Source organism: Podarcis raffonei, chromosome W, assembly GCF_027172205.1.
Source record: "Podarcis raffonei isolate rPodRaf1 chromosome W, rPodRaf1.pri, whole genome shotgun sequence".
In the NCBI taxonomy this organism is placed as follows: domain Eukaryota; kingdom Metazoa; phylum Chordata; class Lepidosauria; order Squamata; family Lacertidae; genus Podarcis; species Podarcis raffonei.
In genome coordinates, this window is record NC_070620.1 from 5,603,224 (window position 1) to 5,675,312 (window position 72,089).

The window sequence follows — 72,089 nt, forward strand, 5'->3', positions numbered from 1 at the left end:
TGCACCACGTGTTGGGATCCCTGCTGTACAAGAATTGTGTGGCCTTTTTAGATGACGTGTTAATCTATTCGGACAACGAGGAGCAGCATGTCAGAGACGTCCAGGAAGTGCTAAAGAGGCTACAGGAACATCAGTTGTGGGTCAAACTGGAGAAGTGCCAGTTCCACGCCCGAGAGGTCGAGTTCCTGGGATACAGGCTGTCGGACAAGGGCCTAGCTATGGACCCAGGAAAGGTGCAGGCGGTGCTGGAATGGAAGACCCCCAAGACCCGGAAGGACGTACAGAGGTTCCTGGGGTTTGGGAACTTCTACCGGAAGTTCATCAAGAATTTCGCCCACTTGACAGCGCCCATCACAGATTGTCTCAGTAGCAAAAGGAAATTCGTCTGGACGGAAGATGCACAGCAGGCCTTTGAAAGGCTGAAGAAGGCCTTTGCTTCGGAAGAGCAGTTCTTGCACGTGGATCTGCAGAAGCCAATGAGGCTGGAGACAGACGCGTCAGACCGAGCGGTAGGGGCGGTGCTACTCCAGCCGGGAGATCAGTCCAGCTGGAGACCGTGCGCGTTCTTCTCGAGGAAGCTGAGCAAGTCGGAGCAAAACTACATGGTCTATGACCGGGAACTGCTTGCAATTTATGAAGCCTTTCGACGATGGAGACATTTGTTAATAGGGGCGCAGCACAAGATCCAGGTGTGCACGGACCATAAGAACCTGGAATACTGGAGGACTGTACGAGTATTCAACCAGCGGCAGGTGCGATGGGCCCAGGAGTTCTCCAAGTTTTTCTTCGAGATTCGGTACGTACCGGGAGAGGAAAACGTCAGAGCAGACGCCCTCTCCCGGAAGCCGGAGTATATGGAAGGGGAAGGACCACCAGAAGCCCGACATGTGACCCCCGAGAACTGATGGGTGTGTGGGGGGGTATTAGTAGAGAGACGAGAACTAGCCGGGCTGACGAAGGACGACGAGTTCGCACAAACCAAGATCAGGGAACTCAGGAGCAAGGGGGAAAACCATGGGGGTTTTGAGGAGAAAGAAGGGGTACTGTATTACAGGGGAGCACTGTACGTACCAGGGGATGACTTGAGGAGAAGGGTGCTCAAACAGCTCCATGATAACCCGACGGCGGGGCATTTTGGTCAACACAAAACCATGTTGCTGGTCACCAGGCAGTTCTGGTGGCCAAGGGTGAGGGAAGATGTACGGGAGTACGTACGAGGGTGTGACTGCTGCCAGCGAGCAAAGGGGGAGAGGGCGGCGCCAGCGGGGTTACTAGAACCCTTACCCACACCGGGAAGACCATGGGAGGTGGTTTCCATAGATTTTATGACCGATTTGCCCAAGTCAAGGGGGAAAACAGCCGTCATGGTAGTTGTCGACCTGTTAACAAAAATGTGCCACTTTATCGCTTGCTCACATGCGGTGACAGCAGAGGAAACGGCTAGGCTGTTTGTGGAGCACATCTTCAGGCTGCATGGCGCCACCTTAAGGGTTTTGTCAGACCGAGGGAAGCAATTTACTTCCAGGTTCTGGAGGAAGCTCATGAGCTTGCTGGAAGTCGAGGTAAGCTTCTCCACGGCCAGACACCCGGAGACCAACGGGCAAGCGGAAAGAGCGAACAGTATACTCCAACAATACCTACGCTGCTATGTGAGCGAGAGACAGAACGATTGGGTAGAGAAACTAGCGTTGGCCCAATTTGCGTACAATAACGCGGAACATGTGTCCACAGGAATGAGCCCGTTCATGGCCAATCATGGGTGTCACCCCAGGGCCTTCCCAGGGGGAGGGGAGGAGAGGTGGAGTGTGCCGGCAGCGGAGCAGTTTGTGCAAGAAATGGAGGCCTTACACCAACAACTTAAGATGAACTTGGAACGGGCCAAGGAAGTGTATAAGAGGCAGGCCGACAAACACCGTAGGGAAGGAGAAACCATACGGGTAGGGGACCGGGTGTGGTTGTCGACTCAGGGGTTACCGTTCAAGGGAGGTTGCAAGAAGTTGCGGCCAAGGCGGCTGGGACCTTTCGCGGTGACACAGCAGGTTAATTCCGTGGCCTTTAGACTCAAGTTGCCGACCAGCATGAAACTATACCTGGTGTTCCATAGATCCCTACTCTCTCCGTACAGGGAGGGACTGGAATTGCCGGGGCAAGAGAGAGGGGTTCCCATTCACCCACACGTGGAGGAGAGGGAATTCAGTAGTCAAGTCATGGAAATACTCGATTCAAGATGGCGAGGGGGGCAAGTGGAGTATTTGGTGGCTTGGGAGGGGGAACCAGAATCAGAAAACACGTGGGTTCCTGCGGAAAACATCAGGGATGAGTATCTTCGGGGAGAGTTTCACGGCAGGTTCCCTAGGTAGCCCAAACCCACATCGAGGTTCTGGGAGGAGCAATTTGGCACCACAGATGAGGAAGAAGATTTTATGGGGTTTCCGGCCTCCGAAGAGGAGGGAGGAGAGGTATCCGGGGGAGAGGAATCGGATGGGGAAGAGTACCCGCTGCAAAGAGATAGTAGCAGGTGGAGAGAAATGTTTGAATCTTCGGAAGAGGGAGAGAGCTCCTTTCGGGGATTTCCCGCATCACCGTCAGGGGAAAGGGAGGAATTTAGGCCAAAGGAATGGAACGGAGGAGAGGGGGGTCCTGGAGGGGAGGTGGATGTCAGGGAACTGCCATCGGAGCCTAGGGTGGAGGTAAGGCTCCCTGACGATGCAGGAGAAGGAACCAGCAGGGAGAGAGAGAGAGCTTCCTTGGGGGAAGGAAATAGGAGGGACACCAGGAAGAAAGAGGAGGATGCGGAGGGAGGGCTCCAAGACGCTTCCACAGAGAGCAGCAGGGAGAGCCCAGGACCTCCGTTGGGCACGCCCACTCTGCGCAGGAGACTTCCGCGCAGAGAGGCTAGGCGGAGACTTGGAGTGAAGGAATTTTTATGTTGGAAGAAGTTTAGAAAACGCCCACTGACGGATTCTGCCAGTGACTGAGACAGTCATGGAGAAAGGGCTGTCCAGCCAGGGAAAGGTTTATCCAGGCAACACTGCCTAGAGCTGCAGCACCCTTTATGCACAAGCAACCCCAATTCCCTTTACAATTACACTTATACCGAAAACGGAAACTGAAAAGACACAACTTAAGAACTACCGTCCCATATCCTTATTAAATGTGGATTACAAAATTTTTGCTGATATTTTAGCTAAGAGACTGAAAAAAGTATTGATTGAGGAGATTCATAAGGACCAAGCGGGCTTTCTACCGGGAAGACATCTATCTGATAATTTGAGGAACATAATTGACATTTTGGAAAAGCTAGAAGTGAATATAAACACTAAAGCAGTTCTGATATTTGTGGATATCACAAGAAAGCTTTTGACAATATCTCTTGGAGTTTTATGAAAAAGAACCTACAGGGTATGGGGGTAGGCCAAGGCTTTGAGAATGGTATAGGTGCAATATACTCTGAACAAAATGCTAAATTAATTGTAAATAACGTGGTTACGGAACAATTTAAGATAGAAAAAGGGACACGACAAGGGTGCCCAATTTCCCCATTGCTTTTTATATCGGTCCTGGAGGTCCTGCTGAACATGATTAGAAGGGACCGGTCGGTTAAAGGTATACAGGTCGGAGCTAAACAGTATAAACTGAGAGCATTTGCAGATGACCTAGTTTTGACGTTACAAGAGCCAGAATCTAGTACTAAAAGAGTTTTAGAACTAATTCAAGAATTTGGTCAGGTGGCAGGATTCAAATTGAACAAGTCAAAAACTAAGGTTTTAGAGAAAAACTTAACATTGACTGAAAGAGAGAAGTTTCAGAGTGAAACAGGTTTAACTGTGGTTAAGAAAGTGAAATACCTGGGGATTAACATGACAGCTAAAAATGGGAATTTGTTTAAAGACAACTATGAAAAATGTTGGGTGGAAGTGAAAAAAGATTTAGAAATTTGGTCAAATTTGAAGCTTTCCTTGTTGGGTCGAATTGCAGCTATAAAGATGAATGTATTGCCTAGAATGTTGTTTTTGTTTCCAACATTGCAAATTGTGGACAAGATGGACTGTTTCAAGAAGTGGCAGAAAGACATTTCTAAATTTGTCTGGCAGGGCAAGAAGCCCAGAATAAAATTTAAGATATTAACTGATGCAAAGGAAAGGGGTGGATTTGCCCTGCCAGACTTTAAACTTTACTATGAATCAGCAGCGTTCTGCTGGTTGAAAGACTGGCTGCTTCTTGAGAACACAGACATTTTGGATCTAGAAGGTTTCAACAATGTTTTTGGGTGGCATGCATATTTGTGGTATGACAAGGTTAAAGCACATAAAGCATTTAAAAACCATATTGTTAGGAAAGCATTGTTTAATGTTTGGATTAGATATAAAGATTTATTGGAAAATAAAACCCCAAGGTGGTTGTCACCAATGGAAGCGAAAGCTCAGAAAAAGCTCAATATGGAGGCCAGATGGCCGAAGTATTGGGAAATTTTGGAACAAGAAGGAGATAGACTGAAACTGCAGAGTTTTGAGAAACTAAAAAACAAAGTGCAAGACTGGCTTCATTATTATCAGATAATGGAGGCTTACAATTTGGATAAGAAAGTTGGCTTCCAGGTGGAAAAATCTAAATTGGAAACAGAACTGTTAGAATCCAAAACTAAGACTTTGTCAAAAATGTATAACTTGCTGCTGAAATGGAACACTCAGGATGAGACTGTCAAATCAGCTATGATTAAATGGGCACAAGATGTTGGACATAACATTATGTTTGCTGACTGGGAACAGTTGTGGACCACTGGGATGAAATTTACGGCATGTAATGCCTTCAGAGAAAATATTATGAAAATGATATACAGGTGGTACATGACCCCAGTCAAGCTTGCAAAAATTTACCATTTGCCCGATAATAAATGTTGGAAATGTAAAGAAAATGAAGGTACATTGTTTCACCGTTGGTGGACGTGCCCTAAGATTAAGGCTTTCTGGGAAATGATCTATAACGAATTGAAAAAGGTATTTAAATATACCTTCTTGAAGAAACCAGAGGCCTTTCTCTTGGGTATGGTCGGCCAGTTGGTGTCAAAAAAGGATAGAACTTACTTTATGTATGCTACAACAGCAGCAAGAATACTTATTGCAAAGTACTGGAAGATGCAAGATTTACCCACTCTGGAAGAATGGCAGATGAAGATGATTGACTGCATGGGATTGGCAGAAATGACTGGCAGAATCCGGGACCAGGGAGAAGAGTCAGCGGAAGAAGATTGGAAGAAATTCAAGGACTATTTACAGAAATATTGTAAAATTAATGAATGTTGAATGATGTCGGATAGAAATTAAGGGTTTTTTTAGCTGTAATGCTTTGAGATAAGGATTTGCTGAATAAATAATTTGAATTGGACTACAAGAAGGGGAGGTATGAGGAGGTCAGGGAAATATGTCATTGAAAACTAAGTATTGTGAACTATATGTGTTTTTAAACTTTTTTGCTTTTTGTTTGTATAAAAATTGGAAATTTTAATAAATATCTTTAAAAAAAACAACAACCCTAAAGAAATGGAGAAACGATTTCTCGAATTCTTTAGAGAAATCTATAAGGAAGGAAATGAAACAACAGAAGAAGTTAAAGAACATTTAGAACAGAACTGTCTTCCGAAACTTACTAAAGAACAAAAAGAACTGTTGAATGCCCCTATTACATCGTACGAAATTCAAAGAGCAATTAAGGAAGCAAAGATAGGAAAGCCACCAGGGCCAGACGGCCTACCGGCAATATATTATAAAAAAATTGAGGACTTACTGTCTGACCCATTAAGAAGTATCATGAACAACATCTTCAAAGACGGAACCATGCCGGATTCTTGGAAAGACAGCCTTATTGCATTAATTCCAAAACAGGGAACGGACAATCTACTTATTAACAACTATAGGCCCATCACGCTTCTAAATAACGATTATAAATTATATGCAAATATTTTAGCCGAAAGATCAAAAAAAGTCTTCCAGATGATGATACACAATGACCAAGCTGGCTTTTTGCCCGGGAGGCACATTTATAGCAACACTAGAAACATTATCACTGCAGATGGCGACAGCAGTCACGAAATTAAAAGACGCCTGCTCCTTGGGAGAAAGGCGATGGCAAACCTAGACAACATCTTAAAAAGCAGAGACATCACCTTGCCAACAAAGGTCCGTATAGTAAAAGCTATGGTTTTCCCAGTAGTGATGTATGGAAGTGAGAGCTGGACCATAAAGAAGGCTGATCACCGAAGAATTGATGCTTTTGAATTATGGTGCTGGAGGAGACTCTTGAGAGTCCCATGGACTGCAAGAAGATCAAACCTCTCCATTCTTAAGGAAATCAGCCCTGAGTGCTCACTGGAAGGACAGATCCTGAAGCTGAGGCTCCAATACTTTGGCCACCTCATGAGAAGAGAAGACTCCCTGGAAAAGACCCTAATGTTGGGAAAGATGGAGGGCACAAGGAGAAGGGGACGACAGAGGATGAGATGGTTGGATGGTGTTCTTGAAGCTACCAGCATGAGTTTGATCAAACTGCGGGAGGCAGTGGAGGACAGAAGTGCCTGGCGTGCTCTGGTCCATGGGGTCACGAAGAGTCGGACACGACTAAACGACTAAACAACAACAACAAGAAACATTATAAACTTATTAGCGTATTTAGACTTGAGAATAGAAAAGAAGGCAGTCTTAATGGCTATAGATGCAGAAAAAGCTTTCGACAGGGTATCCTGGAAATTTATGAAAGGTCTATTACACCATATGGATTTTGGTATACAGTATATAAAAGGGATTGAAGCAATGTAATCAAAACAAAAAGCTAAAATCATAATCAATGGAAATTTATCACAGGAGTGTGAAATCAGTAAAGGGGTCAGACAAGGTGGCCCACTATCCCCCTTAATTTTCATATTAACATTGGAAGTTTTAAGTAAACAAATTAGGGAAGAAAAAGAAATAAAAGGGATTATGCTGGGAAATAGAAGTTACAAAACGAGGGCATTTGCTGACGATTTAATTATAACTACGGAGCAACCAAAACAGAGTTTAAGAAAGGCGTTGGAAATAATATATGGCTACGGTAAAGTTGCGGGGTTCAAAATGAATTTCAACAAGACAAAACTATTAGTTAAAAATATGTCGCCAGCTGAAAAAGCAGAATTAGAACAAATAATACACATTGAAATCTACCCCAAAATCAAGTATTTAGGATTATGGATAACACCAAAGAATCTTAATTTATATGAAGATAATTATACCAATTGTTGGAAAGATATCAAAAGACAGTTGGAGACATGGACAAGGTTAAATTTATCATTCCTGGGCCGTATTTCGGTAATTAAAATGATAGTTTTACCGAAGCTACTCTTTCTATTCCAAACGATTCCAATTACAGGAAAGACCAGCAGTATCAACAGGTGGCAAAAAGAAATTTCTAAATTTTTGTGGAAGGGTAAAAGACCAAGAGTAAAGCATAAGATATTAACAGATACTGTAGAAAGAGGTGGCTACGGGTTACCGGATTTGAAGCTATATTACGAAGCCTCATGTCTTCTCTGGTTGAAAGATTGGTATTTATTAAAAAATTGGGATATTTTAGAGCTAGAAGGTCATGACACCCGTTTTGGGTGGCATGGCTATCTTAATTATGGGAAAATAAAGACGCATAGGAGTTTTTCAAATCATATAATAAGAAATGCTATATATAAGGTATGGGGAAAATACAAAAGATATTTGGAACAGAAAACCCCAAGATGGAACTCTCCACTAGAAGCAATCGCTGTTAAAAAAAGCAACAACATCAAAGAGAACTGGATAACGTATAACACAATTTTAAGGGGGGAGGAGGAGGGTCAACTAATATTGATAAGTTATGAGAAAATAAAAGATCACTTTTCTAGTTGGCTAGATTACTTCCAGGTGAATGAAGTGTTCAGACAGGATAAGCAGATGGGTTTTGAAAAGGAGCCTTCAAGATTTGAAAGAGAACTACTGAATAGTAAAACCGAAATAATCGCAAAAATGTATAGACTTCTTTTAGACTACGAAGTAATGGATGAGGAGGTTAAGGCTTCAATGATAAAGTGGGCCCAAGATGTGGGCCGTCCAATTATGGTAAAAGATGGGGAAAACTGATGGAATGTAAATTTGAAATAACAGCCAGCTATAATATAAGAGAGAACATGATGAAAATGGCTCATAGGTGGTACCTCACTCCTTCCAGATGATCAAGAATGTATAAAAATTTGGCGAATGCTTGTTGGAGATGTGGAGGAAATAACGGTGACATGAGCCACATGTGGTGGACGTGTGAAAAGATTAAGATTTGGGGGGGGGGGAAATATAGGATGAATTAAAAAAGATGATGGGGATAACTTTTACGAAAAAACGGAGGCATTTCTATGAAGTATTTTAGATAAAGAGATCCCAAAAAATCTAAGAGAGGTATTCTTGTATGCAACCGCAGCAGCTCGTATACTTGTGGCCAAGGGATGGAAAGATCACGAGGCTCCAAAAATAACAGATTGGCAAATCAAATTACAGGAATTGGTGGAGACGGCTCAATTGACTAGCAAACTCAGAGGAATCTCAAAGCAAAAATTTGCAGAAAAATGGAATGGTTATACAAGATATGTTCAAAAATACAATAATAGTTTTGACTCCGTGCTAGCATTCGAGTGATAAAGGAACTAAAAGGGGGTGGACAACAATTAAGGATTTATTATGTTTTCAGAATGTATTGGAAAATTTATATAGAAAGGATTATTGTTTTGTGTACATTCCATTGTAAGAATGGAAACAGAGCCAGAGCCACAGCCACACCTTAATTCTGAAACAGTCCTTGATAGAGTGCCAGAGCCAGAGCCAGAGCCAGAGCCTGAATCAGAGTCAGAGTGAGACCATGAATCAGAGCCAGAGCCAGAGCCTCATTCAGAGCCAGAGCTGAAAGAAAGCCAGAGCCAGAGCCAGAGCCAGAGCCAGAGCCAGAGCCAGAGCCAGAGCCAGAGCCAGAGCCAGAGCTGAAAGAAAGCCAGAGCCAGAGCCAGAGCCAGAGCCAGAGCCAGAGCCAGAGCCAGAGCCAGAGCCAGAGCCAGAAATAGGGCTTGATACAGGGCCGGAGCGCAAAACATAGCTGCAGCCACAGCCTAGAGCCACAGCCTTAGTCTGCAACAGTACTTGATACAGTGCCGGAGCTGGAGCCAGAGCCAGAGCCAGAGACACAGCCAGAACAAAACCCTAATTCAGAACCAGAGCCTGAAAGAGAGCCAGACCCTGAAACATAGCTGGGTCAGAGGCAGAGGAAGAGCCATCATGAGACCCTGAATCAGAGTCAGAACCAGATCTTCATTCAGAACCAGACCCTGAAAGAGAGCCAGAGCCACAGACAGAGCCACAGACGGAGCCTAGAGCCACAGCCGAGATCCACAGCCACAGCCGAGATCCACAGCCTCAGTCTGAAATAGTGCTTGATAGAGTGCTGGATCCTGAAACAGAGACACTGTCTGAAACTGAGCCTGACGCTTAAACGTAGCCAGGGGCAGAGGGAGAGGCAGAGCCTGATACAGTGCTTGATACAGCATAGGAGCCTGAAGCAGAGACACAGCCAGATCCAGAGACACAGCCAGAGCCAGAGCAAAACCCTACTTCAGAACCAGAGCCTGAAAGAGAGCCAGAGCCAGAAACAGTGCTTGATAGAGTGCCAGAGCCTGAAACAGAGGCAGAGGCAGATACAGGGCTTGAAACAGCGTCGGAGCCTGAAACAGAGAAACAGCGTGAAACAGAGACAAAGGCTGAGACACAGGCCGAGCCTGAAATAGAGCTAGAATAAGTGCTAGAGCCAAAGACTGAGATAAAGCCTAATAAAGAGCAGAAGCCGGAGCCGGAGCCGGAGCCTGAAACAGTGCTTGATACAGTGCCAGAGCCTGAAACAGAACCAGAGCCACAGCTACAGCCATAGTGCCACAGCCTGAGCCTGCAACAGTGTTTGATACAGCGCCGGAGCCTGAAACACAGCCTGAAACAGAACCTGAGCCTGGTTATTAGCATGGCAATTAAAGAAGAGAGAGGCAGAAAGGCTTATAAATAGAGGTAAGTGCGAAGGCAAAATAATAAACAACCCTAAAGAAATAGAGAAACGATTTCTCGAATTCTTTAGAGAAATCTATAAGGAAGGAAATGAAACAACAGAATAAGTTAAAGAACATTTAGAACAGAACTGTCTTCCGAAACTTACTAAAGAACAAAAAGAACTGTTGAATGCCCCTATTACATCGTACGAAATTCAAAGAGCAATTAAGGAAGCAAAGATAGGAAAGCCACCACCTTACGAAAAAGGAGCAATGCAGAAGCGAGCTCCAGGTGGCTGGAAAGCCAAACAGGATGTTGACGTTATGGGACTGTACCGTGGGAACAAGGGACAGTCTATTCAGTGCACTGAGCACCGGATGTTAGCTCAGAGTGGCACATGATCTGTACTGGAAGTACATGGGAGGAGTTTTCTCTCTCTGCTGTTGGTGATGAGAGAGTGCAGTCACGATTTCTCTGTACTGCTGGAAGGACAGAAATAAAGGCATGTAAATACATTTCTGTCTGTCTCTTTCCCCTCCCTGGGAATGGAGGGGGGGGAGGAGTGGTGTGTTCTTTTCACGTTGAAAAGGATCACCGATTTAGACCTCGCCTGATCTTGCCGGGAGTCGCTAACAGGGAGGTCAACAAGGATTCAAGCCGGGCACCTGGAGGGTGGCCAATTCCTCTGGCTTTTGGCTTGAATCAACAGCCAGACGGCCTACCGGCAACATATTATAAAAAAATTGAGGACTTACTGTCTGACCCATTAAGAAGTATCATGAACAACATCTTAAAAGACGGAACCATGCCGGATTCTTGGAAAGACAGCCTTATTGTATTAATTCCAAAACAGGGAACGGACAATCTACTTATTAACAACTATAGGCCCATCTCAGGTCGGAGCTAAACAGTACAAACTGAGAGCATTTGCAGATGATCTAGTTTTAACTTTACAAGAGCCAGACACTAGTACGAGAAGAGTTTTAGAGTTAATACAAGTATTTGGTCAAGTAGCAGGTTTTAAGCTGAACAAACAGAAAACGAAAGTACTGGATAAAAATTTAACAAGTGCTGAAAGAGAGAAATTCCAGAGTGATACTGGTTTATCGGTAGCAAAGAAGGTGAAATACCTGGGGATAAATTTGACATCCAAGAATGTGAATCTATTTAAAGATAACTATGAGAAATGCTGGGCAGAAGTGAAAAAAGATTTAGAAATATGGTCAAGTCTGAGACTTTCTTTGTTAGGCCGAATTGCTGTTATTAAGATGAATGTTTTGACGAGAATGTTATTTTTGTTCCAAACATTGCAGATTGTGGACAAAATGGATTGTTTCAAGAGGTGGCAAAAAGATATATCTAGATTTGTCTGGCAGGGCAAAAAGCCCAGAATAAAATTTAAGATACTAACTGACGCAAAAGAAAGAGGGGGGTTTGCCCTGCCGGACTTAAAACTGTACTATGAATCAGCGGCTTTTTGCTGGCTGAAAAACTGGCTGCTTCTTGAAAATACAGATATTTTGGATTTGGAAGGGTTCAATAATAGATTTGGCTGGCATGCATATATATGGTATGACAAGGTTAAGATCCACCAAGGTTTCAAAAACCATATTGTTAGAAAAGCCCTATATAATGTATGGATTAGGTATAAAGATTTGTTGGAAAACAAAACACCCAGGTGGTTGTCACCGATGGAAGCTAAGGAAGTGAAAAAATTAAATATGGAATCCAAATGGCTGAAATATTGGGAAATCATAGAGTATGAGGAGGGAAAAGTTAAATTGCAGAGTTATGAGAAATTGAAGTCCAAAGTAAGAGACTGGCTTCATTATTACCAGATAAATGAAGTTTTTAAACAGGACAGGAAAATTGGCTTTCAGGTGGAGAGGTCGAAGTTAGAAACAGAGCTTTTGGAACCCAGTACTAAGAATTTGTCAAGAATGTATAACTTGCTGTTGAAATGGAACACACAGGATGAGATGGTCAAATCAGCTATGATTAAATGGGCACAAGACATTGGACATGACATTATGTTGGCTGACTGGGAACAGTTATGGACCACCAGTATAAAGTTCACGGCATGTAATGCCTTAAGAGAGAATATTATGAAAATGACCCCAGTCAAGCTTGCAAAAATTTATCACTTGCCCAATAACAAATGCTGGAAATGTAATGAAACTGAAGGTACCTTTTATCACCTTTGGTGGACATGCCCAAAGATTAAGGCTTTCTGGGAAAGGATTTATAATGAAATGAAAAAGGTGCTTAAATGCACATTTGTGAAGAAAACAGAAGCCTTCCTCTTGGGCATGGTAGGCCAATTGGTGTCAAAGAAAGATAGGACGTTTTTTATGTATGCGACAACAGCAGCAAGAGTACTTTTAGCAAAGTACTGGAAGACACAAGAACTACCCACACTGGAAGAATGGCAGACGAAGGTGATTGACTACATGGGACTGGCTGAGATGACCGGCAGAATCCGCGACCAAGGGAAAGAGACGGTGGAAGAAGATTGGAAGAAATTTAAAGTCTATCTTAAGAACTGTTGTAAAATTAATGAGTGTTAAAATGTTTTGAGTAATGCAAAATAGAATTGCAGCGATAAACAATTGGGTATGAGAAAAAGGATTCAAAGGAAGTGCTATAAGTAATTAAAACTAGGGGTTGCTGGAAAGATTTAAAACAGGGATGCAGAAAAAGGAGGTATGGGGAAGTCGTTGAAAGAAGGCTTAAGGAAAAGAAGGTTAAGAAATTATACGTGTTTATATGTTTGTTTGTTTTTGTATTGTTTTGTATTGTCTTTTAATATGTGTTGGAAAATTAATAAAAATTTATTAAAAAAAAAACAACTATAGGCCCATCACGCTTCTAAATAACGATTATAAATTATATGCAAATATTTTAGCCGAAAGATCAAAAAAAGTCTTCCAGATGATGATACACAATGACCAAGCTGGCTTTTTGCCCGGGAGGCACATTTATAGCAACACTAGAAACATTATAAACTTATTAGCGTATTTAGACTTAAGAATAGAAAAGAAGGCAGTCTTAATGGCTATAGATGCAGAAAAAGCTTTCGACAGGGTATCCTGGAAATTTATGAAAGGTCTATTACACCATATGGATTTTGGTATACAGTATATAAAAAGGATTGAAGCAATATAATCAAAACAAAAAGCTAAAATCATAATCAATGGAAATTTATCACAGGAGTGTGAAATCAGTAAAGGGGTCAGACAAGGTTGCCCACTATCCCCCTTAATTTTCATATTAACATTGGAAGTTTTATGTAAACAAATTAGGGAAGAAAAAGAAATAAAAGGGATTATGCTGGGAAATAGAAGTTACAAAACGAGGGCATTTGCTGACGATTTAATTATAACTACGGAGCAACCAAAACAGAGTTTAAGAAAGGCGTTGGAAATAATATATGGCTACGGTAAAGTTGCGGGGTTCAAAATGAATTTCAACAAGACAAAACTATTAGTTAAAAATATGTCGCCAGCTGAAAAAGCAGAATTAGAACAAATAATACACATTGAAATCTACCCCAAAATCAAGTATTTAGGATTATGGATAACACCAAAGAATCTTAACTTATATGAAGATAATTATACCAATTGTTGGAAAGATATCAAAAGACAGTTGGAGACATGGACAAGGTTAAATTTATCATTCCTGGGCCGTATTTCGGTAATTAAAATGATAGTTTTACCGAAGCTACTCTTTCTATTCCAAACAATTCCAATTACAGGAAAGACCAGCAGTATCAACAGGTGGCAAAAAGAAATTTCTAAATTTTTGTGGAAGGGTAAAAGACCAAGAGTAAACCATAAGATATTAATAGATACTGTAGGTGGCTACGGGTTACCGGATTTGAAGCTATATTACGAAGCCTCATGTCTTCTCTGGTTGAAAGATTGGTATTTATTAAAAAATTGGGATATTTTAGAGCTAGAAGGTCATGACACCTGTTTTGGGTGGCATGGCTATCTTAATTATGGGAAAATAAAGACGCATAGGAGTTTTTCAAATTATATAATAAGAAATGCTATATATAAGGTATGGGGAAAATACAAAAGATATTTGGAACAGAAAACCCCAAGATGGAACTCTCCACTAGAAGCAATCGCTGTTTAAAAAAGCAACAACATCAAAGAGAACTGGATAACGTATAACACAATATTAAGGGGGGAGGAGGAGGGTCAACTAATATTGATAAGTTATGAGAAAATAAAAGATCACTTTTCTAGTTGGCTAGATTACTTCCAGGTGAATGAAGTGTTCAGACAGGATAAGCAGATGGGTTTTGAAAAGGAGCCTTCAAGATTTGAAAAAAACTGCTGAATAGTAAAACCAAAATAATCGCAAAAATGTATAGACTTCTTTTAGACTACGAAGTAATGGATGAGGAGGTTAAGGCTTCAATGATAAAGTGGGCCCAAGATGTGGGCCGTCCAATTATGCTAAAAGATGGGGGAAACTGATGGAATGTAAATTTGAAATTTACAGCCAGCTATAATATAAGAGAGAACATGATGAAAATGGCTCATAGGTGGTACCTCACTCCTTCCAGATGATCAAGAATGTATCAAAATTTGGCAAATGCTTGTTGGAGATGTGGAGGAAATAACGGTGACATGAGCCACATGTGGTGGACGTGTGAAAAGATTAAGATTTTTTTTGGGGGGGGAATATACAATGAATTAAAAAAGATGATGGGGATAACTTTTACGAAAAAAACGGAGGCATTTCTATGAAGTATTTTAGATAAAGAGATCCCAAAAAATCTAAGAGAGGTATTCTTGTATGCAACCCCAGCAGCTCGTATACTTGTGGCCAAGGGATGGAAAGATCACGAGGCTCCAAAAATAACAGATTGGCAAATCAAATTACAGGAATTGGTGGAGACGGCTCAATTGACTAGCAAACTCAGAGGAATCTCAAAGCAAAAATTTGCAGAAAAATGGAACGGTTATACAAAATATGTTCAAAAATACAATAATAGTTTTGACTCCGTGCTAGCATTCGAGTGATAAAGGAACTAAAAGGAGGGGGACAACAATTAAGGATTTATTATGTTTTCAGAATGTATTGGAAAATTTATATAGAAAGGATTATTGTTTTGTGTACATTCCATTGTAAGAATGGAAACAGAGCCAGAGCCACAGCCACAGCCTAAGTCTGAAACAGTCCTTGATAGAGTGCCAGAGCCAGAGCCAGAGCCAGAGCGAGACCCTGAATCAGTGCCAGAACCAAGCCCTCATTCAGAACCAGAGCCTGAGAAAGAGCCAGAGCCAGAACCAGAGCAACAGCCACAGCCACAGCCTAGAGCCACAGCCTGAGTCTGCAACAGTACTTGATACAGTGCCGGAGCTGGAGCCAGAGCCAGAGCCAGAGACACAGCCAGAGCCAGAACAAAACCCTAATTCAGAACCAGAGCCTGAAAGAGAGCCAGACCCTGAAACATAGCTGGGTCAGAGGCAGAGGAAGAGCCATCATGAGACCCTGAATCAGAGTCAGAACCAGATCTTCATTCAGAACCAGACCCTGAAAGAGAGCCAGAGCCACAGACAGAGCCACAGACGGAGCCTAGAGCCACAGCCGAGATCCACAGCCACAGCCGAGATCCACAGCCTCAGTCTGAAATAGTGCTTGATAGAGTGCTGGATCCTGAAACAGAGACACTGTCTGAAACTGAGCCTGACGCTTAAACGTAGCCAGGGGCAGAGGGAGAGGCAGAGCCTGATACAGTGCTTGATACGGCATAGGAGCCTGAAGCAGAGACACAGCCAGAGCCAGAACAAAACCCTACTTCAGAACCAGAGCCTGAAAGAGAGCCAGAGCCAGAAACAGTGCTTGATAGAGTGCCAGAGACTGAAACAGAGGCAGAGGCAGATACAGGGCTTGAAACAGCGTCGGAGCCTGAAACAGAGAAACAGCGTGAAACAGAGACAAAGGCTGAGACACAGGCCGAGCCTGAAATAGAGCTAGAATAAGTGCTAGAGCCAAAGACTGAGACAAAGCCTAATAAAGAGCAGAAGCCGGAGCCGGAGCCGGAGCCTGAGCCTGAAACAGTGCTTGATACAGTGTCAGAGCCTGAAACAGAACCAGAGCCACAGCTACAGCCATAGTGCCACAGCCTGAGTCTGCAACAGTGTTTGATACAGCGCCGGAGCCTGAAACCGAGACACAGCCTGAAACAGAACCTGAGCCTGGTTATTAGCATGGCAATTAAAGAAGAGAGAGGCAGAAAGGTTTATAAATAGAGTTAAGTGCGAAGGCAAAATAATAAACAACCCTAAAGAAATAGAGAAATGATTTCTTGAATTCTTTAGAGAAATCTATAAGGAAGGAAATGAAACAACAGAAGAAGTTAAAGAACATTTAGAACAGAACTGTCTTCCGAAACTTACTAAAGAACAAAAAGAACTGTTGAATGCCCCTATTACATCGTACGAAATTCAAAGAGCAATTAAGGAAGCAAAGATAGGAAAGCCACCAGGGCCAGACGGCCTACCGGCAATATATTATAAAAAAATTGAGGACTTACTGTCTGACCCATTAAGAAGTATCATGTTTGCGGAAATAAAACCTGCGTCCAGTCAGGCTTCCCTGCATTGCTCTGCTTGGGAGCTGACCTGGCAGGAGAGCAGAGTAGCAGCGGTCCTGCGTCCGTGTGAGATGAGGGATAAATCAAGTCCAGAGACAGTTCGGTTCTTATCTCTAGAAGCGTTTATTTACAAAGCAATAAATCCGTCAGAAACCTCCGACATTTCTCCGTGCTCCAAAAGCACACACGCAGCCTCTCTGAGCTGAACTGCGTCTCAGTCAGAATCGAAAGCAAGACTGAATGCAGACACACACTGTGATGCACTTCTATGCGTCAAGCTCCTCCCAGATACAGGACACCACGGAGTTTTAACCCTGTCAGTTCCAAACTCCACACCCCCTCTTGTCCTGCATCTGGGGACAATAGCCAACAATGCTTTCCCCATACACAGACCCTCACAGAACTCCTCGTGCTTCTGGAAGGTTAATGGTTTTGTGAAACCATCAGCGAGGTTCTTGGTTGAGGGACAGTATTTCAGAGCAACTAGCCCCTCATGAACGCTCTGACATACATTCCGGAAACGTATGTCCAAATGTTTGGTCCTCGCCTTGAATTGCCCCGTCTCGGCCAATTTGAGGCATGGTTGATTGTCTTCATGCACCACAACGGGCAGACAATTCTCTCCACAGATTTCCTCAACCAAACACACGTAGAACTCCAGCTCTCTGCAAACCTCTGATAGCGCACTGAACTCAGCTTCAGTAGATGAAAGCGCTATGAGACTTTGCTTCCGGGACCTCCACCCAATCACTGAGTCCCCAAACTTCACCACTAGGCCTGACACTGATTTGCGGTCCTCAAGGTTAGCCCAATCCGAATCCACCCAGGCGGTCAGCTTGACATCGCCCTCAGCTGACATCTTGAGGCAAAAGTCTTTGGTATCTTGCAGGTAACGTAGCACCCGTTTAATACCATTCCAGGCCTGCACACTAGGACTTGAAGCCTCTCTACTGAGCAGATTGACAGCAAACGCTATGTCTGGTCTGCTCCACTGTGACAGATACAACAGACTACCCAGAGCTGACTGAAAGAGTTCAGTGTTTTCGAACACCACGCGTTCTACTTGCTGACACTCCTTCACGTATCCAGCCTCCATGGGTGATCTGGCACCTGCACAATCAGACATCCTGAACTTCTCAAACAACTGTTCAATCTTACCTTTCTGGTGAAGCAAAAAGCTTCCATCACTTGCTCTTGAGATCTCCACGCCCAAATAGGATTTGACATCTCCAAGTTGCTTCAGCTTGAACCGCTTTCCAAGCTCCTTAGCAAACTTCTCCACCTGTTCACCTGTCCGTGCCATGATCAAGATATCATCAACAAACACCTGAACCACTTGCTGTTGCAAGCCTGAATCTCTAATGTAAAGACAACTGTCTGCAAGAGATCTCTTAAAACCTAGCTCTTCTAAGGCTTCATGTAGGCACATATTCCAATTCCTGGCAGATTGGCGTAATCCATAGATGGATTTGTGCAATCGCCACACGACGCCTGGCTCACTAACTTCAAACCCTGGAGGAGGAAGCATGTACAACTCCTCCTGGAGATCTGAGTTCAGGTAGGCGACATCTACATCAAAATGGTTCACCTTCCAACCTCTCTGTGCTGCTATCGCCAAAAGCGTTCTCAAAGTCTCCGCTCTCGAGGTCGGCGCATAGACCTCTGTGAAGTGGACACCCTTCCTCTGTGTGAATCCTCGGGCCACTAACCTCGCTTTATACTGTGGTTCTCCTGCTTCTGTGGGTTTAAGTCGGTAAACCCATCTGCAGCTAACAGCTTGCTTATTGGCCGGCAGCTGTATGAGTGAGAACACACCAAGAGACTCCATTGAGTTCATCTCCTTCTGCATCGCCTCATGCCATTTGCTGGCTTCTTCCCGAGGCAACTTCTGAACATCCTCAAAGGATTCAGGTTCACATCTAGCCACACCAACCCAGACACTCGTGGCTTCATACCTTTCAGGTGGCTTCCCTTTGGTTGATCTTGCTGACCTCCTCAGCGTGAATTCTGGAACTGCGCCTGAATCACCTGGATCAACCCTACTATCCTCTGTGTCAGAAACATCCCCCTCTGACCTGCTGCGCCGTTTAGGGCGAACAGTTGGTTCTGCTGGCGAGGATGGTTCACTCCTTAGCTCAGACTTGACAGAGACCTGTGGAGGGGTCCTGGGACTCCCTTTTGGAGAGATACGGAGCCTCTCCCTTGGAGATCCCTGCTCTGGACTCTGTGGCTGTGGACTGTGCACCTCAGCAACAGGTTCAGCCTCGTCCTCCTCCTCTTCCTCATCTGAGTCTAAGAGAACATCCGGATTCCCGTGAAGACGCTTCCACCCACTCTGCTCGCAAAACTCAGCACTGCCGCTAATAAGCAGCTTGGACTGGTTGCCAGTAGGGTATGCGAAACGCCACGCCTTTGAACCCGGCTCATAGCCTACAAAGATCATCTTCCTAGACCTTGGCTCACCCTTTCTGCGCATGGCCTTTGGAATGAGAACCCAAGCCTGAGACCCAAAAGTGCGCAGAAAACCCACTTTCGGTTGCTTCCCGTGAAGCAGAAAGTACGGTGTGTCTCCTACACTTGAATTGAACACCCTGTTCTGCAGAAAACATGCTGTCTTATAACTCTCAGCCCAAAAGCGCTGTGGCAAACCCGAGTCTGCCAACATAGCATTCGCTGATTCCTGTAGTGTGCGAAATTTTCTCTCTGCAACCCCATTCTGTTGCAGAGAGTGGGGGGCCGTCAGTCGATGACTGATACCCTTCTGCCTGAAAAACGATTGCAGCGCAGAACCTGTGAACTCCCCCCCGCGATCAGATTGAAAGGAAATCACCCTGGTAGAGAACCGTAGCTCTACCGCTGTGATCCAATCCCTGATCAGTGCAGCTGCCTCTGATTTCTGTCTAAGCGAAAAGATCCAAGCATGCTCAGAAAAATCGTCAACCAGAACCAGAACCCATTTAGACCCAGCTAAAGAAGGTGTTGGCATGGTCCCTGACAAATCTGCATGCACAAGTTCAAAGGGTTTGCTGGTTCTCCTCTCTGACCTGGGGTATGTGCATGTTGTGACCTTCGATTGCTTACAGGCTTGACAATCTAGGTATTTGTCACATGCCTTGAACCTACATCCAATTGTGTTGCCTGTGGCTTTCCTCACATATGACCACCCTACGTGCCCAAATCTCCTGTGCCATAAGTGTATACAATCATGGTGTGGTGGGACATTAGCACACTGCACTTGGGCGTCTTCAATGGACTCTCCACTAGCCCCATTTTCCCACCAGTCCCATTTTCAATGGGCATCTCCACCAGAAAGAGCCTGTCTTTTCTCTCGACACTGTAGATCTTCTTCCCATCCCTGTAGAAGGAACACAAATTGTTAGAGAACAGAACATCGAACCCAGCAGCCATAAGAGCTGGCACACTTAAAAGAGAGTGGGCAAGCTCTGGAACCACATAAGCTTGCACCCAATGATCTATAAAAGAACAATAAAGAAACCCAGATTCAGTCAGTGGTCTTTGAGACCCATCTGCTAAGGTGACATAACGTCCAGTTTTAACTGTCTTGCAGTTCCTCAGGAGCCCTCTAGAGGTCACTAGGCAATGCGACGCTCCGGAATCGATAATAAGAGATAAAGAGTGTCTCTGGCTGTTTTCCAAAGATGCCATGGCATTGCTCACACTCCTATCGGTTGCCATGGCCACAGCCTCCCCCCCGACTGAGGCTTTTGCCTTTTCTCAGAGACACCATCGCAGCTGTGAGGTGATAAGACGCCTTGTCTTTGTTTTTCTCCTGGCCTGCTGCTTTCCCACGTCTTTCCTGGGAACTGGCCTCGGGAACCTGCTTTGTTGACATTCCACGCCAGCCGGTGTCCTTGGCAGCCTGGGCCTCTAGCGGATGCTTCCCAGCGCTGTTGGACGTCGTCTCAAAGCACAAACAACTTTCGAAGCCTTTGGCTTTCTCAGAGCTCTTGGAATGGCCTGCCTGGCCTGCACCCCCACTCCTTTTTGGGGTGCAGCCTGTGCCCTCTTTCACAGCTCTCAGCCGCTCTCCAGCACACAGTCCATCACACAGACGTGTCGAAGCATTGCAAAAGCTTCCCAACACAGTCCCAGCCCCCACTGGGCATTCTGGGCGTCCCTCAGCCCCTTCTGGGCTTCCAGCCCCCTCTGGTCTGGCTCTCACTTCGGCCTGAGGCTTGCTCCCTTGGCCCTCGGCTTCCTCCCGGCCCTTGGCTCCTGCTGAGCTTTCGCACAGACTCCTCAGCACCTGCCAGGCGGCCTGAGCCGATTCAACGCCCTCCAGGTGGGGCAGCAGCAAAGCGTCCACACTTGCTTGCAACAGGCAGAGCTCTCTCTGCTCTCTCTCACTCAGCTGAGCAGTAGCATGCATGGGTGGGGCCGGCTCCTTCTGGACTGGACTCCAGAGCCCTGTGGCCACAAACCACCCCCTTGCTCTTCTTGACCAGGCCTCCCAGTTGGCCCCATTCAGTCTCTCACCGGGGTAGCTGTCTTGGCTCTGCTGTGCCTGTGCAGCAGCCATTCTTCCTCCCCCCGGGGCTTTAGCGTACTTACAAGTTTGCCAGCAAGCTGGACTTCTGAAGCAGCCGCCCTTCTTGGCTCTTGGCTCCTCTCTCCAGCATCTCCCACTGCCCTTCCTGGCAGGAGATCACAGCAACTCAACGCTGGCAGCCTTCCTCCCTTCTCACACTTGTCAGGAAACACGTAACTTCCATAACCTTTGCGGAAATAAAACCTGCGTCCAGTCAGGCTTCCCTGCGTTGCTCTGCTTGGGAGCTGACCTGGCAGGAGAGCAGAGTAGCAGCGGTCCTGCGTCCGTGTGAGATGAGGGATAAATCAAGTCCAGAGACAGTTCGGTTCTTATCTCTAGAAGCGTTTATTTACAAAGCAATAAATCCGTCAGAAACCTCCGACATTTCTCTGTGCTCCAAAAGCACACACGCAGCCTCTCTGAGCTGAACTGCGTCTCAGTCAGAATCGAAAGCAAGACTGAATGCAGACACACACTGTGACGCACTTCTCTGCGTCAAGCTCCTCCCAGATACAGGACACCACGGAGTTTTAACCCTGTCAGTTCCAAACTCCACATCATGAACAACATCTTAAAAGACGGAACCATGCCGGATTCTTGGAAAGACAGCCTTATTGCATTAATTCCAAAACAGGGAACGGACAATCTATTTATTAACAACTATATATATTTTTTAAAAGAATATTTATTAGATTTTCCAATTTTTTAAACAAACAAACAAAAACAGAACAAACAAAAACATTAAAAAGACATAAAATTCATAAATCATACTTTTAAATAACAAATTTCTCAGACCTCCTCATACTTCTCCTCCTTGTATCCCAATTAAGATTATTTGTTCAGCAAATCCTTCATTTAAAGCATTACAGCTTATAATATTACCTTGTCTTTCAAACTCTTTTCCCCCCCATCTATGTTCCTTTATATCATTACAGCTAGAAACCACTCAATTTCAATCCAACACCATTTAACTTTCCTTAATTTTACAATATTTCTGTAAATAGTCCTTAAATTTTTTCCAATCTTCTTCAGCCGACTCTTCTCCCTGGTCACGGATTCTGCTCGTCAATTCTGCCAGTCCCATACAGTCAATCAGTTTCATCTGCCATTCTTCCAGAGTGGGTAAATCTTGCGTCTTCCAATACTTTGCGAGGAGTATTCTTGCTGCTGTTGTGGCATACATAAAAAACATTCTATCCTTCTTTGACGCCAATTGGCCGACCATGCCGAGAAGAAAGGCCTCTGGTTTCTTCAAGAAGGTATATTTAAATACCTTTTTCAACTCATTATATATCATTTCCCAGAAAGCCTTAATCCTAGGGCACGTCCACCAAAGGTGAAAGAATGTACCTTCATTTTCCTTACATTTCCAACATTTGTTGTCGGGCAAATGATAGATTTTTGCAAGCTTGACTGGGGTCATGTACCACCTATATATCATTTTCATAATATTCTCTCTTAAGGCATTACATGCCGTGAATTTAATCCCGGTGGTCCACAACTGTTCCCAGTCAGCAAACATGATATTATGTCCAACGTCTTGTGCCCATTTAATCATTACAGATTTAACCGTCTCATCCTGAGTATTCCATTTCAGCAGCAAGTTATACATTTTTGACAAAGTCTTAGTTTTGGATTCTAGCAGTTCTGTTTCCAATTTAGATTTTTCCACCTGGAAACCAACCTTCTTGTCCAAATTGTAAACCTCCCTTATCTGATAGTAATGAAGCCAATCTCGCACTTTATCTTTCAGTTTCTCAAAACTCTGCAATTTCAGTCTGTCCCCTTCTTGTTCCAAAATTTCCCAGTATTTTGGCCATTTGGCCTCCATGTTAAGTTTTCTCTGAGCCTTAGCCTCCATTGGTGACAACCACCTTGGAGTTTTATTTTCCAATAGATCTTTATATCTAGTCCAAACATTAAACAGTGCTCTCCTGACAATATGATTTTTAAAAGCTTTGTGTGCTTTCACCTTGTCACACCACAAATATGCATGCCACCCAAAAACATTGTTAAAACCTTCAAGATCCAAAATGTCTGTGTTCTCAAGAAGCAGCCAATCTTTCAACCAGCAAAATGCTGCTGATTCATAGTAGAGTTTGAAGTCTGGCAGGGCAAATCCACCTCTTTCCTTTACATCAGTTAATATCTTAAATTTTATTCTAGGCTTCTTGCCCTGCCATACAAATTTAGAAATGTCCTTTTGCCACTTCTTGAAACAATCCATTTTGTCCAAAATTTGCAAAGTTTGAAACAAAAACAACATTTTAGGCAATACATTCATCTTTATAGCTGCAATTCGACCCAACAAGGAAAGCTTCAAATTCGACCAAATTTCTAAATCTTTTTTCACTTCAGCCCAACATTTTTCATAATTATCTTTAAATAAGTTCCCATTTTTGGCTGTCATATTAATCCCCAAGTATTTCACTTTCTTAACCACAGTCAGGCCTGTTTCATTCTGGAACTTTTCTCTCTCTATCGGTGTTAAGTTTTTCTCAAGAACTTTGGTTTTTAACTTATTCAATTTGAATCCTGCAATCTGACCAAATTCTTGAATTAATTCTAAAACTCTTTTGGTACTAGATTCTGGCTCCTGTAGTGTCAAAACTAGATCATCTGCAAACGCTCTTAATTTAAACTGTTTGGCTCCGACCTGTATACCTTTAACCATCCGGTCCCTTCTAATCATGTTCAGCAAAACCTCCAGGACCGAAATAAAAAGCAGAGGGGAAATTGGGCATCCCTGTCGTGTCCCTTTTTCTATCTTGAACTGTTCTGTAACCACATTATTTACAATTAGTTTAGCCGTTTGTTCTGAATATATTGCACCAATACCATTCTCAAAACCATGGCCTACCCCCATACCCTGTAGGTTCTTTTTCATAAAGCTCCAAGAAATATTGTCAAAGGCTTTCTCCGCGTCCACAAATATCAAGACTGCCTTAGTGTTTATGTTCACTTCTAGCTTCTCCAAAATGTCAATTATATTCCTTAGATTGTCCGAAAGGTGCCTACCCGGAAGAAAGCCCACCTGGTCCTTATGAATCTCCTCAATCAGTACTTTTTTCAATCTCTTAGCTAAAATGTCAGCAAAGATTTTGTAATCCACATTTAATAGGGATATGGGACGGTAGTTCCTTAGTTGAGTCTTTTCAGTCTCTGTTTTTGGTATTAGTGTAATGTAGGCCTCTTTCCACGATTCTGGTGCCCTTTTTCCCTCCAAAATTTCATTACAAACTTCCTTCAATGGTTGCAATAGCCACTCTTTCAAAAGTCTGTAGTAACAGGAAGACAACCCATCCGGTCCTGGAGACTTGCCTACTTGCATATTCTGAATGGCACCTTCTATCTCCTGGTCAGATATTTTACAGTTCAACATAAGTTTACTTTCTTGAGAGATTTTTTGTAATCCATTTATCTTCAAGAATCGATCTATGTCCATTTCATTCTGTGGCCCTTGTGCATATAGTTGTTTAAAATACTTCTGGAAGCAGTTTCTAATCTCAATTGGATTATGTATATCTTTTCCTTCCACTTCCAGATTTGTAATTGTATTAAATTTTTGTCTTTTTTCCAGCTGCCATGCTAGTAATTTCCCACATTTGTTTGCTGATTCAAATGTCTTCTGTCTCATTTGTTTAATTTTCCATTCTATTTCCTGGTTCATCAATTCCATGTATTGTACCTGAAGTAACTTTATTTCTTTCAAGATCTCCTGTGACTTTGGCTTTACTCTCAGTTTTTTCTCTCCTTCTTTTATTTTCTCCAGAATTTTATCCTTTTTCTCATTTCGACTTCTCTTCTTTATTGCATTCTGTTGAATCAGAAACCCTCTCATCACGGCTTTACTGGCATCCCAGATTACTCTTTTTTCAACATTAGTAGTCAAATTTATTTCAAAATAGTCTCTCAAAGTTTTTTGGGCCTTTTTGTATACTTCTTCATCTCTAAATAGGGTGTCATTCATCCTCCATCTAAAGGAACCGGGTGTTATTTGCTTCATCTCCATCTTTACAGCGTTATGGTCGGAGCAAGTTTTAGGGCAGATTTCTACCTTCTTTATCTTTGGTGCCATTCCTCTAGTAATCCAAATTTGATCGATTCTATTCCAGGTCATTTTAGCTTCAGAGAAAAAAGTCCCCTCTCTCCCTAGGGGGTTCTTAGTTCTCCAAATGTCAATCAGGTCCATATTGTCAGTCAGTTCAAAAAAAGTCTTTGGTAATCTCCCATCTTTGGTGATTACCTGTCTTTGTGCCTTGTCCATATTTGTAGAAACAACTCCATTCATATCTCCCATTAAGATTATGTTATAGTCCATATAGTCCAAAAGAACCTCATGCAACTTCTTAAAAAATTCAGATTTCCCCTCATTCGGTGCATACACCCCTACAATCAAAAATTTTTCTCCTTGCAGTTGAATTTCAATAGCCAAATATCTTCCTTGTTCATCTTTAAAAAATTGTTTTGGTGAAAGTTTCTCCTTTGCATATATCACAACTCCTCTTTTTTTAACCTTTTCAGATGAAATAAATTCTTGTCCCAATCTCTTATTAATAAGCAACTTCCTGTGTGACCTCATTACATGTGTTTCCTGTAAACAAATCAGGTCCAATTGTTCTTTTCTTAATATATGAAAAACACTTTTCCTCTTTCGAGGGGAATTGATCCCATTACAATTCCAACTTAGAAGTTGCAGAGCCATGGTAAATTACTTGTTCTTCCCTCCTACTGCCCCGAGTTGTTCTTCTCCTTTTGTCGGTGGTGTGTCTTTCCCTGGTTCGGCAAGTCCATATGATAAATTAGCTATGTCCACAATTCCTTCTGAGACGATTGGCTCCTCTCCAGTCACTCCTTTCTGTAGATTCTCCTCTTGTCCGTTCAGAAATTTGTCTTTGTCCTCCACAGTCCTTATTCTTATTTTCCTTCCTTTGAATTTAAAGGATAAACCTTGAGGGAATTCCCATCTGAAAGGAACTTTATTTTTTTTCAATAGGTCCACCAGATCTCTGTAGTGGGCCCTGACATCCAAGATAAGTTTAGGGATATCCCTGAAAATTTCCACGAAAGAGTCTTCAATTTCCAAAGTTCTTTGGTACTGTAAATTCAAAATTTTATCTCTTTCTTCTTTTGATCTTAAAGAGATCAGGCAGTCCCTTGCTTTGTTCTTTCTTTGTTTCCTACCAATCCTGAAAGCACTCACTATCTTAATTTCTTCCTTCCCCAAGTCCTTTTGCCAAAATTCTGTAAATTCCTTCGTAAGATAGTCCACCAAATTGTCCTGTTCTCTTTCTGGTACTGCCCGAAGTCTTAAGTTCCTCTCTTTCCCTTGGAGTTCCAACATAGACAAGGTCAGGTCATGGTCCTCAAGTTTCTTATATACCGGTGGTAACCTCTCCTGAGCAGCAGTTGCAATTTCCTTTGCTTCCTCAGCTAATTTCCTGGTAGAAGCCGATTCCTCTAATAACTTCTCAATAGATTGTGTGTTGGAATTCACCTTCTTCCCCAATTCATTTATACTTGCAGTATTCAAATTTATGCTTGTGGTGTTCAAATCAATTTTTGCTGAGGCCTCCGCTACTTGCTTATTTGTCTCTGCAACTTTTTTAGCTAACTATTCCAATGATGTATTGATTTTACTTAGTGCCTGAGCGAGTGGGTCTTGAGATGACATAACTTTTGGTCTTTGCTGTGAAACTGTAACTCCTGACGAGCCAGCTACTCCAGATGTTGAGGCCCTTCTCTGCTGAGCAATGTCAATTTTATATTGTTTCCCAGACCTAAGCTTCTTTTCTTCCGTCTGTTCTATCTTGCCCTTCTCATCTGCCATATCACTCCCATACACAGTCCAAGGTCAGTCTCACGCTGGTCACTTTGTTTTGAAAAGGAATTTTCCAGGCTCAGTTGTTTTGTAGCTCAAAACTTGCTACAACAAGTCTCCTCTAGGGGGACACAGTACCAATTTCAGTAGCAACAAATATAGTCCTAGTAGCTCCCCTTTGTTCTTTAACTGTACACACTTTCAATCAAAAGTTACTTTTCTATCCAAAATCCCTTTATAAGCAATTGTTTCTTTCACAGAGTATCAATGTCCTTAACACTTAGCACTTTGACAGCTGTCAAAAGCAGTCCGTTCCAGGTTTTAGAGGCAGCCGGTAAAAATGCCTCTCGCTGTCTTTGCAGGGAAAATAATGCTCAATTTTCACCCCTCCACCCCTGCTAAGCGGAGGGGGATCCTTCTTTTTTGGTGGTGGATTCCGGATTTTTAAGTAACGTCTTTCAAAGCTTTTGCTTTATATTCTCTTTGCTTTGTTCTGTCTACAAGTCGGGAGAAGCAGACTTCCTGTTTATACTTCTCCCGTTTTGGTGCCAAATTGCTTTAAATTTTTTCTCTTCTTACCCCTACTCACGGGTAGTTATTTTCGGTCCAAATTTCCAGAAAGGAATCGACGCTCTCCGACAACGGCTTGCGGCTTCGCCCCGCGAAGATGGTAAAAGATGGTAAACGACTCTCAGCTCCGCGCCGCTCACCCCCGCTCCGTTCAGAAGCCTTTAAAAAGGCTCCCTTGCCCACCGAGTCTCCGCGTTCGCAGGCTTCACCACCTGCGATTTCTTCGGGTCTCCGCTTCGCCGCAGCGGCCAGACCCACACTTCACGGGGCCGGTTCCCTCCGGAGCTCAGAGGGAACCCACCATTAATCGCTGGCGCCGACCGGAAGTCCTACTTATTAACAACTATAGGCCTATCGCGCTTCTAAATAACGATTATAAATTATATGCAAATATTTTAGCCGAAAGATCAAAAAAAGTCTTCCAGATGATGATACACAATGACCAAGCTGGCTTTTTGCCCGGGAGGCACATTTATAGCAACACTAGAAACATTATAAACTTATTAGCGTATTTAGACTTGAGAATAGAAAAGAAGGCAGTCTTAATGGCTATAGATGCAGAAAAAGCTTTCGACAGGGTATCCTGGAAATTTATGAAAGGTCTATTACACCATATGGATTTTGGTATACAGTATATAAAAGGGATTGAAGCAATATAATCAAAACAAAAAGCTAAAATCATAATCAATGGAAATTTATCACAGGAGTGTGAAATCAGTAAAGGGGTCAGACAAGGTTGCCCACTATCCCCCTTAATTTTCATATTAACATTGGAAGTTTTATGTAAACAAATTAGGGAAGAAAAAGAAATAAAAGGGATTATGCTGGGAAATAGAAGTTACAAAACGAGGGCATTTGCTGACGATTTAATGATAACTACGGAGCAACCAAAACAGAGTTTAAGAAAGGCGTTGGAAATAATATATGGCTACGGTAAAGTTGCGGGGTTCAAAATGAATTTCAACAAGACAAAACTATTAGTTAAAAATATGTCGCCAGCTGAAAAAGCAGAATTAGAACAAATAATACACATTGAAATCTACCCCAAAATCAAGTATTTAGGATTATGGATAACACCAAAGAATCTTAACTTATATGAAGATAATTATACCAATTGTTGGAAAGATATCAAAAGACAGTTGGAGACATGGACAAGGTTAAATTTATCATTCCTGGGCCATATTTCGGTAATTAAAATGATAGTTTTACCGAAGCTACTCTTTCTATTCCAAACGATTCCAATTACAGGAAAGACCAGCAGTATCAACAGGTGGCAAAAAGAAATTTCTAAATTTTTGTGGAAGGGTAAAAGACCAAGAGTAAAGCATAAGATATTAATAGATACTGTAGAAAGAGGTGGCTACGGGTTACCGGATTTGAAGCTATATTACGAAGCCTCATGTCTTCTCTGGTTGAAAGATTGGTATTTATTTAAAAATTGGGATATTTTCGTTTTTTTTATTTATTTAAATATTTATTGAAATTTTCAAAAAATAAAAAGAAAACCATAAAAAAACCATAAAAGAAAAACAACAATTAAAAACACTTAAAGTTCACCTCTTACTGTCAATGACCAATTTCCTTGACTTCCCCACACCTCCCCTTCTTGTATTCCAGTTCCAATTTTAGCTCAGCAAGTTCTTGTCCCCAAACTTTATCATATTTTCTCTAATTCATTTTAGTTATCCAATTTTAACTTATAAACCTCAGTCTTTGTACATCAATACTTATTCTTAAAAATCTTTTTCTAAGTTCACCCCATCAATTTAATTAACCAACTTTAACTTAAGAACCTCAATCTTTATACGTCAATACTTATTCTTAAAAGTCTTTTTCTAAGTTCGGCCCCAATTCCCTTCCCTAAAATCCCCATTTTTATGTTAATGACAAAACCAAATTAATTAAAACAATATATAGTTATACACCCTTCGGATTCCCAGGACCCCACCACCCCCTTTTCCCGGTTTCGAACCCCAACAAAAAGTCCATCAGTCCATCTGCAATCAGCCTGGCGACCTCACATCCGAGGCTCTCAATTCTCTCTCAGCTCCTCTCTGCCGGTTTTTTTTGATAGTCCTTTATATTTAACACCAAATCTCAAAGAAGCTCTGTCCCAATAATGTCCATGTTTCTTCCAGCCAGGCCTCCATATTTAAAAGTGGAGCCAAAATCTTGTTTCTTACTTCTCTTAAGTCCAAATGTCCCAAAAGCTCCAATTTCCACTTTAACCAGGTTTGTATTCCATATATCTTCAGATCTCCACATAGGGAGATCTCTCCATTTTCCATTCTTCAATTCAAACCAAATTTTCATCATCCTGATCTTATTTTCCTTTATATCCATCTTGGCCGGCCTCTGGCTCTCCTCAACCATCTGTGGCATTGTAGCTCCTCCTTCTTTTTCCTTCAAATCATCCTGTTCCTCTTTCATCATATTCTCAGATTTCTCAAATTTCTTTTCTTGCTCGGCTGCTGAAATTTTAAGGTCAACTGCAAGACTTTCTTGTTCATCTGCAAAAACTTGAGTCAAGTCCCTCCCAGGCTCAGCAACTTTGTTTACTGTTCCCTTCAGTATTGTGACGTTATTAGTCAAAACATCAGTCTGTTTCTGTAACTCTCCCAAGAGAAGAAAAGACCTCTCCAGTTCAGCCAGTATTTTTCCACTTACAGCCATTTTTGTAATGTCTTAAATCCCCTCTAGAGGGATTCTAGTTTCTTGTTATCTTCCAGTTCCAACCCAAAAGTCAAATTAGTCTTTTCTCTTTATTTTTAACAATTTATTACCAAATTGTAACAAAAATAACCAGCAAAGATAGCAAAAACAAAGTTCTCCTTTTTTCCCAACTTTGACAGCTAGTTTGACAGCTGTCAAAGTCTTTATTTCTCTTCCGCAGGCTCTCCCATCGATCGCTCCCGGGTCTTGGGGGGGGGGGTGTGAATTCCGTTTCCAATGTTAGCTCTTATCCTCCAGCACAATCACTTAAATTGCCCCAACGTTAATTGCTTTCCTCCACAAAGAAGAAAGGTATTCTCACAACCTTAGTAATAAAATCCTTGCTTTATGATGTTTACAAGACGGGTGGGCGGACCTCCTTTTAACACCTCACCCGATCGTGCCTAATTCCCAAAGAAAATTTCGCTTTTAAGTCCAATTTCCGTATTACTCAGGGGTTGTTACTTTTAGTCCAAATGTTCAAAGAAAGAAGTTAGTGCTCTCCGTCCATGGCATGCGGCTTCACTCAGCAGGAGAAGCAGTCGACTCACAGCACCACGCCACTCTCCGTCCCCCGTTCCGGAGCCTTTAAAAAGGCTCCTTTGCGGGTCGGGGGGGCGCAAATGGTGCCCGCCGAGTCACCAGGTCCACAGGCTTCAATGCCTGTGATTTATGAGGGTCCCTGCGTCGCCGCCGCGGCAGGACCCAACCCCTTCTGGGCCGATTCCCTCCGGAGCTCGGAGGGAATCCGCCATTAGGCGATGGCACTAACAAAAAAAAATTTGGGATATTTTAGAGCTAGAAGGTCATGACACCCGTTTTGGGTGGCATGGCTATCTTTATTATGGGAAAATAAAGACGCATAGGAGTTTTTCAAATCATATAATAAGAAATGCTATATATAAGGTATGGGGAAAATACAAAAGATATTTGGAACAGAAAACCCCAAGATGGAACTCTCCACTTGAAGCAATCGCTGTTAAAAAAAGCAACAACATCAAAGAGAACCGGATAACGTATAACACAATATTAAGGGGGGAGGAGGAGGGTCAACTAATATTGATAAGTTATGAGAAAATAAAAGATCACTTTTCTAGTTGGCTAGATTACTTCCAGGTGAATGAAGTGTTCAGACAGGATAAGCAGATGGGTTTTGAAAAGGAGCCTTCAAGATTTGAAAAAAACTGCTGAATAGTAAAACCAAAATAATCGCAAAAATGTATAGACTTCTTTTAGACTACGAAGTAATGGATGAGGAGGTTAAGGCTTCAATGATAAAGTGGGCCCAAGATGTGGGCCGTCCAATTATGCTAAAAGATGGGGAAAACTGATGGAATGTAAATTTGAAATTTACAGCCAGCTATAATATAAGAGAGAACATGATGAAAATGGCTCATAGGTGGTACCTCACTCCTTCCAGATGATCAAGAATGTATCAAAATTTGGCGAATGCTTGTTGGAGATGTGGAGGAAATAACGGTGACATGAGCCACATGTGTTGGACGTGTGAAAAGATTAAGATTTTTTTGGGGGGGAATATACGATGAATTAAAAAAGATGATGGGGATAACTTTTACGAAAAAAACGGAGGCATTTCTATGAAGTATTTTAGATAAAGAGATCCCAAAAAATCTAAGAGAGGTATTCTTGTATGCAACCGCAGCAGCTCATATACTTGTGGCCAAGGGATGGAGAGATCACGAGGCTCCAAAAATAACAGATTGGCAAATCAAATTACAGGAATTGGTGGAGACGGCTCAATTGACTAGCAAACTCAGAGGAATCTCAAAGCAAAAATTTGCAGAAAAATGGAACGGTTATACAAGATATGTTCAAAAATACAATAATAGTTTTGACTCCGTGCTAGCATTCGAGTGATAAAGGAACTAAAAGGAGGTGGACAACAATTAAGGATTTATTATGTTTTCAGAATGTATTGGAAAATTTATATAGAAAGGATTATTGTTTTGTGTACATTCCATTGTAAGAATGGAAACAGAGCCAGAGCCACAGCCACAGCCTAAGTCTGAAACAGTCCTTGATAGAGTGCCAGAGCCAGAGCCAGAGCGAGACCCTGAATCAGTGCCAGAACCAAGCCCTCATTCAGAACCAGAGCCTGAGAAAGAGCCAGAGCCAGAACCAGAGCAACAGCCACAGCCACAGCCTAGAGCCACAGCCTGAGTCTGCAACAGTACTTGATACAGTGCCGGAGCCTGAAACAGAGACATAGCCTCAAACAGAGCCTGAGCCTGAAACAGAGGCAGAACCACAGCCACAGCCTGAGTCTGAAACAGTCCTTGATAGAGTGCCAGAGCCAGAGCCAGAGCCAGAGCGAGACCCTGAATCAGAGTCAGAGTGAGACCATGAATCAGAGCCAGAGCCAGAGCCTCATTCAGAGCCACAGCTGAAAGAAAGCCAGAGCCAGAGCCAGAGCCAGAAATAGGGCTTGATACAGGGCCGGAGCGCAAAACATAGCTGCAGCCACAGCCTAGAGCCACAGCCTGAGTCTGCAACAGTACTTGATACAGTGCCGGAGCTGGAGCCAGAGCCAGAGACACAGCCAGAGCCAGAACAAAACCCTAATTCAGAACCAGAGCCTGAAAGAGAGCCAGACCCTGAAACATAGCTGGGTCAGAGGCAGAGGAAGAGCCATCATGAGACCCTGAATCAGAGTCAGAACCAGATCTTCATTCAGAACCAGACCCTGAAAGAGAGCCAGAGCCACAGACAGAGCCACAGACGGAGCCTAGAGCCACAGCCGAGATCCACAGCCACAGCCGAGATCCACAGCCTGAGTCTGAAATAGTGCTTGATAGAGTGCTGGATCCTGAAACAGAGACACTGTCTGAAACTGAGCCTGACGCTTAAACGTAGCCAGGGGCAGAGGGAGAGGCAGAGCCTGATACAGTGCTTGATACGGCATAGGAGCCTGAAGCAGAGACACAGCCAGATCCAGAGACACAGCCAGAGCCAGAACAAAACCCTACTTCAGAACCAGAGCCTGAAAGAGAGCCAGAGCCAGAAACAGTGCTTGATAGAGTGCCAGAGCCTGAAACAGAGGCAGAGGCAGATACAGGGCTTGAAACAGCGTCGGAGCCTGAAACAGAGAAACAGCGTGAAACAGAGACAAAGGCTGAGACACAGGCCGACCCTGAAATAGAGCTAGAATAAGTGCTAGAGCCAAAGACTGAGACAAAGCCTAATAAAGAGCAGAAGCCGGAGCCGGAGCCTGAACCTGAGCCTGAAACAGTGCTTGATACAGTGCCAGAACCTGAAACAGAACCAGAGCCACAGCTACAGCCATAGTGCCACAGCCTGAGTCTGCAACAGTGTTTGATACAGCGCCGGAGCCTGAAACAGAGACACAGCCTGAAACAGAACCTGAGCCTGGTTATTAGCATGGCAATTAAAGAAGAGAGAGGCAGAAAGGCTTATAAATAGAGTTAAGTGCGAAGGCAAAATAATAAACAACCCTAAAGAAATAGAGAAACGATTTCTCGAATTCTTTACAGAAATCTATAAGGAAGGAAATGAAACAACAGAAGAAGTTAAAGAACATTTAGAACAGAACTGTCTTCCGAAACTTACTAAAGAACAAAAAGAACTGTTGAATGCCCCTATTACATCGTACGAAATTCAAAGAGCAAATAAGGAAGCAAAGATAGGAAAGCCACCAGGGCCAGACGGCCTACCGGCAATATATTATAAAAAAATTGAGGACTTACTGTCTGACCCATTAAGAAGTATCATGAACAACATCTTAAAAGACGGAACCATGCCGGATTCTTGGAAAGACAGCCTTATTGCATTAATTCCAAAACAGGGAACGGACAATCTACTTATTAACAACTATAGGCCTATCGCTCTTCTAAATAACGATTATAAATTATATGCAAATATTTTAGCCGAAAGATCAAAAAAAGTCTTCCAGATGATGATACACAATGACCAAGCTGGCTTTTTGCCCGGGAGGCACATTTATAGCAACACTAGAAACATTATAAACTTATTAGCGTATTTAGACTTAAGAATAGAAAAGAAGGCAGTCTTAATGGCTATAGATGCAGAAAAAGCTTTCGACAGGGTATCCTGGAAATTTATGAAAGGTCTATTACACCATATGGATTTTGGTATACAGTATATAAAAGGGATTGAAGCAATATAATCAAAACAAAAAGCTAAAATCATAATCAATGGAAATTTATCACAGGAGTGTGAAATCAGTAAAGGGGTCAGACAAGGTTGCCCACTATCCCCCTTAATTTTCATATTAACATTGGAAGTTTTATGTAAACAAATTAGGGAAGAAAAAGAAATAAAAGGGATTATGCTGGGAAATAGAAGTTACAAAACGAGGGCATTTGCTGACGATTTAATTATAACTACGGAGCAACCAAAACAGAGTTTAAGAAAGGCGTTGGAAATAATATATGGCTACGGTAAAGTTGCGGGGTTCAAAATGAATTTCAACAAGACAAAACTATTAGTTAAAAATATGTCGCCAGCTGAAAAAGCAGAATTAGAACAAATAATACACATTGAAATCTACCCCAAAATCAAGTATTTAGGATTATGGATAACACCAAAGAATCTTACCTTATATGAAGATAATTATACCAATTGTTGGAAATATATCAAAAGACAGTTGGAGACATGGACAAGGTTAAATTTATCATTCCTGGGCCGTATTTCGGTAATTAAAATGATAGTTTTACCGAAGCTACTCTTTCTATTCCAAACGATTCCAATTACAGGAAAGACCAGCAGTATCAACAGGTGGCAAAAAGAAATTTCTAAATTTTGGTGGAAGGGTAAAAGACCAAGAGTAAAGCATAAGATATTAATAGATACTGTAGAAAGAGGTGGCTACTGGTTACCGGATTTGAAGCTATATTACGAAGCCTCATGTCTTCTCTGGTTGAAAGATTGGTATTTATTAAAAAATTGGGATATTTTAGAGCTAGAAGGTCATGACACCTGTTTTGGGTGGCATGGCTATCTTTATTATGGGAAAATAAAGACGCATAGGAGTTTTTCAAATCATATAATAAGAAATGCTACATATAAGGTATGGGGAAAATACAAAAGATATTTGGAACAGAAAACCCCAAGATGGAACTCTCCACTAGAAGCAATCGCTGTTAAAAAAAGCAACAACATCAAAGAGAACTGGATAACGTATAACACAATATTAAGGGGGGAGGAGGAGGGTCAACTAATATTGATAAGTTATGAGAAAATAAAAGATCACTTTTCTAGTTGGCTAGATTACTTCCAGGTGAATGAAGTGTTCAGACAGGATAAGCAGATGGGTTTTGAAAAGGAGCCTTCAAGATTTGAAAAAAACTGCTGAATAGTAAAACCAAAATAATCGCAAAAATGTATAGACTTCTTTTAGACTACGAAGTAATGGATGAGGAGGTTAAGGCTTCAATGATAAAGTGGGCCCAAGATGTGGGCCGTCCAATTATGCTAAAAGATGGGGAAAACTGATGGAATGTAAATTTGAAATTTACAGCCAGCTATAATATAAGAGAGAACATGATGAAAATGGCTCATAGGTGGTACCTCACTCCTTCCAGATGATCAAGAATGTATCAAAATTTGGCGAATGCTTGTTGGAGATGTGGAGGAAATAACGGTGACATGAGCCACATGTGTTGGACGTGTGAAAAGATTAAGATTTTTTAGGCGCCGGAGTCGTGGAAAGAAGCCTTCATCACACTTATACCTAAAACTGAGTCTGAGAAGACACAACTTAAGAACTATCGCCCCATATCTCTGCTCAATGTGGATTATAAAATTTTTGCTGATATTTTGGCTAAAAGACTTAAAAAAGTTTTAGCAGAAATGATACATAAAGATCAGGCTGGCTTTCTCCCTGGTAGGCATTTATCTGATAATATGAGAAATGTAATTAACATTTTGGAAAAGTTACAAGTGAATATCAATACAAAAGTGGTTTTGATATTCGTGGATGCGGAGAAAGCCTTTGACAACATTTCTTGGATTTTTATGAAGAGAAACCTGCAGGGGATGGGGGTTGGTCAAAATTTTGAAAATGGTATAGGTGCGATTTATTCTGAACAAAAGGCAAAACTTATAGTTAAGAACATAGTGACAGAAGAATTTAAAATTGAGAAAGGGACACGACAAGGCTGCCCAATTTCCCCATTGCTTTTTATTTCGGTCCTGGAGGTTTTGCTAAATATGATCAGAAGGGACCAGTTGATTCATGGTATTCAGGTCGGAGCTAAACAATATAAACTTAAAGCCTTTGCAGATGATCTTGTATTGACATTACAAGAGCCAGTACCTAGTACCAAGAGGGCTCTAGAATTAATCCAGGAGTTTGGTCATGTGGCAGGCTTCAAGTTAAATAAGTTTAAAACTAAGGTTTTGGAGAAAAACCTGACGCCAATGGAGAGAGAGAGGTTTCAGAAAGAGACAGATTTAACATTGGTAAAGAAGGTAAAATACTTGGGGGTGAACTTGACTGCTAAGAATGTAAATTTATTTAAAGATAATTATGAGAAATGTTGGTCAGAAGTGAAGAAAGATTTAGAAATTTGGTCGAATTTGAAGCTTTCCTTGCTTGGTCGAATTGCTGTTACTAAGATGAATGTATTGCCGAGAATGCTGTTTTTGTTTCAATCACTGCAAATTATTGACAAGATGGACTGTTTCAAGAGGTGGCAAAGAGATATCTCTAGATTTGTCTGGCAGGGCAAAAAGCCCAGAATAAAAATTAAGATACTTACGGATGCTAAAGACAGAGGGGGGTTTGCCGTGCCGGACCTTAGACTTTACTATGAATCAGCAGCTTTTTGCTGGTTGAAGGAATGGCTACTTCTTGAGAACACTGACATTCTAGATATTGAAGGCTATGATAATGTATTCGGGTGGCATGCATATTTGTGGTATGACAAGGTTAAAGCGCATAAAGCATTCAAAAACCATATTGTCAGGAAAGCACTATTTAATGTTTGGATAAGATATAAAGATTTTTTGGAGAATAAAACTCCAAGGTGGTTATCACCTATGGAAGCGAAAGCTATGAAAAAACTTAATATGGAGGCTAAATGGCCAAAGTATTGTGAAATTTTGGAACAGGAAGGTGACAAGCTGAAATTGCAGAGTTATGAGAAGCTTAAAGGGAAGGTGCGAGACTGGTTACATTATTTTCAAATAAGAGAGGTTTATAATCAAGACAGAAAAATTGGTTTCCAGGTGGAAAAATCAAAGTTGGAAACAGAATTGCTAGAACCCAGTGCTAAGATATTATCAAGAATGTATAATTTGCTGTTGAAATGGAGTACTGAGGAAGAAACGGTAAAATCTGCCATGATTAAATGGGCACAAGATATAGGACACAATATTATGTTTGCTGACTGGGAGCAGTTGTGGACCACTGGGATTAAATTTACGGCATGTAATGCCTTAAGAGAGAATATTATGAAAATGACGTACAGGTGGTACATGACCCCAGTCAAGCTTGCAAAAATTTACCATTTGCCCGATAATAAATGTTGGAAATGTAAAGAAATTGAAGGCACATTCTTTCACCTTTGGTGGACGTGCCCGAGGATCAAGGCTTTCTGGGAGATGATTTATAATGAATTGAAAAAGATATTCAAATACACTTTTGTGAAGAAACCAGAGGCCTTTCTCCTGGGCATAGTTGGCCAATTGGTGCCAAAGAAGGATAGAACTTTTTTTATGTACGCTACAGCAGCAGCAAGAATACTCATTGCAAAGCATTGGAAGACACAAGAACTACCCACCTTGGAAGAATGGCAGATGCAAGTAATCGACTATATGGAAATGGCTGAGATGACTGGCAGAATCCGAGACCAGGGAGAAGAGTTGGTGGAAGAAGATTGGAGGAAATTTAAAATTTATTTACAGAAGCAGTGTAAAATGTATGAATGCTGATGACATTGAAATGAAATGAAGGGGTTTTAGTGACGAGAGTAAAAGTTTGAAATTATAAATTTGGGAGGTAGGATACTTAAGGACAAAGTGGTAGGATATGAATTTGCTGAACCAACTGTCAAAAAGGGATACAAAAAAGGGAGACGTGAGGAAGTCAGGAAAATAAGTTAATCAATGTTGAATAACTAGAAAAGAGTGATTTGTGTTTTTTCTTATTTTACTTTGGTGTCTTGACTGGTGTTCTTTTTTTCTCTCTCTTTTTCTTTTTTTCTTTTTTAGGTTAATTGTTTGTATTTTATGTATTTTATGTATTGTGAAATCTTGTTTTTGTGTTTTTATTGCTCTTTGTTTGGTGATGTCCTTCTCTATTGTTAAACTTAATAAAATATTATTATAAAAAAGAAAATAAAAGATTAAGATTTTTTTTGGGGGGGGGGGGAAATATTCAATGAATTAAAAAAGATGATGGGGATAACTTTTACGAAAAAAACGGAGGCATTTCTATGAAGTATTTTAGATAAAGAGATCCCAAAAAATCTAAGAGAGGTATTCTTGTATGCAACCGCAGCAGCTCGTATACTTGTGGCCAAGGGATGGAAAGATCACGAGGCTCCAAAAATAACAGATTGGCAAATCAAATTACAGGAATTGGTGGAGACGGCTCAATTGACTAGCAAACTCAGAGGAATCTCAAAGCAAAAATTTGCAGAAAAATGGAACGGTTATACAAGATATGTTCAAAAATACAATAATAGTTTTGACTCCGTGCTAGCATTCGAGTGATAAAGGAACTAAAAGGAGGTGGACAACAATTAAGGATTTATTATGTTTTCAGACTGTATTGGGAAATTTATATAGAAAGGATTATTGTTTTGTGTACATTCCATTGTAAGAATGGAAACAGAGCCAGAGCCACAGCCACAGCCTAAGTCTGAAACAGTCCTTGATAGAGTGCCAGAGCCAGATCGAGACCCTGAATCAGTGCCAGAACCAAGCCCTCATTCAGAACCAGAGCCTGAGAAAGAGCCAGAGCCAGAGCCAGAACCAGAGCAACAGCCACAGCCACAGCCTAGAGCCACAGCCTGAGTCTGCAACAGTACTTGATACAGTGCCGGAGCCTGAAACAGAGACATAGCCTCAAACAGAGCCTGAGCCTGAAACAGAGGCAGAACCACAGCCACAGCCTGAGTCTGAAACAGTCCTTGATAGAGTGCCAGAGCCAGAGCCAGAGCGAGACCCTGAATCAGAGTCAGAGTGAGACCATGAATCAGAGCCAGAGCCAGAGCCTCATTCAGAGCCACAGCTGAAAGAAAGCCAGAGCCAGAGCCAGAGCCAGAGCCAGAGCCAGAGCCAGAGCCAGAGCCAGAGCCAGAGCCAGAGCCAGAGCCAGAGCCAGAGCCAGAGCCAGAAATAGGGCTTGATACAGGGCCGGAGCGCAAAACATAGCTGCAGCCACAGCCTAGAGCCACGGCCTGAGTATGCAACAGTACTTGATACAGTGCCGAAGCTGGAGCCAGAGCCAGAGACACAGCCAGAGACACAGCCAGAGCCAGAACAAAACCCTAATTCAGAACCAGAGCCTGAAAGAGAGCCAGACCCTGAAACATAGCTGGGTCAGAGGCAGATGAAGAGCCATCATGAGACCCTTGTAGGAATCAAGCCTAGTCAGAGGAATTGGCCACTCTCCAGGCACCCGGCTTGAGTTCCTTGTTGACCTCCCCGTCTGCGACTCCCGGCAAGAGCAGGCGAGATCTCAATCGGCGATCCTCCTCTAACGTGAGAAGAACACACCACTCCTCCCCTCTTCCCTGCCATCCCCAGGGAGGGGAAAGAGACAGACAGAAATGTATTTACATGCCTTTATTTCTGTCTTTCCAGCAGTACAGAGAAACGTGTCTGCACTCTCTTAACACCAACAGCAGAGAGAGAAAAAAACCTCCCCTGTACTTCCAGTACAGGTCAGATGACACTCTGAGCTAACATCTGGTGCTCAGTACAGTGAATAGACTGTTCCTTTGTTCCCACGGTACAGTCCCAAGCATCAACATCCTGTTTGGCTTTCCAGCCATCTGGAGCTCGCTGCTGCATTGCTCCTTTTTCGTAACATCCTCCCCCAAAAGAATCAATGCGTGTTGCGGCGAGCAAAGCGTGATCCAGAGAAGAAAACAAACAGTTGTTATACACATAACACTCCCCTGTTGTTACAGTTCCACCCTTGGAACTCCTCGCCACTGGTTTCCCCAGTGTACCTCTCTGGTTGTCTGGCTTCCAAGGAATGAGTGCATCTGCATTACCTTGGCTAGCAACTCTCTGTTGTGTCTTTGTCTCAGACTTAGACACAGCTCCAACCTGTCCTCGGTTGTGTACAACAGCAACACATGCAACACATGCAACAGCTAAGTTAGCAAACTCTTTTGAGTACCTCTTGGGTGGTACACCCTTTGTAACTCTCTCAGACCTTTGTATGAGGTGTTGATCTTCTCTGCTCACTGGTTTAGCCTCTGGACTCTGTTGAGAACCAGTACCAATGGTAAACAGTGGTTCATCCTTCACCTGTGAAGGTCTATCCATTGTGTGAGATTTCCTCTCAATGACTGTGTCAACTGAGCTCTTTGAGCTATCACTGTCATCACTCTCAGTACCAGTAAAATCATCATCATCATCATCTGAATTGTCCTCTGTGGGAAATGTGTGTACTATCACTCTCTCCTGTTCAGGAGCACTCTCTAGAAATTTTGTGAGAATCACCTGACCAGATTCAGACAAAATTACTCTGTAGAGACCCTTTTCATATCCCACAAAAATGCCTCTGGCATTCTTTACCCCACCTGGAGCTTCTGTCCTCACATGAGACCCAAAAACCTTGAAATGGGCAACAGAAGGTTTTCTATGGAACAGTTTCTCAAAAGGAGAACTTCCCAACTCTTTTGAAACCTTTCTCAACCACGTATAACAATACGACATTAGCGACTCCGCCCAGTACTCATGTGGCAGATGTGAACTAAGCAATTGCGCATTCATCCCCTTTTGCAATTCTTTGTTCACCCGTACACAGACATCCCTGTTCCACGCTTCCGCTGAAACAGCAACCTTGTGTCTTATCCCTTTCTTCTGCAGGAACTCCTGAAAATCCTGTAAAAGAAAAATTTGCTTCTCATCTGTGAAAAGACAATCAATGTTAGCATCATGCATATTTTCAACCTTGTCACAAAACTCCTGAAACCTTTCTAAGGCTTGTTGTGGTTTCTCTAACACATAAATCCACACAAAATTAGAGAAATGATCCACACACACAAGATAAAATCTTGCATTGCCTCTAGATGGTGCTAGAGGACCAATCACATCAGCATACACCCGCTGAAATGCTCTGTTGACCCTGGTCACCTTCTTGGCGTCCGTTTTGGTCACACCTGCGAGAGAAATCAAGTTAGACTCAGATGAATTACATTCCATGTAATCACTTTGTTCATAAGTCAACAAATACAGTCCATCTTTCTCTCTGGCAGAAAGATACAACTCTCCATCTTTGAAGATCTTGCAGCTCTCAGCATCATAGGACAATTTCAGTCCTTTCTTTGCAATCTGCGAAACACTCAGCAGATTGAACTTCAATTCAGGAACCAAGTAAACATTGTTTATAGTCAAGTTCAGACTCTCAAGATACACAGTCCCTATTCCGGTCGCTTCCAGCTCCTGACCGTTGGCCTGTTTCACAGCGATGCTTTGCTTCTTAAACGTTGAAAACAGTTCTCTGTGTGGGGACATATGAACTGTGCAACCCGTGTCGATTACAAACGCGTTCTCAACATCTGGCGTGGTTCCTTTCGACATCAACGCCTTTGCAGGTTTCACCGTAGACTTGGTATGACTTTTGCCTGATGCCTCAGGCTTTGCTGAGCGGCCCTTAGCTCCTTTTGGCTGGCGTGGCTTCTTACAGTTCCGCTGAAGATGCCCAGCCTGTCCACAATTGTAACATCGGACAACGTTCAAAGCTACAGCATTCTCTCCAGTAGCAACATCAGTGGGGGAATTAGAACTCCGTTCCTCCCTCCCCCTGTCCTTTACTTCCAGTGCAGCAAGCCGGTCGTGTTCATTCAGAACCACGGCACACACTCTCTCCGCGGTCAAATCCTGGGCCGGTAGGGAACCAAGCTGACTGGCAACCGTTTTGTAAGTCCGACTTTGGCTGTTTATCATCATGAAGCAAAACACTTCCTCCTGCAGACGGAAATTGCGTTCCACCATCTGTTGGCGCAGATATTTCATCTCCGTCAGGTGCGCTTGAACATCTCCATCAGGCGCAAGCCTCAGATTGGTCAGCTTCTCAAAATACAGCAACGCTGAAGAACCAGCATCCCTCTGATGTGTTCTACGCAGCGTTTCCCAAATCTCTCGCGCATACTCTAAATTCTGAATATGCACCAATTGGCAATCTGAGACACACAGAATTATAGCCGTCCTGGCCTTTATATTCTGTGATTCCCAACCTCGCGTTGGTGCTGCAGGGATGGGGTTCTCAATCACCTCAAAGATCCTCTGATTCTGCAGCAGGGCCTTCATCTTTACAGACCAAGATGAATAATTGTCATTAGTCAGGGGAGGTGGATAAGGTAAACCTCCCCCCTTCTTGGCATCCATTTTTGAATCCAAGTCTCAGCTCTCACTCTCGAGCCTGTAAAATCCAAAAGTCTTTTCTGGGTTGTTTACTGCCTACTCTGGCAGGCAAACTGCAAGCTGTCTCAAAGTCCTTGCACAGCAGCGAAGATAGCCAAAACAACTTTCACTTCCCAGGCTCTCACTGAGCCAGCCCCTTTGTCAGTAACTTTCCACTTTACTGACGGTCGTTGCCTAGCAACTGTGCATACCTTTCTTCGAACAGGAAATCTTATCAACCACAAGAATCCCTGGTATGCAAGCCTTTGCTTTCAGAGCTGTTTTTCCAAACGCAGCTCCCGTGAACCAGAAAATGAATCAATCTGCGTTCACACTTTTAGCCCGAAATTCAGCATACCTTTTGGGGCTCCGTTGCTTGGAAAACACCTCCTCTCAGTGTCCAGCCGTCTGTTCAGCTTCTGGCTGCACGCAGACGTTATCTTATTTTCTTTGTTGCAGAGGATGACAAACGATCCATCAACCTCTCATGCTGATTCCCATGGATCAGTAACCATCGGCGTTTGCTACCATGATGTAGGAATCAAGCCTAGTCAGAGGAATTGGCCACTCTCCAGGCACCCGGCTTGAGTTCCTTGTTGACCTCCCCGTCTGCGACTCCCGGCAAGAGCAGGCGAGATCTCAATCGGCGATCCTCCTCTAACGTGAGAAGAACACACCACTCCTCCCCTCTTCCCTGCCATCCCCAGGGAGGGGAAAGAGACAGACAGAAATGTATTTACATGCCTTTATTTCTGTCTTTCCAGCAGTACAGAGAAACGTGTCTGCACTCTCTTAACACCAACAGCAGAGAGAGAAAAAAACCTCCCCTGTACTTCCAGTACAGGTCAGATGACACTCTGAGCTAACATCTGGTGCTCAGTACAGTGAATAGACTGTTCCTTTGTTCCCACGGTACAGTCCCAAGCATCAACATCCTGTTTGGCTTTCCAGCCATCTGGAGCTCGCTGCTGCATTGCTCCTTTTTCGTAACAACCCTGAATCAGAGTCAGAACCAGATCTTCATTCAGAACCAGACCCTGAAAGAGAGCCAGAGCCACAGACAGAGCCACAGACGGAGCCTAGAGCCACAGCCAAGATCCACAGCCACAGCCGAGATCCACAGCCTGAGTCTGAAATAGTGCTTGATAGAGTGCTGGATCCTGAAACAGAGACACTGTCTGAAACTGAGCCTGACGCTTAAACGTAGCCAGGGGCAGAGGGAGAGGCAGAGCCTGATACAGTGCTTGATACGGCATAGGAGCCTGAAGCAGAGACACAGCCAGATCCAGAGACACAGCCAGAGCCAGAACAAAACCCTACTTCAGAACCAGAGCCTGAAAGAGAGCCAGAGCCAGAAACAGTGCTTGATAGAGTGCCACAGCCTGAAACAGAGGCAGAGGCAGATACAGGGCTTGAAACAGCGTCGGAGCCTGAAACAGAGAAACAGCGTGAAACAGAGACAAAGGCTGAGACACAGGCCGAGCCTGAAATAGAGCTAGAATAAGTGCTAGAGCCAAAGACTGAGACAAAGCCTAATAAAGAAGCAGAAGCCGGAGCCGGAGCCGGAGCCTGAGCCTGAAACAGTGCTTGATACAGTGTCAGAGCCTGAAACAGAACCAGAGCCACAGCTACAGCCATAGTGCCACAGCCTGAGTCTGCAACAGTGTTTGATACAGCGCCGGAGCCTGAAACCGAGACACAGCCTGAAACAGAACCTGAGCCTGGTTATTAGCATGGCAATTAAAGAAGAGAGAGGCAGAAAGGCTTATAAATAGAGTTAAGTGCGAAGGCAAAATAATAAACAACCCTAAAGAAATAGAGAAACGATTTCTCGAATTCTTTAGAGAAATCTATAAGGAAGGAAATGAAACAACAGAAGAAGTTAAAGAACATTTAGAACAGAACTGTCTTCCGAAACTTACTAAAGAACAAAAAGAACTGTTGAATGCCCCTATTACATTGTACGAAATTCAAAGAGCAATTAAGGAAGCAAAGATAGGAAAGCCACCAGGGCCAGACGGCCTACCGGCAATATATTATAAAAAAATTGAGGACTTACTGTCTGACCCATTAAGAAGTATCATGAACAACATCTTAAAAGACGGAACCATGCCGGATTCTTGGAAAGACAGCCTTATTGCATTAATTCCAAAACAGGGAACGGACAATCTACTTATTAACAACTATAGGCCTATCGCTCTTCTAAATAACGATTATAAATTATATGCAAATATTTTAGCCGAAAGATCAAAAAAAGTCTTCCAGATGATGATACACAATGACCAAGCTGGCTTTTTGCCCGGGAGGCACATTTATAGCAACACTAGAAACATTATAAACTTATTAGCGTATTTAGACTTAAGAATAGAAAAGAAGGCAGTCTTAATGGCTATAGATGCAGAAAAAGCTTTCGACAGGGTATCCTGGAAATTTATGAAAGGTCTATTACACCATATGGATTTTGGTATACAGTATATAAAAGGGATTGAAGCAACATAATCAAAACAAAAAGCTAAATTCATAATCAATGGAAATTTATCACAGGAGTGTGAAATCAGTAAAGGGGTCAGACAAGGTTGCCCACTATCCCCCTTAATTTTCATATTAACATTGGAAGTTTTATGTAAACAAATTAGGGAAGAAAAAGAAATAAAAGGGATTATGCTGGGAAACAGAAGGTACAAAACGAGGGCATTTGCTGACGATTTAATTATAACTACGGAGCAACCAAAACAGAGTTTAAGAAAGGCGTTGGAAATAATATATGGCTACGGTAAAGTTGTGGGGTTCAAAATGAATTTCAACAAGTCAAAGATGTATAACTTGCTGTTAAAATGGAATACACAGGATGAAACGGTCAAATCAGCGATGATTAAATGGGCGCAGGACATAGGTCATAACATTATGTTTGCTGACTGGGAGCAGTTGTGGACCACCGGTATGAAGTTTACGGCATGTAATGCCTTAAAGGAGAATATTATGAAAATGATTTACAGGTGGTACATGACCCCAGTTAAGCTTTCAAAAATTTATCACCTGCCTGATAACAAGTGCTGGAAATGTAAAGAAGCTGAGGGAACATTCTTTCACCTTTGGTGGACGTGCCCAAGGGTTAAGGCTTACTGGGAAATGATATATAATGAACTGAAGAAGGTATTTAAATTTACCTTTCCTAAGAAACCAGAGGCCTTCCTTTTGGGCATAGTCGGCCAATTGGTGTCAAAGAAAGATAGAACATTTTTTATGTACGCAACAACAGCAGCAAGAATACTTCTCGCCAAGTATTGGAAGACACAAGATTTACCCACCGTGGAAGAGTGGCAGATGCAAGTGATTGACTACATGGAGATGGCAGAAATGACTGGCAGAATCCGTGACCAGGGGGGAGAACTTATGGAAGAGGATTGGAAAAAGTTTAAGAACTATCTACAAAAATATTGTAAAATGTTTGAGTGTTAAAATGATGTGGGAGGTGAAGGCAACACGGCATTTGGGATATGGTTAAAAGAGTTCTGAAAAGAGGAATTTTAACAAGGAGGGGGTATGACTAGAAAAATATTATGTCTAAGTATATAAGGTGGTGTAAAGGTTCAAGATATGGGAAATTATAGACATAATAATCGGAAATATATAATTTTAAACGAGTTTGGAAAAAGGGTTAGAATTTGCTGAATTGGATGGAATAAAGAGGAATACAGAGGGGGGGATGTGGGGAGGTCAGGAAAGAGGGATATGGATTTTTGAAATTTAAAAAGTGGAATTTTTCTTCTTTCTTTTTTCTTTTCTTTTTTGTTGTTAAGTGTGTATTTCTGTTCGTTGTTGATGTTTTCGTTTTGTTATATGTGATATATGTTTTGTAAAACCTCAATAAATATTTTATTAAAAAAACACAAAATGAATTTCAACAAGACAAAACTATTAGTTAAAAATATGTCGCCAGCTGAAAAAGCAGAATTAGAACAAATAATACACATTGAAATCTACCCCAAAATCAAGTATTTAGGATTATGGATAACACCAAAGAATCTTAACTTATATGAAGATAATTATACCAATTGTTGGAAAGATATCAAAAGACAGTTGGAGACATGGACAAGGTTAAATTTATCATTCCTGGGCCGTATTTCGGTAATTAAAATGATAGTTTTACCGAAGCTACTCTTTCTATTCCAAACGATTCCAATTACAGGAAAGACCAGCAGTATCAACAGGTGGCAAAAAGAAATTTCTAAATTTTTGTGGAAGGGTAAAAGACCAAGAGTAAAGAGACTTCCGGGTTAGCGCCATCGGCGAATGGCGGAGTTCCTCCAATCGGAGGAACGGGCTCTGTGGAAATTGGGTCTTCCCGCCGCGGCGAAGGCGGGGGCCCGCTAGAAATCCCAGGCGGAGGAAGCCTGGGAACGTGGGGTTCGGCAGAGCACCAAGAGCGCCTCCCCTACTCACGAGGAAACCCATTTTTGGGGCTCTGGAGTGAAGTGGGGTGAGCAGCGCGGTGCATCGAACCGATCGCTATTTCCATGGAGGGAAGCCGCGCAGCCATCGCCGGAGAGCGCTGACTTTTTCCTGATGACATTTGGACTCTAAATCAAGTACCCGTGAGTAAAAACGGAGAATCGGATTAAGAACCTGCAAATTTATGAATTAGGCATGAAGCGGGAAGGTGTAAACAGGAAGTCCGCTTCCCGTTATTGTATACAGATTGAAGCAAAGACCTTGCAACCTAATAGCCTAAAAAGTCTTTTTAAAGTTGGAAATTTCCTGCATCCATAATCAACAAAACCCCCCTTGGAAGCAGGAGAAAAGGGGGGGGGATTTGACTGTTTAATCCTGCAGGAAGTGAGAAAAGGAATATAAGTTTCCACCGTCCCAAACCTGGGGACGGGGTATCGGGACAGAAACTGTTTGAGACGTCCATTGATTGAAAGTGGAGTACTTTGACAGATAGAAAAAATAAAAGAAGAGAGAAACAAACTAACTTCAACACTACCTTCTTCATTTTTGCTCTTTAAAGAAACAAAGTGTTTGAAATCGAAAGGACTTTGAAATCGAAAGTAACTTTCTTTGTTTGATACTTTCCTAAAAAATGGATACAAATAGAAATTGTGTCCCCTAGAGGGAGCCTGTCAGTTTGCGGTTGCAGCTTACATATGTGAGGTTTGGACCGTGGGAACAGCCGTTTGACATTGTTTTTGAACAGAAATGTGTTGGCAGGAAGGTTTGGTGTCTGCCCTTGACAGGACTAATGCTTTGCTGGAGCAGCTGTCCGTGAAAATGAGCCTGATGAATGAAAAATTGGACTTCATGAGTGCTGTGGCCAGTGAATATGATTTAACAGGGAACAAGGATAAAGAAGCTACACAGAGATCAACTCAGGAATCCGGTTTGACAAGGCAAGTCCAAGGGCAGATGGAGAAGGAAGAGGTAGTAGCTATTCCCTATACAACACAAATGGTAAGATCCAAAGTTCTACAGGAACAAAAGCTACTGCGTTGGAATATTGAACTTGGAGAGTGCTGGGAAGCATTTGAAGTCAAGGAAGCTTTTTACTCTAGTGGGACTGTGAAACAGGTGAACAACTATTGGGAAAAATACTTTTTGGACTACAAAGATGAAGATTGGGAGTGGAACTGGGGGGAAGGGGACAATCGGATGAAGGAAAATGGAAATTATTACTGGATGGAACCCTCCGGAGACCCACTTCCCCAGAAACTAACAATAGGCAAAGAACTGCGTAAGTACAAACAAGAACAAAAAAATTTGCAGAAGGGGCCTAGAAGAGACTTAAGGGCCTCGGACATTAGAACACCAGATTGATGGACTAAGTAATGGACAGAAAGGACTGATATGACCCGAAACCAGGAAGAAGGGACGTTGGATGAAAATCAGAAACATGAAGGGAATTTCTTATGTTAATTTTGGAATTAGTGTAATATTATTGAAATTTGAGGGATTATGCTGGAAAGGAACTAAATTGGCTTTAATAGAAATGCTTTTAAGGAGAAATGCATGAATGTGATGTAATTTTGAAATTTTAAGATTTTTAACATAAGATAAGGTTAAAGAGAGTAAGGTAAATTGAATAACAGATTATATTAAAAGAGGGAAAGGTTATGTTGATCAATAAATAAGATAGAGTGTGAAGATTAACTATTTAAACTAAAATTGAGAAATATGGGAAGAATTTGCTGAAATAACGAATTAAACTAGAATACAAAAAGGGAGGTGTGAGGAGGTTCAAGAATTAAGCAAATGAAAAACTGTAATTTGAGATTTGTATTTTTTCTTTTTCTTTTTCTATTTTTTCTGTTTTCCTTTTTGGGTTAGGGTTGGGGTTTTTTATATGTATTGACGAAACTCTGAATAAATATCATTTGGGGGGAAAAAAAGACCAAGATTAAAGCATGAGATATTAATAGATACTGTAGAAAGAGGTGGCTACGGGTTACCGGATTTGAAGCTATATTACGAAGCCTCATGTCTTCTCTGGTTAAAAGATTGGTATTTATTAAAAAATTGAGATATTTTAGATCTAGAAGGTCATGACACCCGTTTTGGGTGGCATGGCTATCTTAATTAAGGGAAAATAAAGACGCATAGGAGTTTTTCAAATCATATAATAAGAAATGCTATATATAAGGTATGGGGAAAATACAAAAGATATTTGGAACAGAAAACCCCAAGATGGAACTCTCCACTAGAAGCAATCGCTGTTAAAAAAAAGCAACAACATCAAAGAGAACTAGATAACGTATAACACAATATTAAGGGGGGGAGGGTCAACTAATATTGATAAGTTATGAGAAAATAAAAGATCACTTTTCTAGTTGGCTAGATTACTTCCAGGTGAATGAAGTGTTCAGACAGGATAAGCAGATGGGTTTTGAAAAGGAGCCTTCAAGATTTGAAAGAGAACTACTGAATAGTAAAACCAAAATAATCGCAAAAATGTATAGACTTCCTTTAGACTACAAAGTAATGGATGAGGAGGTTAAGGCTTCAATGATAAAGTGGGCCCAAGATGTGGGCCGTCCAATTATGGTAAAAGATGGGGAAAACTGATGGAATGTAAATTCGAAATTTACAGCCAGCTATAATATAAGAGAGAACATGATGAAAATGGCTCATAGGTGGTACCTCACTGCTTCCAGATGATCAAGAATGTATCAAAATTTGGCGAATGCTTGTTGGAGATGTGGAGGAAATAACGGTGACATGAGCCACATGTGGTGGATGTGTGAAAAGATTAAGATTTTTTTTTGGGGGGGGGGAATATACGATGAATTAAAAAAGATGATGGGGATAACTTTTACGAAAAAAACGGAGGCATTTCTATGAAGTATTTTAGATAAAGAGATCCCAAAAAATCTAAGAGAGGTATTCTTGTATGCAACCCCAGCAGCTCGTATACTTGTGGCCAAGGGATGGAAAGATCACGAGGCTCCAAAAATAACAGATTGGCAAATCAAATTACAGGAATTAGTGGAGACGGCTCAATTGACTAGCAAACTCAGAGGAATCTCAAAGCAAAAATTTGCAGAAAAATGGGATGGTTATACAAGATATGTTCAAAAATACAATAATAGTTTTGACTCCGTGCTAGCATTCGAGTGATAAAGGAACTAAAAGGAGGTGGACAACAATTAAGGATTTATTATGTTTTCAGACTGTATTGGGAAATTTATATAGAAAGGATTATTGTTTTGTGTACATTCCATTGTAAGAATGGAAACAGAGCCAGAGCCACAGCCACAGCCTAAGTCTGAAACAGTCCTTGATAGAGTGCCAGAGCCAGAGCGAGACCCTGAATCAGTACCAGAACCAAGCCCTCATTCAGAACCAGAGCCTGAGAAAGATCCAGAGCCAGAACCAGAGCAACAGCCACAGCCACAGCCTGAGTCTGAAACAGCCCTTGATAGAGAGCCAGAATCAGAGAATCAGAATCAGAGTCAGAACCACATCTTCGGTAAAGACGTGGTCTGGTCTTAGCGCAACTGCTCCTCCCACCCGCGATAACAGAGATTGGGTGTTCCAATACATCCCCCCGTAGGGAACCTGCCCCAGCCATTCTGTTGGCTGAGGCCCCCTCCCAGGCAGCCCTGACCCTTTCCCCTTAAAAAGCAAAATACAAACTATACAATAACCTAAAAAAATAGTAAAAGAAAAACAAAGCAAGAAACAATTATGCTAAACTTAAAATAATCCCCGCCCCAACTAAACATTTGTCCCACCCCAGAAAGAAAATAACAACAACAACGACAACAACAAACCACCGTTTGAGGTGCAACAGAGACACAGCCAGAGACAGAGCGAGACCCTGAATCAGTGCCAGAACCAAGCCCTCATTCAGAACCAGAGCCTGAGAAAGAGCCAGAGCCAGAACCAGAGCAACAGCCACAGCCACAGCCTAGAGCCACAGCCTGAGTCTGCAACAGTACTTGATACAGTGCCGGAGCCTGAAACAAAGACATAGCCTCAAACAGAGCCTGAGCCTGAAAGAGAGGCAGAGCCACAGCCACAGCCTGAGTCTGAAACAGTCCTTGATAGAGTGCCAGAGACAGAGCCAGAGCGAGACCCTGAATCAGAGTCAGAGTGAGACCATGAATCAGAGCCAGAGCCAGAGCCTCATTCAGAGCCAGAACTGAAAGAAAGCCAGAGCCAGAGCCAGAGCCAGAAATAGAGACAAAGGCTGAGACACAGGCCGAGCCTGAAATAGAGCTAGAATAAGTGCTAGAGCCAAAGACTGAGACAAAGCCTAATAAAGAGCAGAAGCCAGAGCCAGAGCCAGAAATAGGGCTTGATACTGTTGGGATACTGCCAGGGAGGCAAAGTCCATCTGAGCCCCCAAGCCAGCTGCCGGACGATCCATCGATGTCCCGTAGACACACAGTATCAGCAATTAGCGACACGAAATAGTATTCCACATTCTTAGGCTGGTGCACACTCTGTCAGCAGAATTCACACAGTGAGAGATGCACAGCAGGAGAGCATATTTACAGTTTATTTAGCGTTGGTCAGAACAAAGAAAAGCATGACCGCCTGCATCGGTATGCTCAGGCAACAAGAAGGAAACGAAAGCAACTGACACAACAGAAACATCCTGTGCAACAGGAAATACGCAGACTCTGTGACTCACAGCCTGCTCCCTTTTAAGGTGGAACGGAAATATCCTAACAGATACAGGGCTGGAGCACAAAACATAGCTGCAGCCACAGCCTAGAGCCACAGCCTGAGTCTGCAACAGTACTTGATACAGTGCCGGAGCTGGAGCTGGAGCTGGAGCCAGAGCCAGAGCCAGAGCCAGTGACAAAGGCAGAGCCAGAGCCAGAGCCAGACCCTTAATCAGTGCCAGTACAAAGTCCTCATTCAGAACCAGAGCCTGCGAAAGAGCCAGAGCTAGCTCTGTCTTCAGTGAGCTCTCACCTGCTTCTCCCTGAGCAGGGGTTCAACCTGGGCTTCTCCTTGTGGTCCCTTCTCACACACGGCAAACCGAACTTGGCTCCCATAACCTTTTGGAACTTCTGCCTCTCCAGTGCGTTTCCCTGCGCAGAAAACTCTGCTTTTCCTTCTGCACAATCTTCTGGGAAATCAGCACCTAAGGCAAGGTAGCAGAGTAGCAGTGGTTGCCTTCGTGTGGAAGGAGAAAGGAAAAGAGAGTCCAAACACTGTACTTCTATTCTACAGCGTTTATTTACAAGCAAAGCAGCAAACTCTGTCAGAGCTAGAGCACATTGTGTCTTTCTCCTCTAACTCACGGAGAAAAGTGAAATTAAAACACACAGAGAAAGGAATTGCGTGACTTCACGTAGAAGTCCCTCCCAGGCACAGGGCACACCAGAGGTTAACCCATTAACCACCAAACTCCACAGGCAGAGCCTGATACAGTGCTTGATACAGCGTAGGAGCCTGAAACAGAGACACAGCCAGAGCCAGAGGCAGAGCCACAGCCACAGCCATGAGCCACAGCCTGAGTCGGAAACAGTACTTAATAGAGTGCCGTAGGTGAAAAAGAACCAGAGCCAGAGCCAGAGCCAGAGCCACAGCCTGAACTAGAGCCAGAGCCAGAGCCAGAGCCAGAGCCAGAGCCAGAGCCAGAGCCACAGCCACAGCCACAGCCACAGCCTCGGTCTGAAACAGTGCTTGATAGAGTGCCAGAGCCTGAAACAGGGACACAGCCTGAAACAGAGCCTGAAACAGAGACACAGTCTGAAACAGAGCCTGAGCCTGAAACAGAGGCAGAGCCACAGCCACATCCACAGTTGTTGTTGTTTTTTTTTCACAGTCTGAGTCTGAAACAGTGCTTGATAGAGTGCCAGAGCCTGAAACATAGCCAGAGGCAGAAACATAGCCAGAGCCAGAGCCAGAAACAGTGCTGGATACAGGGCCGGAGCCAGAAGCAGAGAAACAGCTGAAAACAGAGCCAAAGCCTGAGACACAGGCAGAGCCTGAAGTAGAGCCAAAGGCTGAAACAGAGCCTGAAACAGAGCCTTAAAAAGAGCCAAAAATCATAGTCTGAAAGAAGGCCAAACCCAGAGCCAGAGCCAGAGCCTGAAACAGTGCTTGAGAAAGCTTCAGACCGTAAAACAGAGAAACAGCTGGAAACATTGCCAAAACCTAAAACACTGTCTGACTTCCTGTTGGTCGCCTGATTAATGGCGAATGGGAGCTCTTTCGGCTAAAAAAGCCCCGGCGCTGTGAAGATTGGGGTGACCTCGAGAGCGTCGCGGAACCCCAAATAAAACATCAGATCGAGCATTCTGAGGACCTGGTGTTCCGGCGGGTGCTCTGGGCCCCGGTAAGCTCTAATAAGAGCCCCGAGAGCGAGTGGGGTTGGAGACATGGGCACTGTGGAATCGACTCGCTTTCTTCACAGCGCGAAGCTCCGAGTCCAGCGATTGTGAGCAACCAATTTCTCCGACCAAATTAAGACCTGAAAATTGTGAGTAAAAAGGGATTTAACTTTGGACCTTAAAATAGGATGGAAAGGGATTTAAATATGGAGGTTGATCCCTTTCTGCTGAAGCAAAAGTGAAAGCTGTTACAGCTGACTGAAGCCGTAACTTTAAAAGACTTGCTAAAAACTTCCAAGAAGCAATTTTAAGCCCCTCTTTTTGCAGAGGGAAGGGGGGGGGATTTGATTGAATCGGGACCCTGCAGCAGATAGATTTAACAAGGAAAAAGACTCTTGCTTTCTGAGAGTGGACCTCCCAGAGCGGGAAGGCTAGACTCCATCGTGACGTCACAAAGGGAGAGGATACTTTCAACTTTCGTTTTCCTCTTTGGGGATTATAAAGTAACTGCAGCTGCCTGAACTTATAAAAATATTATACACTGTATCTTCTACCCTCCTGGAATTGGCTACAAGAGTTCAAGCAAATTCTGGAGGTTTTAAAACAAGACAAGAAGAGTTAAAAAAAAAAAAGGCTTTGAAGGGGAGGAGCTGCTGAACTGCCTGCATATTAAAAAACCTTGTGGATTTAGTTTCAGTGAGCTGACCTTGAAACTGCAGAATAGTTATGGCTAATGGAGATAAGACTGAGAAAAGCAAGCCTAGAGACAGAAGATGCTCCAGAGCACTGACCTTTGAAGAGACTGTTATGCAATTATTGTCTGAAATAAAATCAGAAGTAAGAGGCACTCAACAAAGTGTTGAAGAGCTGAAACAAGAATTTGTTGATTTGAAAAACGATATAAAAGAGGTGAAAGAAGAAGTCTCAGTTCATGAAACAAGATTGACGGAATTGGAAACAGTGAGAGTTCCTGATGTGGAAAGGACCCAGCAGGAAGCACTCAATGTGATCGCTTTTTTGCAGATGAAAGAACGTGAACATCAATTAAGAGTGAGAGGCGCACCTCAATTGGAACAAGATAACCTTAAGGATTGGTTAATTCATGAATTTGCTACGTGCTGGGATCTCCAAAAACATAAGCTAAATTCCTGGATTGAAAAGGCCTACAGATTTGGACCTAAGAAAGGCTCCCAAATCACACATGATTGCATTGTAGTTTTTATGTTTATTTTTTTTAAAATATTTTTTTATTGATTTTCCATACAGTTATACATTTTTATCCAAAATACAACAAATTGTCTCTTTTTTGAACTTCCTTCAGCGTCTCTGACAATCATCCGTATTTATAACTTTAGTTACACATTCCCTTCTTTCGTATTGCCATTATACTTCCCTCCCCCCCCCCATTTCATGTTAACAATACTTCTCTATTTTTACAGTGCCTCTTGAAATCCCACTAGCGTTGTGTTCACGCCACATATGTTTTTCAGATAATCTACGAACTTTCCCCAGTCTTCGATGAACTTTTGGTCTTTGGTGTATCTGATTTTCCCAGTTAATTTATCCAATACCGCATAGTCTGTCAATTTCAGTCTCCATTCTTCTATCGTCGGTATTTCCTCTTGCTTCCATTTCTGGGCCAACAATATTCTGGCTGCCGTTACTGCATATTGGAAGAGTTTACAGTCTTTTCTTCTTATATCCTTTCCTAAGATCCCTAAAAGAAAAGCCTCCGGTTTTTTTGCAAAAGTATATCTTAACATTTTTTTCATTTCATTGTATATCATTTCCCAAAAGCTTTTCACTTTCTTACATTCCCACCACACATGAAAGAACGTCCCTTCTTTTTCTTTACATTTCCAACATTTGTTGCACATCTTATACATCTTTGCTAACTTTACAGGTGTGATGTACCATCTGTAAAACATTTTCATAACATTTTCTTTCAGTGTCGTACATGCAGTAAATTTTATATTCTCTTTCCACAATTTTTCCCATTCATCAAATTGAATATTATACCCAAAATCTTTGGCCCACTGTATCATTACCGATTTAACCTCTTCATCTTTTGTATGCCATTCCAACAATATCTTATACATTTTTGACAGAGTTTTATATTCATTGTTTATTATGTCTATTTGAAAATTAGATTCTACATAACCCTTTTCTTTCAAATCTTTTTTGAACATTTCATTTACTTGAAAATAATGCAACCAATCATATACATGATCTTTAACTTGTTCAAATGGTTTCAATTTCCATTTTCCTCCTTCTTTAATTACCAATTCACCATATGTACTCCATTTACCTCTCATATTCATTTTCTTAACACTCATTACCTCCAGCGGAGACAACCAAGGTGGGACTTTTGGCTCCAATATATTTTTGTATCTATCCCATACTTCTATTAAAGAACTCTTGAAGATGTGGTTTCCAAAGCCTTTATGAACTTTCTTCTTATCACACCATAAATATGCGTGCCAACCAAATCTGTTATCAAAACCTTCGAGATCTAATAATTCCTTATTTTCTAATTTGATCCATTCTTTTAACCAACATAGGCATGCTGCCTCATAATATAGTTTCATATCTGGCAGGGCGAAGCCACCTCTTTCTTTTACATCCGTCAATAACTTAAATTTTATTCTTGGCTTCTTCCCCTGCCAGATATACCTTGAAATCACTCTTTGCCATTCTTTAAAGATTCCTATACCCTTTATAATGGGTATAGTCTGAAATAAAAATAACATCTTTGGCAGTACGCTCATCTTTACCGTGGATATTCTTCCCCAAAAGGATAATTTCATTCTGCCCCACACCTCCAGATCATTCTTTATTCCCTTCCAAACCGGAATATAATTATTTTGATACAAATCAATGTTCTTGGACGATAACCAAATTCCCAAGTATTTTACCTTTTTCACCACCTCTATCTCCATTTGTTGCTGCATTATTTCAATCTTAGTTTGTTCCATATTTTTTACAATCATTTTGGTCTTTCTTATTCAGTCTAAATCCAGCTACCTTTCCAAATTGTTCCATCTCATCCAATACCTCTTTTACACTTTCTATTGGTTCTTCCATGGTCATTACCAAATCATCGGCAAAGGCTTTAACTTTATACTCATTTTGACCTACTGTCACCCCTTTTATTTGCTTGTTTTGTCTAATTGCATTTAAAAAGACCTCCAGAACCGTTATAAATAACAATGGTGAAAGTGGGCAACCTTGTCTTGTTCCTTTAGATATTTTTATATCTTCAGTAATAACATTGTTAACTATCAATTTTGCTCTCTGTTCTGTATAGATTGCCTTTATGCCATTGAAAAACTCTTTTTTTAAAAAAGATATTTATTAAAATTTTCCATTGTAATACATTAAAAAATCAAAAAAGAAAAAACAAAAAAGTTTAAAAACGCATAGAATTCACAATCCTTATTTTCAATAACATATTTCCCTGACTTCCCCACACCTCCCCCTCTTGTATTCCAATTCAAATTGTTGGTTCAACAAGTTCTTATCCCTAATTTTTAACCTTTTTATATTTAGTTCATTTTAAAAAACCAATTTTGCCTTATAAACATCAATAGTGATACATCAGTGCTTATTCTTAAAACCTTTTTCTAAAGTCGGCCTAAATTCCCTTCCACGATTTCCTCAATTCTCAGACAGATAACAAAAGTAAAAACAAAACAGATTATAATTATACACCCTTTGGATTCCTAAACTCCACCCCCCCTTTCCCGGTTTCAATCCCCAACAAACGTCCATCAATCGATCTACTATCAGCCTGGAGATCTCACGTCCGAGGCTCTTAATTCTCTCTCAGTTCCTCTCTGCCGGTTTTTTTGATAGTCCTTGGTATTAAGCACCAAATCTCGGAGAAGCACTAGTCCAATAGGGTCCATGTTTCTTCCAGCCAGACCTCCATACTTAAAAGTGGAGCCTGAATCTTGTTTCTTACTCCTTTCAAGTCCAAATGTCCCCAAAGCTCCAACTTCCACCTTAATCAAATTTGTAATCCTTGGGTCTTCCGATCTCCACATAAGGAGATCTCTCCATTCTTCAGTCTCCAATTCAGACCAAAATTTCACCATCAAGTTCTTATTTTCCTTTGTAACCATCATGTCAGGCCTCTGGCCCTCCTTTATTTTCTGTAACATTACATCTCCTCCTTCCTTTTCCTCAGGAACAACATATATCTCTTTCTTCACACTCTCAGAACTCTCAAGTTTCTCTTCTTGTCCAGCTGCATGGACTTCCTGAGTCAATTCCTTATCAAATTCAATGGATTTGTTTACTGTTAAGTCCAGAGTTGCAACATTTATAGCCAAAACATCAATTTGGCCTTGTAACTTTCCCAAGAGAAGAAACACTCTGTCCAATTCAGCCTGAATTTTCCCTCCTTCAGCCATTCTTGTAATGTCCCAAAATCCCCTCTAGAGGGATTTTGGTTACTTAGTATTCCTCCCAGTTCAAATCCGAAAGTCAAATTAGTTTGTATCAGTTCTTCCTTATTTTCAACAAAGTATAGTCAAATTATAACAAATATAGCCAGCAGAAGTAGCAGAAACAAAGTTCTCTTTTTCCGTCTTGACAGCTAATTTGACAGCTGTCAAACTCTTCAATGTCTTTTCAACAGGCTCTCTTGCGGATCACTCCCGGGTCCGGAGGGTGGCGGCACTTCAGCTCCCAAAATTAGCTCTTATCCTCCAGTAAAATTTCTTCTAGTGCCAAATCGTGAAATTAATGTCTTTTACCCAATAATAAAAGAAAGAATTCTCTCGACCTTAGTTAGCAGGTCCTTGCTTTAGATTGTTTACAAGACGGGGAGACGGACTTCCTGTTTACGCCTTCCCCGATCGTGCCTAATTCACAAAAGAAAAATTTCCTTAGAAATCCAATTTCCGTAGTACTCACGGGTTGTTATTTTAAAGTCCAAATCACAAGAAGAAGTCAGCGCTCTCCGGCCATGGCAGCGCGGCTTCACTCCGCAGGAGAAGCAGTCGACTCTCAGCACCGCGCCGCTCACCCCGTCCCCCGTTCCGAAGCCTTTAAAAAGGCTCCTTCGCAGGTCGGGTGGGGCGCAAATGGTGCCCGCCGTGTCACCAGGTTCACAGGCTTCACCGCCTGTGATTTTTAAGGGTCCCCGCGTCGCCGCAGCGGTAAAACCCTAATCCTGTGGAGCCGATTCCCTCCGGAGCTCGGAGGGAATCCGCCATTAGCCGATGGCGCTAACCCGGAAGTCGATATGCCATTGAAAAACTCTTTCCCCACCTCCATATATTCTAAATTTTTCAACATAAACTCCCATATAATATTATCAAAGGCCTTTTCAGCGTCCACAAACATTAAAATTGCTTGTTTATGATTCCTAGCAGTCAGATATTCTAAGACATTAATTATATTTCTTATATTATCTTTCATTTGTCTGCCTGGTAGGAAACCTGCTTGATCCTTATGTATAAGTCTTGTTAATATCCTTTTCAATCTCTTCGCTAAGATTCCCGCAAATATCTTGTAGTCCGTATTCAATAGTGAAATAGGCCTATAATTTTTGACTTGAGTTAAATTCGAATCCTGTTTGGGGATCAGTGTAATATATGCTTCTTTCCACGTTTCTGGAATGTCTCTTTCTTTTAAAATGTTATTCATAACTTCCATCAAAGGGAACATCAACACGTCTTTCATTTCTTTATAATAACTAGATGTAAATCCATCAGGACCCGGAGCTTTCCCTCTCTTCAGCTCTTTTATCACCTCTTTTACTTCCTCTTTTTCTACTGGGGCATTCAGCTGGTCTTTTTGATCTGTCGGGATCTTCTGCACCATTTTATCTCTTAGATATCTTTCTATTTTCTTCATATTGTTCCTTTTTTTATTTCTATATAGTTGCCTATAAAAGTCCAAGAATCCTTTCCTAATTTCTTTCGGGTTAGCTGTCTCTTCGCTGTTTATCCTAATTTTATTGATTGTGCTCTGCTCCTTTCTCTTTTTAAGTTGCCACGCAAGCCATTTTTCTGATTTGTTAGCGAACTCAAAGTTTTTCTGCCTTAACCTTTTAATGTTCCATTCGACTTCCTTCTTTATTATCATTGCAAATTGAGTTTGGAGAGTCTTGATTTCCTGCTTGATTTTCAAATTGTTTGGCTTTTTGATCAGTTTTTGCTCATTCTCCATAATCTGCCTTAGAATTTCTTTTTTCCTTTTTTCCTTGTTTTTATTCTTCAATGAGTTCTGCTGGATAAAAAATCCTCTCATAACTGCTTTGCTTGCGTCCCAAACTATATTCATCTTAGTACCTTTGTTGATATTGTCCATAAAATATTCGGATAATTTATTTTGTGCTTTTTCTACAACCTTCTGATCATCCAATAAGTAGTCATTTATTCTCCATCTAAAAGTTCTTTCTTCAAAACCTTTTAAACTCCATTTTTATTGGGTTGTGATCTGAAATTACTTTGGCTTGTATTTCGATTTGTTGGATTCTTGGAGTCAGTTCGTTCGATACCCATATTTGATCTATTCTTGACATTGACTGATTCAGTTCTAAATAATACGTAAATTGTTTCTCCAATGGGTGTCTAAGTCTCCAAATATCGATCAGGTTACAATTCTTCGTCATCGTAAAAAATGTCTTAGGCAGTTTCCCTTCTTTGTTCTTTACATCCCTTAGTCTGTCCATTTCCAATGATACCACTCCATTCATGTCTCCCATTATTATAATTTTCTGATCCATATATTCAAATAGTTTTTCCTCCAATACTTTATAGAAATCAGTCTTATTTCCATTTGGTGCATAGATCCCGACAATTATTAATTTTTCGCCTTGCCATTTGATTTGAACTGCTATAATTCTTCCTTCTTCATCTTTGAATATTTGGTGAGATTCAATTTTGTTTTTGATATATAAGACAACTCCCCTTTTTTTCTCTTTATCCGAATATATAAATTCATTCCCAAGTCTTTTGTTGATCAGAATTTTCCTGTGTCTTTTTGCCTCATGAGTTTCTTGCAAACATATAATGTCCAAATTTTTCTTTTTTAGAAATTGTTCAATTTTGTTTCGTTTCCTCTTATCATTCATCCCATTAATATTCCAATTCCATAATTTTAACGCCATAATGCCTTCCAATTAAATAAATTTAGTTTGTTTCCTTATAATCTATCTACCTCTTCTTCTTCCTCTTCCTCTTCTTCTTCTTCCGGTTTCTTTCCATTCTGTTCATCTTCCTCTCCTGATTCGGACTCCTCCTTGGATCCTGCTCCTCCTTCTGCTCCCTTGGCCTCTTCTTCTCCCACCTGTAGTTCCTTGTACCTTCTCGTAAATTTCCCTATTTCCTCTGGGCTTGTCAATCTTCGTTTCTTGCCTTTATAGAAGAACGAGACTCCCTCCGGAAATTCCCATCTGAAATCAATCTTATTTTTCTTGAGGATCTGCACCAGTGGATTGTATGGGTCTCTTCGTTTCAACAGCCTTATTGGTATATCTTTAAAGATGATTATGTAATTCCCGTCTATATATAACCTTTTTTCTGTTTCTCTGTAATATCAGATTTCTCATCTCTCTGTCCTTGAATGTAATCAAACAGTCTCCAGGAAATTTCTTTGCTCTACTTGTCCTTACTTTCATTCTGAATGCATTTTGTACTGTTTTGGCAACTTCTTCCTCTGGCATCTCCAACCACTGCGCAATTTCCGTTGTCAGTCTCTCTCTTATATTTTCATTCTGTGTTTCCGGCACTGATCTCAGCCTCAAATTCACTTCCCTCTGTCTCAGTTCGTTCATAGCAATCGAATCTTTTATTTCTTCCTGTGTTTTGTTTATTTCCACCATCTCACTCTTCATCCATTCCAATTTTGTCCTCTTTAACCCCTCGTCCACTCTTTTAGATACCTCTTTTATCTGCCCTTTCAGTTCATTAACTGTCTCATCAATTTTTTTGTCCATTTTTCCAATTTTATTATCCACCTGTTCTAGTTTTGTCTCCAGATTTTTCTCACTTTGTTTTATCTCTGCAAACATTTTCAATATTTCTGTTCTAAACTCCGTTTCTTGCTTTGAAGTTCTCCTATCTGTTGGCGTCCCCCCCTCTGCCCCTTTTTTCGGCGGGTGTGACATTTCCTTCCCGAAATATCCCAATATATCCAATAACAAAACAAATTTCTCCTATTAATTATTTGGTTCAAAGTTAACCAATATTACTTAAACAATTTCACAATATAAAATCCTGAAAAGACAAAATACAATTTCTTAATATTGATCCAAAGTTTTTAGGGCAATATGGGGGGATTAATAAAAAATAATGACTTTATGAAAGGAAATACTTCCACAGCTGAACGTTATAAAGTAACCAATTTTCTGTACCAAAGTTTAAATAGCTGCTAAACTTCTTGCCCCCACTCGGGCTAATCCTCAAATAAGACAAAAAAAGAAAACCAAAAACAGTTTGCATAGAGATAGTTGAGTTATAATCCAAATTGTAATACAAATTGTAATACAAAAGACTTAGATTGTAATCCAACTGGAATATCCAAAAATGGTTATTTCCCGAAAAGGCAGAAAAAATAATTTTTACAAGAAAGAAAAACAAAAATGACAAGAGTGTATTGTGATGCCAATATTTTTGATTTGTTTCCAAAAATTAGTTGTAACCAATGCTTAAACTGAATAATTTCTGTTTAATAATCCAAGAGGTTTTATAGAGGAATATAGCTGTCTGAGAGGATGAGGTGTTGTGATTTATAATTCCAAACAGGACATCCCATAGGAAATAAGGCAAAAAAGCAATTCCAGGAGAAGGGGGCCAAACAGGAAGCAGATATTCCTCCAGTCCAGAATTACACCATTAACAAAGAAAAATTCTGAAAAACAAGTTGTAATGTCTCATTCCATCCACTAGGGAACTCCAATCCACATTAATAGTTTTTCAATAAGGAATTGCCAAATAACCAAAGTTAAACTACTGAATTTAGCTTTTCCAATTTTAAACCCCCCCCCAAAAAGTGACCAAAATCCACAAAAGAGAAAAAGTGGGAAGATAGATTGGTTCTTCTTTCTCTGCCACTATACCCTTTTTATTGAGTTAAAATGGAGTCGGAAGCTCTTCTTTTGGCGTAACAGTTTAATCTTGAAAGTAAAAGTGGGAAGACAGTTCAATCCTTCTATATCCTCAGTTGCATCTAAGACCTCTATTTTGTCTCAATAGTTACCTTCTGTTCCCCCTTGACGTTTCACCTCTTTAAGTCCTCAAAAATAGTTACTTTTAAACTGTTATTTTGAAACAGTTTCTAATAGTTAGGGAGAAACAGAAAAATAGCCGCTAGCGGCAACTCACTTTCGCTTTCTGGCTCTGCTTACGGTGCTGCGTCTGTGCTGATTTCAGATGACAACTGAACTCGGAATCTTCTCCTTTTTTAATTCGGAACTCCCCTTAATACTTTTCAATCCAATTTTAGATGTTTCAAGTCCGAATTTCTTAGTTTCAAGAGCGGAGCGCTGTTCCTTGCAAGCTCGGGGCTTCGCTATTCAGCCGTAGCAATGGCTTCCCGATAGCCTGCTATCCCGTTCCGCCGCACTCTTCACCTCTTTTTCAGAGGCTACCTGATGGCCGGACGGGCAGCTTTTAGGCACTGCCGGGAACCTGAACCTCTGGACACCCACTAGAGGCTTGACAGGGGGGTTTTTTCGCCCTAAACCCCCCCTTTTATGGCCGAAATAGCCAGGGTTTCTCTCCCGGAGAGATCCCTCGCTCGTGTCAGGCTTGTGCTCCACCGAAAGTCCGATTGCATTGTAGTTTTTAAGACCAAAGAACAGAGAGGGAATATCCTGGGTCTACACTATAAAAAAAGTCTGAAGATCAAAGATAAACCAATTATTTTATTCAAAGAGATCCCAAAGCATTTTTTGAGCTTAAGGAATAATTACACAGATCTGGCTGGTGCCTTGAGACAGAAGAACATCTTTTTCAGGTGGGAATTTCCTGGTGGCCTTTCCTTTAACTTTTTAGGAAGAAAACAAAGAATCAGGACTGTTGAAGAAAAAGCAAGGTTTCTGGAAAAAAAACACCAAGGACTTTGGAGTGGATAGCCCACAGCCACTGGGGGCAGGTGCAGGAGCTCCCTAAAAATACAAGATGGCATTGAAAATTTACTCATGGAATGTAAATGGTTTGAACTCTTGGCCAAAAAGGAACCAAGTTTATCATGTGTTAGCAAAGCAGAACTTGGACATAATTTGTTTACAAGAAACCCATGTTACTAGATTACATAGAAAAGTCCTTCAGAATAAGAAACTCAGTCAGGAATTTATTTCATCTGATAAAGTGAAGAAAAGAGGAGTGGTTTTCTACGTTAAAGAAAAATGGAACCCTAAAATGTTGTTTAAGGATGAGGAGGGAAGATATATCGCAGTTGAAATTAAAGCACAAGGCGAAAAATATTTGTTGTTGGGAATTCATGCACCAAATGATGGCAAAGCAGAATTTTTTAAGAATCTGGAAACAAGACTTCTGGACTATTTGGATTACAAATTGATTTTGATGGGAGACTTGAATGGAGTGGCATCAACACTTATGGATAGAACACAGAGACAGAAAATAATGAATGCTGGCAGATTACCAAAGACTTTCTTTGAAATGGTAGATAAATTTGATCTGCCAGACATATGGAGAGTGAGAAATCCAACAGAAAAAGACTTCACATTTTATTCAGATACAAATCAATCATTTTCACGAATCGACTATTTATGGCTATCCAGAGACTTTGTTCCCAGGGTAACTAAAACTGAAATTTGCCCAAAGACTTGCTCGGACCATAATGCAGTGTTTTTGGAAACAAAATTGTTTCTGCAGGGATCTTATAGATGGAGAATGAATGGTGATTTGTTGAGGAATGAACAGATGATTAGGAAGGCCCAAAAGACTCTAAAGGACTATTTCGAGATAAATACAAATTCAGAGGTGGAAACAAGAGTCATTTGGGACGCAAGTAAGGCAGTAATGAGAGGATTCCTCATACAACAAAACTTGATTAAGAAAAAGATACAGAATGAGAAAAAAGATAATATTCTGTCGCAATTAAAAGATAAAGAGAAGAATTTGAAATGTAATCCAAAGAATCAGCAGATTCAAAAGGAAATTAAAGCTTTACAGATACAATATTCCCAGATTATAAATCAGGAAATAGAATGGAAATTAAAAATGATGAGACAGAGAAATTTTGAATCAGCAAATAAATGTGGAAAACTGCTGGCTTGGCAGTTAAAAAAAGAGACAGAAACAAAGTACTATTACAAATATTGTATCAGAAGGAAAGTCGGTAGAGAATCCCGCAGACATAAGAAGGTGTTTTCAGAAATATTATAAACAGCTGTATAAAAATGGAAAGGAAGATAAAGATAAAATTGAGCAATTTATTAAAGTAAATGGTTTGCAAAAAATTCCCGAAAATAAAAAGATCCTACTTAATGGATGGATTACAAGACAAGAGGTAGAGAAGGCCATAAACCAGATGCAACTTGGCAAAGCCCTAGGACCATATGGTCTGTCTGCAAAATATTACAAGACTTTGAAAGACTGGCTGATTCAGCCATTGGTTGAGGTATGCAACAAGATATTAAGAGGGGGCAAAGCACCTGAAACCTGGAAGGAAGCTTTTATAACTCTGATACCAAAACCAGATCAAGATAGACCCAATGTAAAAAACTACAGACCGATCTCATTACTTAATGTGGATTACAAAATTTTTACTAACATTTTGGCTAATAGGCTGAAGAAGGTACTAACAGATTATATCCATAAGGACCAGGCAGGATTCCTGCCTGGAAGACATATGAAAGATAATATTAGGAATATAATCGATGTGTTAGAAAGGTTGGAAGTTTAAAAAAATTGTAAAGCGGTGTTAATGTTTATCAATGCGGAGAAGGCCTTTGATAATGTCTCTTGGAATTTTATGAAAAAGAATTTAGAAAGTATTGAGGTTGGACAAGAATTCTTAAATGGTATCAATGTGATCTATTTTGAACGAAAAGCAAAAATTATAGTTAATAATGTGGTTTCAGAATAAATTAGAATTGAAAAAGGAACCAGGCAAGGGTGCCCACTTTCCCCTCTACTTTTTATTTCAGTTCTGGAGGTTTTGCTAAATATGCTAAGGAAGGAAGAAGAGGTTAAAGGTATAACAGTAGGATCCAAGCAATATAAGTTAAAAGCCTTTGCTCATGCTTTGGTGTTAACTTTACAAGATCCAGACTCCAGTGCAGTGAAGGGACTGGAGTTGATTGAGGAGATTGGGCAGGTTGCAGGATTCAAGTTAAATAAAAGCAAAACCAAAGTGTTGGGGGAAAACTTAGATAATGAGGAGAGAAAAGTCCTTCAGGAGAAGACTGGCCTTGTCTTTGTGAAAAAAGTGAAATATTTGGGTGTGAATTTATTGGTGAAAAAATTGAATTTATATAAGGATAATTATGAAAAATTATGGAATGAAATTAAGAGAGATCTTGAGATATGGTCAAATTTAAAATTGTTGTTGATGGGCCGAATATCAGTGGTCAAGATGAATGTATTGCCAAAGATGTTGTTTTTATTTCAAGCTATCCCAATTATTGGCAATGTAAAATGTTTTAAAGAATGGCAGAAATGTCATTTAGACATTTAAAATGTCTAAATTTATCTGGCAAGGGAAAAAAACCCAGAATTAAATATAAAATATTAACAGATTCAAAAGAAAGAGGGGGATTTCCCTTGCCAGATCTGAAGATATACTTTGAAGCTGCAGCTTTCTGCTGGATTAAGGCATGGATTCAATTAGAAAATGTGGATGTGTTAGACTTGGAGGGATTTGACAATGTATTTGGTTGGCATGCATACTTATGTTATGATAAGATATCAGCCCACAAAAGTTTTAAAACTAATGTAATTAGAAAATCTTTATACAATGTTTGGATAAGATATAAAGATCTCTTAGAAAGGAAAACACCCAGGTGGCTCTCACCAATGGAAGCAAAGGCCCAGAAAAAGTTAAATATGGAGAGTAAATGGTTGAAATATGCTGATTTATTGTTGGAAGACAACGAAGGATTTAAAGATAAATTGGATTGGCTACAATATTATCAGATCAATGAACTGTATAAGCTTGATAAGAAAAATGGTTTTGCAATGGAAAAATCCAAAGTGGAAATGGAGTTGTTAGATACCAATGTTAAAATCTATCCAAAATGTACAACTTATTGTTGGAATGGCATACAAAGGACGAACAAGTTAAATCTGCGATGATAGATTGGGCAAGAGATGTTGGACACAATATAATGTTGGAAGATTGGGAAAGGTTGTGGAAGAAAGGGGTTAAGTTTACTGCATGTACTGTATTAAAAGAAAATATTATGAAAATGATGTATAGATGGTACTTAACCTCTGTAAAGTTAGCAAAGATTTATCATACAGACGATAATTTATGTTGGAAATGCAAAGAAAAAGAAGGTACCGTTTATCATATGTGGTGGACGTGTCCCAAGGTGAAAGACTTCTGGGAAAATATTTCAAATCAAATCAAATCAAAATCCATTTATTGTGAGGACCATGCCTGTGCACAAACATCAACACTACAATAGTTAAAAATATTAAAATTCATTACATACTATGCCAACAAAACCTTCTTCCCACAGAATAGAAAAGGAGGGAAAACGAGCAACGAGTTAAACAGACGATGAAGGGGTCTTTACATTGTTGTCCATAAATCTTTCCCTGGCTTTCATGGCCTTCATCACAAAAACCGCTACCACATGGGTAATGCGTGGGTTTGCATCAACTAACAAACATTTTACTCTATCTTCAGGACTGGTTATAGAGTTGGGTATAATTTGCAGCAATGCGTCTCTAAAGCCCAAGTAAATGGGGCAATAGAGGAGGTAATGTGTAAGATCCTCTTTAATTTTCATAAGGCAAGGACATAAACGATGTTCTACTGGGGTTTTTGTGTATCTACCGGTCAAATAAGCAGTTGGCAATGTTTGAAACCGTGCCATAGTAAAAGCTCTCCGAAGTGTGGGATCAGTGATCTCCACCAAGTAGTTGGCACAGATTTTGACTGCTTTTACTCGAGGGAACCAGTAGGAAAACCCAGAGTTTTTTTATCTTAGTGGAGTCCAAAAAGGCGTCTTTTTCAAAGATCCATTCCCGAACTTTATCAGGGCTCCACAATTTGAGAGTATTAAACTCAGGTAGGTTGTATCTAGATAGAATGTCTAGTAGATTTTTATGCCAAGTGGTATTATTTTGTAATGATACAAAGGCTTGTTTAGCCAATAAGGTGTTCGGGGCATCTATGAGGTTGGTGAAAAAACGCAGGAATCTTAAGTGGGCCCTGGCAGACACAGAGGGTAATCCTACTTCCACTCTTAGGAAAGCTGCCGGAGTGCTCTGAGGGAGGCCTAGAATTCTTCTGAGATAAAAATTTTGGAAGATTTCAAGCCGTTCTAACAGCTTCTGATTCCATCCCCAGAGTTCTACTCCGTATAACATCTGGGGAATCACTTTTCCAACAAAAGTTTTTAGTGCCGGGGTCACCAGTTGCCCTCCCCTCGAATAAAAAAAGCTGAGCAGAGCACCAATTGTCCTACGTGCTAGAAGGGCTACAGTCTTGAAGTGGGCAAGCCAGCTAGATGTAGCTTGGAAAGTGATACCAAGATATTTAAAGAGAAGACATTGTTCAATTTTGTGTTCATCTAAAGACCATCTAAATGTGTGGCGAGCTCTAGTAAATACCACAATTTTTGTTTTATCATAATTTATCTTTAGAGAGGTTTGGGAACAATAAGCTGCGAGCCCCTCCAGCATGCTATGTAGGCCCCTTCGAGTGAGTGCCATGACCGCCATGTCATCAGCATATAGCAGTATATTCAGGTGTTTGCCTTCCAGGGCAGGAGCTGATGACTTATACTTTGCCATATGTTGAACAATGTCGTTTATATAGAAATTAAAGAGGAACGGCGCTAACAAACAGCCCTGTTTAACCCCTTTCCCCACTGGCAGTGGGTCAGTATAGTTGCCTGACATCCCAGTTCTAATTTTAACTGTAATGTCTGTATGTAACTCTCTAAGTATTTTGAAAAGTCGTCTATCTATATCTGTGTCATATAGTTTTTGCCATAATTTGTCCCTACAGATTGAGTCAAAAGCGGATGTGAGAGCTACAAAAGCCACAAAAAGTTTGCTCTTGTGTGTCTTTGTATACTTATCTATCATTGTCTGTAATACCAAACAATGGCCTATTGTACTATGGCCCTTTCTAAATCCTGCCTGTTCCGGATTAAGCAAGTTAGAGTGGTCAGCCCAGTCAACCAATTTATTTAGCAGGTGGCGAGTATAAAGTTTATACACAATGTCCAGGAGACTTATGGGGCGATAGTTTGAGGGGTCTTGGGGGTCGCCCTTCTTATAGATGGGGGCTACCAGGCTCAGTTTCCAGTTTTCTGGGATTTTGCATGTATCATTTATTACCGTAAAAAGTTGGGCCAAAAAAGCAGCCCACCACTGGGCATTTAGTTTATTTTTTTTTTATTAAATATTTATTAGCATTTTCAAATAACACAGAACAAACAAAAACAAAAAATAAACAAAACAAGAAACACAAAAATCCATAACATTCAAAACTAAACAAAAAAAAGAATAGAAAAAACACATAAAGTTTCTAATACTTATTATTCTTAACCTTATTTCTCAGACTTCCTCACACCTCCCCTTCTTGTATTCCAATTTAAATTGTCAGTTCAGCAAGTCCTTAACTTATTTCTTTACCTTAGCTTAAACATTTGTTCTAACATACTATTGCTTTACTTTACTTCTTTTTTCCATTTCTTCAATTTATTTTTAACAGCCTTATTTTCAATTAATTTAAAAAGAAAAGAAACCAATTTTACCTTATTAAAATTACACATCAACACTTATACCTCATTAATTATTCTTAAACCTTTTTCCTAAAGTCGACCAAAATTTCCCTTCCACGATTTACCCAATTCCTTACCACTAACAAAAAATATAAAAAGCAAATTATCCTTATGTACCCTTTGGATTCCCAACCTCCACCCACCCTTTTCCCGGTTCCAGTCCCCAACCAATATCCATCAGTCTTTATGTTATTTATTTAGCCTGGAGATCTCACATCCGAGGCCCTTATATCTCTCTCAGTTCCTTTCTGCCGGTCTCTTTGATAGTCCTTGATGTTAAACCCCAAGTCTCGGAGGGGCTCCGGCCCAACAGAATCCATGTTGCTTCCAGCCAGTCCTCCATACTTAAAGGCGAAGCCTATGGGGTGCTCCAACTCTTGTTTCAAATTTCTTTCAGATCCAGATGTCCCCAAAGCTCCAGCTTTCACCAACAAATTTGTAATCCTCAGGTCTTCAGATCTCCTCCAAAAGGGATCTCTCCATTTTCCAGACTCCCATTCAGACCAGGCTTTCCACATCCAGTTTTTATTGTCCTTTTTTATCATCATGTCAGGCCTCATATTGTAACTCTCCTTTGACTCCTGCAAATCTCCTGCTCCTCCTTCATTTTCTTCAAAAACAACATACACTGGGCATTTAGTTTAAGCACCTCAGGAGGAATCATATCTTCACCGGGAGCTTTGCCATTCTTGAGTGTTTTAATTAGCTGTAAACATTCTAATTCGGTAACAGGATCCCAGCCCATTAATAGATCGTTTTTAAGAGGAGGAAACTGGCTCGGTTTAGCAATGTTTGGAGCTGTATATAGCCGGGGAAAATGTTGGTACCATAAGTTAGATGAAATACTGTTGGTTACAGTTATCCCTTTGGGTGAAATTCCCTGAGCAATTATTTCCCAGAACTTTTTGTCGTCCCGCAATTTGATCGCCTTGTCGAGTGCCTCCCATTGTTCCTTTCTATAGAGGGATTTCTTAAGTTTTAGAGTATTTTTATAATGAGAGCGCCACCTGTGCAGGTTTTCCACTGAGGACAGGGTCCCTTCCTGTTTTACCTTATTTTGTAATTTCCTGAGCAAAGATCTTAGATTCCTACAGTCTTTATCGAACCAGGCCCTCGAATTATTTTGTTGTTTGGGAGGGTTGGGGTTCGTGAGTAGTGGGAAGAGCGACTCTGAGACCTGCTGAAATGTTAGAAAGGGGTCAGAATTAGATAAAATACACTGGTCTCTCAAGGCCAGTAAATCTGATGAATGCAGGTGTAGTTTGATTTTGAATTCCAGGTCGCTGTTCCATTTACGCCTGCGAAGGGCCAGAGTTGGAGGTGGGTCTGCACAGTGATTGCGATATTGCGGATCCTCCAAACCACGGGGAATTAGTGAAATTGATATAGGGAGGTGATCACTCTCAGTTCTGTTGAAAGTCCTAAAGCCCTATGACCTCTCCAAGAGTTTTGGGGAGACCAAGATATAATCAATAACGCTCGCACCTCTAGGCCCAAGGAAAGAAAAGAAACCCCCTGACCTGTCCATATGGGTACCATGCAAATTATACAGATTATGTTTGAAGGCAGTCTCCATTAATTTAATACCTGCCTTATTCAAGACCTTATCATCAGAGGACCAGGGAATAAACCAATCTGCCTCTGGCAGTAACTGAGATTTAGAGCAGTACGTATTAATGTCGTTTCCTATCCTGGCGTTGAAATCACCTGCCAGCAGGATATCCATGCCAGGGAATTCTAGTTCAGCCTTTTCCAAACATAGCTCTAAATCTTCCCAGGTTTGTGACGACTGGGAAGGGGTGCCTATAGGAGGGATATATATATTAAAGCAAAGGAAATCTCCTCCTTCACTGCTAGAAATAAGTAGGATTTGTAGATTGTTACTCTTCGCCCACTGCTGTTGCCGGACCTTGCACTTTAGCTTGGTGGAAACAAAAGTGACTAAGCCACCACTAGGTCGGCCTCAAAAATTTGTTTTTATCGCAGGGGTAGCAAAAGCTTCGTATCCCTGTAGAGAAGGGACATGGAGATCTAGACACCATGTCTCCTGTAGGCATATAATCTGAAATTTTGTGAGGAAATCCAGAAGGTTGACGTCACCCTGCTTAGATAGCCATCCTGCCACATTCCAAGATAGGATGTGGAAATAGGGTGATGGTGGAAATAGTGGCAGTCAATCTCTTTTCCGGTGGTTTGAGGCTCCTGAGTTAGGCTCCTCCTCCTTCTGCCCTGCTTGGTGGTTCCAGGTTTGAGGTCGCTGGTCCCAAGGTAGGTGTGATGGCTTTAACTGAGGGGCCAATAGGTTGATTTGGCCCAAAGGATCTTTGATGACACCATTACAAATATCATGATGATCAGCTGATGTATCATGATGTTCAGCTGGTTTATGCAGAGCGAGGGCTTTGCCGACCCATATAGGCTGTACAGGTA